Consider the following 66,473-nt stretch of genomic DNA (forward strand, 5'->3'; position numbering starts at 1 on the left):
CCACAGTTAAATTGCCTTGAATTCTGCATTTTCTTAACAAATGGGCCGTATCGCCCCACCATGCTGTGTTTACATGGAATAGGGCTGACCTCTTGTCAGCGCTGATTAATCCAGAGGGGAACAAAGCAAAACAAAATTAGGCAAGCCATAGGAGCAGTAGCAATTTTCTCCCTCCCTCTCTTTCTTTAGCTTCATGTAAATTTGAAGGTAGACTGTATGCATTGTTTTTTAACTCTCTGTCTCCCTGTGGTGCAGTTTGTCTACATAACTAAGTAAAAAGCCACATTAACATAAATCTAATAATGTGAAGCAGCAAATGAAAGTAGTTTAAAATGCACTGGTTTGAAATTTTTTTGAAGGGATATAAAAAAAAAAAAACCCTAAAATCTCTGTGGAAAGACTGTTCACTCATACGCACAGAGAAACAAAACAAAACACACTCTTTACAAAACGGTAACTTTGTTTGCATCCTTCGGGCAACCCATTCCCTTGGTAATGATTACAATTTGTGACTATTATTATTATTATTATTATTATTATTATTATTATTAACTAATTCATTCATCTTCATTAACCACTTTATCATGGCTAGTGTTGCTAGAGTCTATCCCAGGAACACTGGGCATGAGGCAGGAATACATACTGGATGGTACACTATTTCTTTGCAGCACACCATGAACACACACATTCACACATAGGGGCAATTTAGAGTTACCAATCCACCTACTGGCAGGTTTTTGGGAGGTGGGAGGAAACTGGAGAACTGGAAATCCACATGGATACAGAGAGAGCATGCTCTGCTCAATGTTACGCAGACAGTAACTCGACCTCAAGATCGAACCAGGGACCCTGGAGCTGTGAATAAGCAACGCTACACACTGCACCATCATGCCTCTCTGTTTCTATTATTATTATTATTATTATTATTAGTAGTAGTAGTAGTAGTAGTAGTAGTAGTAGTAGTAGCAATAATTATAACAAAACAGCCATATTTTATTTCACTTTCTAAAGATCATGGGGATGAGCTCTTCCACTTTTCCTTGAGACATTTAATCAATAAGAAATCATGGACCCAATGTATTCTTTTCTTTTTCATTAGTCATGAATGAAATATGCCTGAAGTAATGACCACAGGAGTTCCAACTGCAGAGCTATGACTACAGATTTATTCAATCAGAACAGGGAAGTGGGATCATCATGGAGACTGGGAGAGGAGGAAATAGCCAAACTCATCCTATCCCATCTGGCCTGCCTTTTATTCCCCTCAGCTCCTTTGAGTGTGTGGAATGTAGTAAATCATCATACAGGCTGGCCATCCCTGCAGTATTTTCTCTTTCCTCTCATGTCTGTCAGGGGCCCCTTAAGACAATCTGTAATTAAGGCAGTATGGGCTTGGTACACACACACACACACACACACACACACACACACACACACTCTTTCTCACTCACACAGACTTTTATATACCACCTTGTCTCCTCTACTTGTTGTTCATGTACACCTAACCCAGGACATGACATCAACGTTGATCAAAAAGATGTCATTTTAAGCTAGTATTGCTGTACTGTTCTTGGCTGTTGGCATGAACCCATGTGGAAGCCTTGGCTTTAGATTTATGGCATGCTTCCCTTCACCAGACGTCTGCGGTGAAGCAGGCATTCTGCCGGACAGCCCATATGAGACATCCATCATTGCAAGGCCATAGGAGTGGGAAGAGCCGCTTCACAGGCAATGCTGCATGGAGTACCAGGCAACTACCAACTGGGCTACACAACTTTATTTGAAGGTTGGAAGGATCTTTCTGGTATAGTGCAGGCTGTATTTTACACTAATGAAACGTTTCCTGAGGTTTAAGTGAAGTGCATTTTTCTGCTCTAGTTTTGCTTCGATTTTCCTTAGGTGCTGAGGGAGATTTTAATTTTCTTCTTTGGCTCAAATTTCATGTTGCATTTTTAAAAATTCGCCATTCAGGTAGGGGTCAGCATGGGCATGGGCTATGCAGCCCCATACGCAGCAAGCTGCTTGTCACCAGTTCACCACTTGTCCTTCCTTGGACAACTTTTGGTAGGTACTAACCACTGCATGCCGGGAACACCGCACAAGACATGACATTTTGGAGATGCTCTGACCAAGTCAAATTCTTACGCTTGCCCAGTTTTCCTGCTTCCAATACATCAACTTCGAAAACTGACTGTTCACTTGCTGCTTAATAGATCCCACCCCTTGACAGGTGCCATTGTTATGAGATAATCCATAATATTCACTTCATATTCACTGTGTTTTTATAATATGGGTGTGAAATGAAAAAGCAGTGTAATACATATATAATGAGACAACTGAATGTTTCTATATGTGCAGTCTAACTTCACAAGGATTTTCGAACACTTCATATTTAGTCATTTAGCAGCATGTGTAAAGAGCACCATCTAGAGTGGACTAAAGGGTAAAAATTGATGCAGCCAAATATTACTGGAATATTGCAAAGTGTCAGTCTAGTGTAATAACAATAGAACTAACACTGACTGCTCTCTCTTTCTGTTTGTCTGCCCCCTCCTTCTGTTTCTCTCATCGTTCAGTCTCTCTCACAGACTCGCTTTTTCTTTTTCGTTTCTCCCCACTCTCAGCTCAGTTTTTCTGTTTACTTCAGCACATTTTATCACATTTCTTCGTTGCTTTCTGAGGACAGTTTTTGCAGTCTATTTATGTTTTTGCCGTCTTTGAGTGGTTTATAGAAGAGAAGATACCCTTCTTGCCCAAATCCACAAGGACCTGGTATTCAAATGGTATTATTTAATGAGATCAAGACTTTGTTGGTTTGATCGCAAGGCACTTTAATAAAATATGACATTAAATGTGTATTTCCTTTTCTTAATTTTTATTAGAGTTTCTTATTCACAGTTTGTAAAGCAGAAATTACAAGGTCAATTGGCAAACGAGTTAAAAATGGCTACAGAATGAGCCAGGAGGGTACAACAGTTCATCTAGAAACATATTTCCGGATTATTATTAATCTTTCATACATGTTTACTGCTTATGGCTGCACTGTACTATGACATGGATGGCACAGGGAAGGGTTGCTGCCTCACATCTGCAGGGTTACAGTGTGTGTGGCATTTCACATGTTTCTGTCCACGTGGGTTTCCTTCAGGTTGTCCATTTTCCTCCCACCTCCCAAAAACATGCTGGTAGGTTGATTAGTAACTTTAAATTGCGCCGTGTGTGTGTGTATGTGTGTGTGTGTGTGTGTGTGTGTGCTCTGCAAACGACTGGAATCCAATCCAGGGCATATTCATGACTCACATTTAGCGTTCCCAGGATTGGCTTGGGCACCACCATGACCCTGTTCAGGAAAAAGCAGTTACTGAAGATGAATGAATAGCAATGTCTTATTGTACTTAAAGTTTATTAATTATATGATAATTGACCTTAAATTGACCTTACATTGACCTTAAACACCTGGTTAGCACACCTGTTGCTGCACGTAAATGGAAATACATACCTAATGTTCGTGTTTAATGGATTTCAGTTGCCAAGAGATGTGCATAATTACGTTAATTACATGGCAACAGACGGTCTTTTCATCATACTGTTTTGATTTGGCTGATGGCTGATTTTATTATGAGTGATTGTTAATCAGATCAAACTGGGAGTTCAAACGAGAATCCTGTCAGTGTTTTCTATTATTGGACCTATGCTTTTTGGTTGGGAGATCCACTGTCGACATCAGACTGTAGCCAGAGTTAATTATGTTTTACTGCACATGGCATGCAGCGTAAATATTCTTTTTATATGGGGTGGTGCTGTGTGTGCGTGACATTGCCTGTTCTTTGTCTCTAGCAAAGATCCTGAAAAGAAGAACAAACTGTCAGGCAGTAATTTTTCAGCATAATAGTAGATGAAAGGTCAACTGTGTATACTGATAAATGTATTTCTTAAAATGAATCATGCATGAGTTTTCCTGTGGTTTTGTGATTTCACTATGGAAATTTCTTTATTATGGGTGTATGGTGAAAGAGGTCTGGGAAAGATTTAGGCTATTTATCATTTTCCATTATTCTGAGAGATTCATGATGGGTGACATTCATGAAGGTTTCAGCACCTGTGTCCGTGAGCCCACATGTCTTTGCTTTATTTCAACACCCCCAATCAATGGCAGTCATCACTTGCTGTTGAGAGCATGCAGGGCTGTTTTATATTAAACATTCTCATCATCATTTAGCAGTCAGACTGTCACCATGGCAATGTGAAAAGCACAGAAGTAATGACTGATTGAAAAACATTAGTATTACATCTGTATTACATCTAATCTACGTCTCAAGACTGCCCAGTGCTCTGGCTATATCACTCAAAAATGTATTATTTATTTATTTTATTTTATTTTATTTTATTTTATTTTTTTTATTATAAGGGAACAAAATATATTGCTCCCACGGGCCATAATGAAACATAGAGTAGAAGGAAGGAGCTCTGTACAACTAAATAAAATGTAAATGTACATATAAATTTACAAATGTAAAACAATAACAAGTGGAGCACAACACAATAACTATACAGGAAAGCATAACATAGACTTGGAAGATGAGTAGGTAGGTGTGTATGTGGTGATCCTGTATGTATATATGATCATTTTTGTTTATAGATGATCAATGCTTTAATTGATTGAACAAAAAGAGGGACTGCTCACTGGATTCCATTTATATTCACAACAACGTTGAATAATTTGTGATCAAGTGTATAAAGCAGGCTTCCCCTATAGGGGGCAGTAGATATGCAAAATATACTCAAGCAAAATACAAAGAAACGTCCTCTCACATTCAACTGCTTTTATTTCCAGCAAATTTCTTAACGTGTAAATATTTGTGTTAACATAAAAACATTCAACAACTGAGACATAAACTGAAGAAGTTTCACAGATATTTGACGAACAGAAATGGAATAATGAGTCCCTGAAGAAGTAAAAAAAAAAAGGGGGGGGGGGGGCAGTATCAAAAGTAACAGTCAGTATGGTGGTGCAGCCAACAGCTGCTTTAAAAGACTTCTAAAGCCTACCACTTCTGCTAATGCTTAAATCACCACTTAAAATATTATGTTGTCTGTGTGCTTTTCTTACTAAATTACCTCACTAAAAGGTAATATAAGTTGAAAAAATATGTTTTTTTGACTAATGGTATTCTTACCATGACCTAATGAGCCAGTATCAGGATTTATTTATTGATAGAGACGTCAAAGCACTTCTGTAAGTCACTCTGGATAAGGGCGTCTGCCAAATGCCATAAATGTAAATGTAAATATAAATGTAGTAGCATTGGTGCTGTGGGTGCAAAGAGATAAATAAAAAATAAAATAATAAAAATTTTTCAACCAGAGCTGGAATCTGCCCCATTCTGGAGCCTAACTGTCTCCTTGAAACAACTGTATGCTACACGTAATAGACAATTATAGTTTGTGACCATTAGACCTGAGAGAAGCATATTTCCAAAGTCCAACTGTTATAAATATACAGGTGATTTCTTTACTGTCTGGTTTACAGAAACCAGAAAAAAAGGATGTACCAGTTTAGGATCTTTCCTTTGGGGTTTGCTATAACACATTTAAATTGCAACCATAGACATTCACTTGGTGTGAATTTATTCAGAATGATTCGGAAGTGCATTTACAGAAGAAATGTGTTTGTTATTCATGAAAATCAAACTACATTTTTCGAGTTTGTGTAAAAATTTACATTTTGTTTACAATTTACAATTTGAGTTCTTTGAGCCAAAGAACAAAATAAATGTGAACCTTGACTGATAGGGAAATGACATAAGTTACTGCAATTTAATATACAGATTATGTTGTCATTTACACACATCTTCATTAAAAGATTGATAAATGAGGCCCCGTGTCTGTAACATTGTCAGGAACTCATGTAAGAACATTAGTACTTACTATATCTGTTTTCAACTTCCAAAATAATTTATTTACATTTAAAATCATACAGTGACATAAATAGACCTTTCTGCCCAGGGTGAGAAGGGTTACTCAGAGCTTCCTGGGGTTGTGAAAGGAAAGATTAGAGATATGGTAGCTTTTGGCTCGATGAGAATCTGGTCTGGCCTAATGCCTAGTAATAGATGAAAATTATAGTGTGATTAATTATGCATCATTACTGTGGGGATTGTTACCACATGCACACTCTTAAATCCTTCTTCAGCCCACACCTGCTGACAGTAGGATTTATATTTGCTCTCTTCAGTGCTAGAGATCACCAGCCATGCCAGGCATATGTTGATAAGGGTAACATCAAGTTCATATGTTTTAAATGCCCGCTCTTTTAGCTGCAAAAGTAAAGAATGAAATTTGTGTATTTGTATGAAAGAACATTCATTTGTTACTAAAGAATCCTGGTAAATGTAGAAATTCTATTAAAATTTCTGTAGTTTTTAAGAATAATAAAAAATATTTAAACCCTATAAATAATTCTATTCGAAATTCAATTATTTACAGCACCTTTATTTTTGCATGATTGAGATTCAGTAACATGGTAGTTGACAGTCATGAGATTAAGATCTTCTTTGATGAGAATATTTGTTTTTTTGAAGGATGTGTTTTCGAGCGTACTTAATATCATGATCTCATATCCATCTATCAAGTACATGTCATCTGCCAGCAACCACCAAGTGTGTATGACTCCTACTCTCAACCCTGTGGTTTCTACTTGCTGATGTGGAGTTAGCCTCCTAATGTTATGTACTTCAGCCAAAAAAAGATGGAGGGAGAGAGTATGGGTGCATTGGCATGATCTACTGTGAGGACAGAGGGAGTTACAAACTGCAAGAAGCAGTCTATCTATGTGTGGCTTCAGCTAGAGCTTTAAGAGATAACTGATTGCGATTGTTATATAAGACAATGGAGTGGAAAAATACACAATGAACTAAAGAAGCAAAGGGTCATAATAAACTGATGAATTTAAATACAAGGGATAACGCATTTCTTATTTTACATATGTACCTAATAGGTTGTCACTGTATATGGGAAATATGGTTAAATTCAAAAGATAAAAATTTTCAGAACTATGGGCAAGGAAGATGCCTGGTGTCTGTTAAACATTAGCTTATATATATATATATATATATATATATATATATATATATATATATATATATATATATATATATATAGTCATCATAATGTTTAAGATAACATTTAAGAGTGTAGCTGTTAACTGATGTTATAAATAACAGCAGGTGGTCCTTGTATCTCATGCTTTCTAGAGGGGACTATGGTGCTGGTATGATAAGACAAATAGAAAGTCAGACCATGCTCGGTGGATGTCAATCCAGTACAATATTTTAATTAATGTGATAGAAGAAAATTAAGCACTTTCAAGAGCTAGCGCTGCCTTAGGGTTTAAAGGAATACCACAGAATTCTCTGTCTATTGCATTTGTAATATAGAGATTATCACAAAGAGAAGAGATTATCACAAAGAAGACAAGAACGGAAAATACAGTTGAAATCAAAATTAGTCAACCCTCATTGCAAATCAGGTTTATTGTCAAAATTTACAGACTTTCAGCTGTTTGCAATGAACAAATCAAACAAAAGCAATTGAAATAGTTCAACACAATGAATGCTTCAAGTGGTTTCCCCAAATTCATCTGAAAATGCAACTTATAATGATTTTTCCAGTTTCAAAATTATTCACCCCCTTCATGGCAAGCATCTTTAGTACTTAGTAGAGCACGCTTTTGCTGTTATGACCTGCTGCAAATGAGATGCATAACTTCTGGCAGCATTCCTGAGGAATATTAGCCCATTCCTCATGAGCAATGGCCTCCAGTTCAGTAATATTCTTGGGTTTGCGTGCTGTAACCGCCTTCTTCTAATCCCACCAGAGATTTTCTATAGGGTTCAAGTCAAGTGACTGTGATGGCCCTGTAGAATCGTCCAGGATATTTTCTGCAACCAAGCCTTGGTGGAATTTGAGGTATGCTTGGGGTCATTGTCCTGTTGGAAGGTCCAATGACGCCCGAGCTTCAGCTACCTCACAGACGGCATGATGTTTTCTCCTAGGATTTCCTGATACTTCAATGAATCCATCTTGCCTTCCACACGCTGCAGGTTTCCAGTGCCACAGGATGCAAAGCAGACCCAGAGCATCACCGAGCCACCACCATGCTTGAGTGTGGACAGTGTTCTTTCTTCATTCTTCTTCCTCCAGACATACCGCTGATCCATCGTGCCGAAAAGTTCCAATTTTGTTTCATCACTCCACAGAACAGAATCACAAAACTTCTGTGGCTTATTGATATGATTTTGAGACGAATTTTCTTGTGCTTTTGGGTCAGTAGTGGTGTACGTCTTGGAGTTCTGGCATGGAAACCTTCTGTGTTTAGTACGCGCCTTACTGTGCTCACTGAAACCACAGTGCCTATTGCCACCAAGTCCTGCTGCAGGTCTTTTGCAGTCACTTGAGGGTTTTTCACAACCTGCTTTCTCAGAAATCTGGTGCAGCTGTTGATAGCTTCCTTTTTCTGCCCCATCCAGGTATTTCACATATTGTCTGTCCATAGCCAGTTCAGGTATTTCATGTGTTCCCGCTCAAGCACACCTGGTGCAACTAATGAAGCCCTTGATTAGTTGCATCAGGTGTGCTTGAGACAACACCTGTTTTGCATATTTGTGCTGTTGTGAGTGATTCTATTCAGGGGGTTGAATAATTTTGAAACTGGAGAAATCATTATAAGTTGCATTTTCAGATGAATTTGGGGAAACCACTTAAGCATTTGTTGCTTTGAAATATTTCAATTGCTTTTGTTTGATTTGTTCATTGCAAACAGCTGAAAGTCTGTAAATTTGGACAATAAACCTGATTTGTAATGGGGGTTCAATAATTTTGATTGCAACTGTATATACACATGCCTAAGGGCAGTCTTTCAATAATTATTTATAAATATATGACTGAAAGACTTACTCAAAAATACAACCATTATAAACTAACAATAAAGGTCTTAAATGGTAACATAAGAAACCATATTACCAAAACTGTTCTTATGTAGGCTTATTTAACTTTCAGACTCTGGAACAAGAAAATAATGTCATCAGGCAGAAGTGAATGTATGTACTTTCTTCGAACTATATTGAATGCTTTGGTAGCGTGTAACTGCAAATTCTTTTCATTCATCATATATATATATATATATATATATATATATATATATATATATATATATATATATATATATATATATGTGTGTGTGTGTGTGTGTGTGTGTGTGTGTGTGTGTGTGTGTGTATTTAAATTTCATTTGCAAACATGTACATTTGGCTGACATTTTTGTGTGTTTTGCAAAAATTTTTCACATAAATGTTTATTGACTGGACCAACACCTATCCTTAAACCTCCATTATAAAATAGTACATATATTTGTTGTTTTTATTACACATAAACAGGTAATGTAATCTTTTAGGCAAGACCAGACTTTATTTTTACTTCTCACATTTTATTCCTATTGAAATGATTTCCTCTCCACCCAAAATGTTATGTGCTCAGAGTCACTACAGAGCTGTCTACAGTCAATGGAAAACTCTTGATGAACTGCTCAAAACAGTGGCCTGGGGGAAAGGTACTGTGTAATTGCAAAACAGTGTTGCTTTTAGAAATAAGGAATGAAAGGGCCTAGAATACAATAAAACAACCATTCAGTAACATGTTACCACAAAGAGTGGCTGATATGCCTTGGGCTGAGGGTATCCCCCCCCCCCCCCCCCACCCCCACAGCAATGAGTCATAAGGTTTCTTTTTGACTAATTCTTCTTTTCCAAATCCATCCTTGGCACATCAAACTTGTGGCTGCTGGGTGCAGAATTATTGACACAAACTATGACAGAAAGAAGCTGATTTATTGCACCCAAAGCACATATTTTGGCTTCAATTGATATATAAAATGGGTATGACAGATCTCATCAAAAAAACTATAACAGTTATACAAATATTTACATCCCCCTATTTTGAAAAACATTAAACATGACAGTGACATGGCATAATATTGTGCCAGTGCTGAAGTAGTAATGTCTTTACACGTGAAGCCCAATTTCCCTCATTAAAAATGTTTTCATTTCATTATTATCCAAACGCTAACATTGCCTTGGGGTTTAAATGAGGTCTGTCTTTATTCTGCTGCTCTTTCTCATGTTATTTCAGAGGAAAATATTTAATAACCTCCTTCCAAATTATGTTATCTGCTTAGTGCACCACTGAAGTGAAATGAAATGAACTTTATGAACCGAACCTGTTTAAAAAAAAAAAAAGGCCTTGAAGGAGAGTTGCTGTCTAATTGCAAAACAGATGAGAAAATGAACATGTGAAAACAAGCTGTCATACACAAACAGAGGGAGGCTCCTTGAGAAAGAAAACACACAGAATTAATAGATCCAACTACAGGGCTATATATTGTAGTTGCAGTTCCATTTATTATCACAAGTCAGTGTTCTTGAATATCATTGGCCTTCCAGTACAGAAAGCTGATGTGAGGTTAAAAGATGATGACGGTGAACTTTTCAGCTGAGAGTAAGCTAAACCCTGCTTTACTCCTCTGCATTGACTCCATGTCTTTTCTTCGAGGCGGGCTTCTGGGGTGAAGACTTCAACTCAGACTTGTTATGTTGCCTTGTGTAGCGCTTACATGTGCAAGACGTCACAGCAGCAACCTTATACGTGCGTGTACTGCCATCCCGGCACCAGAGCCTGACACGCTGCGTGCGCACATGCTCGTTCACGCACCTCCACTCAGACGCATCCCGCCGTGCCCAGTATCCTCCTCCAATCCAGTTGGGTAGCAGGTGAGCAGGCAGACACTCGCCAGCACACACCAGCTCCTTCACCGCCTTCAGGCTGGTGCACTTACCATCTGATATGTACTTGGTGGAACGTAGCTCTCTGCAGCCCAGCTGACTTTGCTCTGTGAAGAACAAACAAACAAACATGTCCATAGTTTTACTGTATAGGCTGCAGTAATTCTGAAGATTACCCAGGCTACACCATACACCCTCAGAAATAAGGTTACCGAACCCTAGTCACTGCGGTGGTACCATTAAGGCTGTATGTTTTGTAACTTTTGTAGGCCTATGTATCTTTTACCTAGGAAAGTGCATGTGTTGTCCAGTTATGTATCTTACATTTTTCAAAGGGTTACAGGTAATATATATATATATATATATATATATATATATATATATATATATATATATATGTGTGTGTGTGTGTGTGTGTGTGTGTGTGTGTGTGTGTGTGTGTATATATATATATATATATATATATATATATATATATATATATATATATATATATGTGTGTGTGTGTGTGTGTATATATATACACACACACACACTAAAGATACATCAGATGGCACCACCCCAGTGACAAGTATAGTTTGGTACCTTTATATCTGAACATGTATACAGTAAGAGTTCATTTGGTTACTCATATGTAGAGGTAGAAAGTAACCACCATTCAAAGTTCCATCACATCACTGTCACTGATGGAAAATTTAGGAGCTTTACAGTTTAGGAGCTTTACAATTCTTTATCCAAAAGCCATGGTGGAAAATATCTTATGTCCTAATGAAACTCCAAAGAACAGAACAACAGTTGTGTGTTAGCTGTTGTTGTCATTGTTGTTGTCGTTGTTGTTGCTAAATGTAACATTAGTATGATTAACTCTTGAATTTGAACAGTAATCACCTGCACTAATTCTTTGTTTCCATCATGTCTGTTAACTGTATTACGTAGTATGTATCTTTTACCAATATAGGGTGCCTTTAACACTTTACCATAAAAAGATACACATTACAGGTACAAAATATATACCCTTGAGGGTACCACCCCACTGACAAAGGTACAGGTTAGTACCCTTTAGAGAGTAAAACTACCTTTCATCATTCCAAAAAAATAACATCTAATCAAGTGAAAATATTTTGCAAATAGTCCAATGTGTCAAGTATTTCCTATTATAGGGTTACAATAAACTTATAATGTAATTACTAATACTTTTTTTAATTTCAATTTTGAAATTATCTTGTTGTATTGGTAGATATTTATCTCATTTTAAACCGAAAACAGAGTGGATAAGCTCATATTTGATTTATAATGACAAATATTAGATCCCATATTCAAGATATTTTCACTTCCTAAAATATCGTTTGTGCAATGAAGTAATTGCCTTTTATTGCTTATTTTTGCAACATAGGATAACCTACACTGCACAATTTTAAATGAAAATATCTTACTAAAAGTGAAAATGTGTGAAAATATCAAAGTGAAAGTTAAGTGAAAAGATCTTGTATATAGTCAGATTGATCTATTATTTTCTTATTATAAGATGACTATAAAGCAAATATAAGATTATTAATCCTAGTTAATTATAAGATTATTATATAAGATTATTAAGCCTATTAATTTCTAGATGTTATTTTTCCAAATCTCACCTTTTTAAATTTGGTCTATTAGCAGATGATTTTGCAAATAATTCTGCACACAAATACTTTAAATTAGCACAACAATCTGCCAAGAGTACAAGACCATTTCAAGCTTGAAATTACTTTTTGAAATGTCTAGGAATAGATTTAATAATCTTATATTTTGTTTACTGTAATCACATAGGAAATAATTCATTAGTCATAAGTTCATTATTCAAGATATTTCCACTTGATGTAATTTTTTTGCAGTGTAAAGAGCTGCCGTGAGCATTTCTTTAACACTCCTCCATAGATTACTGAAGATGAATAAGTTAACAGGTTAAGTTCATTTGAGAGAGAGAGAGAGAGAGAGAGAGAGAGAGAGAGAGAGAGAGAGAGAGAGAGACTACACCCTTGTTACCAGAAAAACAATGATGGCAAATCAAAAATAAACTAAAGACACAAGACACACATACAGTATTAGTTGTGCAGACTGAGTAGTGAGCTACGCACCTATTTTTGCTGTGTTTTCTGCGTGTCTCCTGTTTCCGCGCGCTTCATTTACAGACCCACTGGCCTGAGTTTCCTGAAGTGAAGAGGCTGCGGCGCCATCCAACAGTTCAGTGGCACCATTCTGAACTCCTTGGCAGCTCTTCAGCAAGGCAAAGGAGAAAATCATCAGCCAGTAACCATGCATGTTCAAGCCCATATGACACAAGAAGCCTTCCAGTGCTCAGTGAGTCTCTAAACATTCCAGGATTGAGGAGATATTACCTGTAGCTCACATGGTTATAAGGTTTTATACTCATCCCTCCCCGCCTTCAGCCAACAGCACTTGCCTGGCAAGTGTGGTTTGTAAGAAATGGGTGTGTGTTTGCACTGATGGCAGGTGCTGAAAATGTGGTCATGTTCAAGCTGGAAAGCCTACACCACGCACATCTGAGCAAATCCCTGTGGTTTCACTATTCACTTTTTCTTGTCATCACCAGATCACCAGGACATGTAATAAGACTAAAGACGAGAAAATGCTGTGCTTGGTGTTTAGAATTTTTAGGGGGGAACAAATCTATTTTAACTACACACATACATCAGTAGTGCAAAGTATCTACAATGCTATGCATTTATTTATTTGATTTATTTATTTTGAATTATTATTTAAATGATTTAATACTTTTACAGTCATGTTTGTTAAGGTTGAATAACACATCAAGGGGTATTCACGTAAAATATTCCAACAAGCCATGAGCAGGTAAGTCTACAGTATGAAGTCTATAAAACTTTCACACCAGTTTCTTGATATTTGTTTGTATTTCCTTTTTTTATTTACTTTTGTAAAAGAAGTACAGTATAGACAAAGGAAGCCTACATGTTGAGCATATTTTTCATGACTCTTCTTAAACTGAAAATGAGCACAATCGACGAAACTATTTTGGAAACTAAAATGTAATGGGGAATATATTTTTGTCAAATTCAGTATATTATACGTTTTGTCTCAAATCACATAGTATTCCAGATCATTTTTGAGTATGCTTAACAGTATTGTGCGGAGACTGAGAAATACAAACAAGTATATCTCTATGTACTATGTATTTGTAGAGCTAGTGAGGCATATAGGAATGGATACCTTTTGTACTAAATGGCTACAACATGGATACAGATAAACTTTTCTGCAAAAAATATTGTGAATATTGGCAAATATTTTTTATAATAAGATAAATCAAATATAAACTTGTTCAGCTTGCTTTTAGATGCTTTTATTAATTTTGAGCTTCCATCCATCCATTTTCTATAGCGCTTTTCCTCCACAGAGAAGCCTGGAGCCTGTGGAATGCAGGAGTCACCATGGACGGGGTGCGAACCCCATCGCAGGAAGAAAACTCCCGAAGGAGGAAATCCCTAAAGCACACGGAGAACATGCATACTCCTCTGTACAGTACAGTAAACATTAATCAATAAACTCTTTCACAGTAAGTACTTTCAAAGATAATTATCAAACTGTGTAAACAGTCCAAGCAAGGGTTTGATGTAATCTCTGCTATCTAGTGCAGGTGAGTAGGTAGATCTGAATGTGCTGTACTGTGTTAGAGAATTTCTGCAGAATCAAATGTACTCTAGCTTCCTTATTCTAATCCAAACAGTTCTCTAAAGCGCCAACATGTGCAACAAACCCATGAAATAAAATACCCCAGGATTATTTTACCTCAAAATGATCCAAACAGGTGTCTCAGATGAGCATGCCAAATAAACGTATGATGACAAAATGGTAACACAACGACCCATGCTCTCTTTATTCTGCTGAAACTGTGTGACTCTCCAAATGAAACAAGGGTCTAATTTCACTCTTTCCTCAGGCTGTTACTTTCAATTCATCATACTTTACCACTGGTACACTTCTCTGATTTTGGTTATATAGAATTATGCGTGCATTATTGTTTTGCTGATCTTGCATTTTACATTCCACTTATGCTTAAAAAAGCTGTCAAAAATGATTTCTTATGACTTTAGAAACCCTGCTAGTGATATTGTTTGAGAGACAGGGGTCTGTGGAGGGTTACTGGGGAACACTGAATGTTCAACCCGCAGGCTTGAAAGCAGAATATAAAAGCCATGTGATACAAGGTGGCATTTGCTAATTTCTTCATCTGAAAAGCAGTTATTTGAGATAGTCCTTTTGTGCTCTGTGACTCTGACAAAGTGAGAAGCAGAGACTGAAGAGGAAGAGATCATCTCCCAGGAGACATAGACGGGTTTCTGCATTGAGTTATGAGCATACTGACATGCAACATGACAAGAGAACATTACACAGACCCTCATTGGCCTACAGGGTGATCTGCTCTCTTGGGATGGGATGAGCTGGGGAACAAAGCTTACAGGTAAAGGTGAGTAACGCTACAGAATTCTGCAGAAGTGCCTTAGGATGTATTCAACAGTACCAAGCGTGAGAAAGTCTGAGAAGATCACTTCTGTTCTTCTCATATCCTGCTGATTCATACTCACACCTCATGATTCATTTAATTATTGCATTAATATATTTTCTTACATAATTAATTTTAAATAACTACAGTAGTGATACGGGCAATAATGATAACATTATGATAATTGAAGCAGGCAATGTGCAATGATTTGCTCTAAATTAGGGGTTGAGCAGAATATGTGGAACATGGCAACTACAGGGCCCCAGGACTGATGCCGGAGGGCATTATTAATTTGAATGAATAATTTCAAATTATTAACTGAAAATAATTTCTATAGTTTACACCTAAATAACTTTACTCATTATAATTTATAATCAACTTAAAATTTTATATTGACCTGACCCCAAGATCACCACAAAATAAGGGTGCGTGATATGACACCTGATAAGGCGGTGGTTTAGTGATTAGCATGTTTACCTAGCAACCTCCAGGGTTAAGGGTTCGAATCCCACCTCTGCCCTGTGTGCGTAGAGCTTGCATGTTCTCCCCATGCTTTGGGGGAAACCTGGTCAAAGACATGTGTTTTAGGCTGATTGGTATTTCCAAATTGTACGTAGTGTGTGCGATTGTGCCCTGCAATGGGTTGCACCATTCCAGGGTGCCCCCGATCCTGTGCTCCGAGCTCCCTGTGTAGGATATACGATATGGAAGATGGATGGATTTTCTCAAAGGCATTTGTACAATACAAAACATGCATCACGATATATATTGTTTGCTCACAAACTGCCAGCAAAGCAGGCTCTGGGTTACTGATCAGAAGGTCGTGGGTTCATGCCCCAGCACTGCCAAGCTGCCACTGTTGGGCCCTTGAGCAAGGCCCTTAACCCTCTCTGCTCCAAGGGCGCCGTATCATGGCTGGCCCAATGCTCTGACCCCAACTTCCTAGTAAGCTGGGATATGCGGTAAAAAATTTTTTTCACTGTGCTGTAATGTATATGTGACAAATAAAGGCTTCTACTGTAATCATGATAAGCATCATAAATAAATAATTTAGTTTCTAAATAAATTTTCTATATAAAAAAATCATTTTTATTTATAAAAACAAACAAACAAATGAAACATATTTAAACAAGAGATCTGCAGTAATTATGTGATGCAATATTTGATTTTAACATTTTGAAATTTGAAATTGGAAAAATTCACATTTCTGCTGCAGATCACATTATTGCTGCAGATTTGCCAGCTGCATTCATGTTGTGGATCTCCTGTTCTTCTGCATCCCAAACTTTAATTTTATATTATTAGTCTATTTAGAGATGGGACTACATTTTTTATATGGTAGAATTAATTAACATACAGTTGCTCAAGGAATGTGTAAGGAACAGGAATTACTTGGCTCCAGAACTAAAACGTTTTGGTAACACTGTCACTGTCGAATCTGTCTCATCCTAAGATCTTTATAGTTAGATTTAAGTCCATTTTATTTTGTTGTTATGTGTAATCCAGGAAGACAGCCTGCATTTTTAAACATGGAGTCTACTGGACTATGGAAGAATACTGTAATAACAACTCGTATTGGAGTTTTGGAGGTCAAAAGCTGCCCTCTACTGTCATAATTGTTACACTACCAGAAAAGCCTCAGACACCCATTACAGAGTCAACACTTAACACTTAACTCCTGCAACCTCTACCTTACAAGAAACTCGTTTTTATAACGATATGCAGTCAACTATCCAAATTTAGCCTGGTTTGTTAATGGATAAACCCATTTATATTTACATTTAGATAAACTACCCTGATATGTATTAAGAAAGACACCAGTGAAGTTTATTAAATGTTTATTCAGTGAAAAAATCTTATGAAAAATAACCAAATTACAAGACAGGATTTTTTTTTTGTTTTAAACAAAAAAGAAAAATTCAGTTGTTCAAAGTGTTCAGTCTGGAGGTATAAAAGGATGAAAAACACTAATCAGTACTGATCTGTAATAAGAAATAATCCACCATCAGTTAGAGAACAGAGTTGTTCTTCAAATTTATATATATATATATATATATATATATATATATATATATATATATATATATATATTTATATATATATTTATATATATATATATAAGTGAGCCCTTATGCCAGTGCAGACTCACACTACCAGTCAACACTTCGGACACACCTGCTCACAGAATACTCACACTATGGAATAACATGCTATTATGCAATGACCAAGAAAAGTTTTAAGCAAATCGGATAATATATATATATATATATAATATACACTACCGGTCAAAAGTTTGGAGACACTGGACTGAAAGGTTTCTCATAATCTTAAAAACCTTTTGAAGGTGTATGATTAAATGTTTGAAATCGGTGTTGTAGACAAAAATATAATTGTGCCAACATATTCATTTCTTTCATTAGAAAACTAACATTTTATTTACAAAAAAAAAAAATGTTTTTTTAAACGGATGACTGGGAGTGAAATATTCCGAAAAGCAGCTGATAATTGTCCAGCGTGGGTGTGACCTCCTTTAATACTGTTTAAAAAGCAACTCAGGAAAATTCCTCAAGAAATTGGTTGAGAAAATGCCAAGTATACATTTCTGGAAATTCTAGACAAAAAGGGTGTCTACTTTGAAGATGCTAAAATATTAAATTATTTTGATTTATTTTGGATTTTTCACAACATAATTCCCATAGTTCCATTTGTGTTACTCCAGAGTTTTGATGACTTTATTATTATTATTATTATTTGTTATTATTGTTGTTGTTGTTGTTGTTGTTATATATTAATTGTTTCTACTAAGTTCTAAATAAAAAGCACTTCTTTGGGGTAACAATGTAACTTTAAGTAAAAGAAAAAAAAACTTAACAATTTGATTCAGAAATACATTTTTACATGGACATTAATTTCACTAAACTTTTCAACCATAAGTTTTTATCAAAATGCCTTTAATACAACAAAAAATATACATTTAATCTAGTGTGTCCAAACAATTTGACTGGTAGTATACATACTTGTATCTATTACCCTAAAAGGCACTTTTAAAGGTTCTGTGTAGAGCCCTACAACAGAGGGTTTTTGTTAGAGATTATTTCAAGTACAATACTTTTCAGGAGGCTAGAAGTGCTAAGAACTCTAACGAACCCTGAGTACCTTTTTTGGGTCTAATATAGAGTACAGGGTCTAATGGTTCTTTGGTTATCACTCTGGGTTCTATGTAGAACTGTGGGTTTCCCTATCAGCTTGTGTAGTGTTCTGCCCAGTTATAATGTATGGTGAATGAGCAGAGGTTTAACAATCAGGAAGATGGACGGCCCTCTCTTCCCCAGTCCTGGCAGCCAGACATGGCCTCTGCAACAGCATTTGAAGGCTCAGGGAAATTCTCAGCAAAAGAATGTGAACGTCCAAGCTCCGCAAAGCCCAAACAAAGACCCAGCAATGAGCTGCAATTTCCCTCTATAGCGTCATGACCATCATCTAAAGAAACAAAGTGATAGATCTGAGTGGACAGTAGAGAAATCAGTCACTTAAACATGAACCATGAAATGCTATCCTATCAGAGAGACAGAGAGCCCACGTCTCCTGTCAAATTTATTCATCACTACTTTGCAGAAATATAAAGTGCCTTATGATAATTTTTCTGTTTCTGTGTGAAATAATGAAGTTTTCCCATGATGTAAAGCAGTAGTTTTCAAATTGCAGTCTGGGGACCCCCAGGGATCTGTGAAGCATAAACAGGGTGTCTGTAATTTATTTATTTATTTTTTACTTTCTTACAGTGCTGGAAATATCAACCCATTATTACCAAATTTATCATATTTATTATTGACTTCTTATAGTTATCAGCCTAAATGACTGCTACTTATCCCAAACCCCCGTAACTCAAAAACAAATAGGCCTATAAATATTGTCAACTTAGACATAATATAGTCTGTCAGTGGAAAATCCAGGAATAAAAAAGATCTATGGCTCCAATAAGTAGCCAACATATTATTGTACATATTTAAATAATGATCCTAATATTTCAATAGTTGGATTATGTTTGGAGAGAATCTGTGGAATTTATTTTACAGGTCCCTGGCTGCAAAAAGAACAGCCATGCCTTAAAATAATCGGTAAGTGGCTGAGATATGAAATAAAACAATGATTGATTAGAGTGCTTAATGTCAGATTTAATTAAAGGGTGAGTAAAAAACAAGTTCACCCTTTTGTACTGTAAATGAAACGGTCATATTTATTATTGATTTCCATGCAGGAAAAAGGTCTAATTAAAAAAAAAACATTATGGCATAAAGACATGTTAATATTGACCATTTCCAGCGATTTCTCTCACACTCGGGGAATCTTTACTTTGAAATTCTTTCTGTCGCTGCAGAGCCTTACACACTTTCTTATGTGTGAACCAGTGCAACCTCTGACAAGCCTGCCCACAGTAGACAACCTGGAAAGAAAAAAATCGAGACAGTTAACATGTACCTTTACCCACCTGTGCTCACAGTGCTAGAATCAGTCTCAGTAAGAACTCTCAGTGTAAATACATAGAACTCACAAAGTGATTTTTTTTAACCTAATCTTAATCACATCATATCAAGTTTAAAAATGGCAAAGACCAAGGACTATATGACAGGAAGCAGAGAGCCTCTGTACCTTTTCGCAGAATGAACACTTCTTATCAGCTCCCCTCTCTCCGCATGTAGCACAAAACTCGGCATCCATTAGAGCCATCTGACCTGTTAATGCCTGAGTAAGAACTAAGAAGGCTGTTGGGGAGTTTCCCTTGAAACAATAAACAGTTTGCTGATTTTACAATTATATATGGTTGATTAAAGTAACAGTTTGTAATTTTAATGTTCTTTTCTGCCTGTGAGGTAAATTGCAATTCCACTGAAAATTTCCCCTAACTGATCCCCCCACCTCCTCTGGAAAAACCACATATGCCTTGTGCGTTGTAATTTAAGGATAAGAAGCTGGAAACATAAACAGAAGCCTGGTATGGGGGGAAAACCTCTTTTGCATGCTAAGATAGCAAATTAGTTTTTCTAAGCTAACCTTGAAATTATTAAAACACACTGGGGAATACCATGACCTGAATCTTATCTGCTTTTTCAATAGCCTATTCATTCTCCTTTGAATACAATGGAGTAACTTATTCATACCACACATTTGACCTCTATACAAAGTGAATTACATGGAGGTTATAGGCTACATAAGGTAAAGGTAACAAATAAATCAAAGTGTTAGTAATAAGCCATACAGTTTCACTAACAATTTCCATTGGAGCTATGTTTTGGACCAGCTGGTGTAACAGAGTCGCCTCACAGTAAGGAAACTTCTGGATACAGTCACGAATAAATTTCTCCTGGTACTGTGGAAAGCCATCACCATCTCGCCCTTTTAAAAGACTGAAAAAAAATCACATAATTACCATCTGTGGAACTAATATATTAATAAGTGTGATCACATTGAAGGGGCAGTGTGATCAAAGGTTTCCATTTGCATCACTTTATGGTGCTTGACAATGAAATTACCTCTTGAGGAGAGCGTCTAGTTTGTCATCACGCTCCTGTAAGAAGGCTAGGCACTTCTGTAGCACACAGCTGATGTAATGCATCTTCATAGCCAGCACCTCATTCATGTCCTGCTGCTTCACACACTGCTCACACAGCAGATCCATCACTCGGTAACACTTCTCCAGAGCTACGACGTCTACAAGCAGCGGGTTTTCTTTCACCATCATCACCATCTAACAGAGAGAGTGGGACGATGCGTGGCATTTGAGATAATGGAAGGAAGAGAAAATAAAAGGAATAGGAGATAGTCAGGACAAATATATCACAGTGAAATATTTCAGCACCATTTTGGTCCCACTAGCAGGTTTCCAGGAACATTGTAGATTACACATATTCTATTGACTCATCAAAAAAAAGTAGATTAGGAGTTAAATATCTGTGAGACTGTGAGAATTTTATGCATGTGAGAGCAAGACATCTGAGAAAGCTAAGATGCCATGCTCCAAACAACATAGGCACATAAGATCCAATTACACCATTTTTCCATGAACCTTTACATTGCAAGAATTTCCAATGTAATATTATTTATTTATATATGTGCATGTTTACAATATACACAACAGGCCAAAAGTTTGAACGCAGCACTAAGTCTGTAAAGCATTAATGCTTCACCATTTAAAGAAATAGTTAATAGGTAGTATATGTAATATATACTATCTATATTGTACAACTAACTGAACTCTTAAATTATTTTACATTGATTTAAAGTATACTTGTTATTTAAAGTCCACAACGTTTTAGCAGATATGTTACTAAATCCTCATGAATGGGTGGCATAAAATCAATGGCATTTCAGGTCAGTTATAAGTCCTTTTGCCTGGTGGGATCTGCTTTTCTCACTGAGTAGTCAAGTTTATCCCATAAATCCTTTGTGAGTGAAGAAAAGCCATTTGGTGAATATTTGAAATAAAATCTCTGCTTTTCTGCTCACAGTAATGTACTTTAGCAGTCTTACTGAAATATAGCCATGCACTTACTGCTAGGCTACATTTTGATACTGCGCTTAACATGCATTATATGCCCAAACGTATGTAGACACCTGACTATTGCACCCATGAGTTGGAAGCATGTGTGCTGTTGGACTACGATTTCACTTCATTAGAACTAAGAGGCCTAGCCCAAATGTATCCCAGCATGACAATGCCCCATGCACGAAGCAAAGGCTATAAAGACATGGTTTGCCAAGGTTGGTGTGGACGAAACTGAACGGGCCTGAACAGAGCCCCGACCTCAAACGCACTGAACACCTTTGGGATGAATTGGAATGCTGACTGTCTTCTCATCTTACATCAGTGCACAAGCTCACCAAAGCTCTTGTGTCTGTGTACAAATCCCCACAGCTACATTCCAAACTCTAGTGGAAAGCCTTCCCTAAAGACTGAGGGCTATATATATATATATACATATATATATATATATATATATATATATATATATATATATATATATATATATATACACACACACACACACACACATATATATATATATATATATATATATATATATATATATATATGCCAATCAGCCTACAACATATGTCTTGGGACTTGAGTACACGGGGAAAACCCCCAAAGCACGGGCAAACTCCAAACATGCAAACTCCCCGCACACAGGCAGAGGCGGGAATTGAACCCCCAATCCTGGAGGTATGAGGCAAATGTGCTAACCAATAAGGATAAGTATTAATAAGGATTTTTTGCAATTTACAGAAATATATAGATTTAAAAAGCTAACCCTACCTTGACTGGGTTAAGGTTGGTGGTCATGATGATCTTATGTAAAGGTCCTGCCAGTTTTGGAGGCAGTATGGGTTCTTTCTCTAAGCCCTGTGGTCTGGTGTAGTATTCTAATCTTGCTCGTGAGAAGAAGTTATTGATCACTGTCACACAGTCATGCTGGCCTGCAATACAGAAAAAAATAAAAATAGCTGCTCAGTGGTTGTATATAATTGATTTTGTGAGCAGTGTGTGAACATCTTTGTCTGTCGGTGAGCATTATCTGCATTTCTCACCTACAAAAGCTGCCATTTGTGCTGCAGTCCGTCCCACAGAGTTGACCAGGTCTGTCTCTGCCCCAGCATCCAGCATCATCCATGTAATCTCAGCATTGCCTAAGCATGAGTTTTACTAGAGCTAGGAATATTTACTCAAAATACGACTGAGCTAAAAAAAAAAAAAACGTCTGGGTTACACATGTAACCCTGTTCCCTGAGAAGGGAATGAGATGTTGCATGAGCTTTATGCTGTGGTAAGCGCCCTCGTGCACGACCGGTATCTGAAGTCTGTGTAAAATTGAGAACGAGTATACCCACTCCATCATACTGAGGGTATGGCCTAAGTCTGGCGTGAGAGATCTGGGCATAAGGGTCACTGCAAGATCCTCGACCAAACTGTAATGCCGCACACACATCTTGTAAGGGTACCCCTTAGATAAAGCCTTTGAGGAGGCAACCCCCCTAGTGGAATGAGCCTCTATGCCCAGAGATGTAGCGAGACCGTGCGCCTCATAAGCAATAGAGATTGCATCCACTATCCAAATAGAGATGGGCTGCTTTACACAGCTCTTCTGCCTCTGCCAAGCAGACCAGCAACTGCTCTGACTTACACCGCTGGCTGGAGCGTTGGACGTAAGTACAAAGAGTCCTCACTGGACACAGTAGGTGCAATCTTTCTCGTTCCAGTGTAAGGAACGGAGGAGGGCAGAAAGTCTACAACACCACCGGCTGAGCAGCAAACGTAGGCACTTAGGAAATAATCCGGCCTCGGATATAGGAAGTCATTGGCTCATCCAGGGGCAAAGTCAAGGCAGGAAGGGGCAACAGAGATGTCAGGGCCAGCCAAAGGAGCTACCTTTAGGGAAAGAAGCTTCAAGGGCTCAAATGGGGCACCTGGACCACAGAAATATCCAGGAAAGTACGCACGGACTGCAGATGGGCCTCAGCCATCTGATAAACCTTGAAGTTAGAGGATGTTGCCCCACAGAGGCTCCATCAATAGGGGCATGGCTGGCCGAAATGGCGGCCATGTAGACCCTAATTGTAGAAGGAGCCAACCCTGCTGAGAAACATTCCAGTAAGAACTCCATGACTGAAGCTATTAGACAGTTTAATGGGTCTCATTGACGTTCCTCACGTCACGATAAAAAAGTTGCCACTTGAATGCATACAATTTTCTCATGGATGGTGCACTAGCATTTAACCTGAGATGGTGCTCCTCAGGGGCCAGACTAGAAGTTTCCATAGTTCCAGCCGAAGATCATAAATCAATCCTCTGCCTTGAGACAATAGATCTCTGCAAACGGGAAGCTCCCAGGGAGTGCTGTCCAGCAGAGATATTATCTCCGAGAACCGTATTTGAACTGGCCAATCAGGCGCGAATAGCAGCAGACATAGCCCGGTCTTGGCGAGCTCTCGCTAGAACCAGTGGGAGCAGAGCAATCGGGGGAAAGGTGTACAGACGAGTACTGATAAAAAGCCGGATGGTCCCTCTCCTCTTTAGTCCTCTTTAGTTTAGATGGTTTCCAAAAAGAATTTAAAATTTCGATTTGACCACAGATCAGTTTTCCACCTTGCCTCAGTCCAGTTTAACTTATCTTTGGCCCAGAGAAGATGGCAGCGTTTCTGGATCATTTTCGCATATGGCTTCTTCTTTGCATGATAGAACTTTAATCAGCATTTGTGGATAGTATGGCGAACTGTGTTCACACACATTGAGTTCTGGAGGTGTTTCTGAGCTCAGACAGTCATTTCCATTACAGAATCATACCTGTTTTTAATGCAGTGCCGCCTGAGGACCCGAAGATCACGGGCATGCAATATTGATTTTCATCCTTGTTCCTTGCGCACAGAGATTTCTCCAGATTCTTAGAATCTTTTAATGATATTATGTACTGTGGATGATGAGATATTCATAGTCTTCGCAATTTTAGGTTGAGGAACATTATTCTGAAATTGTTCTACAAATTGTAGACGCATTTTTTTTCGCAGATTGGTGAACCTCTGCCCATCTTTACTTCTGAAAGACTCTGCCTCTCAATGATACTTTTTATATCCAATCATGTTACTGACCTGTTGCCAATTAACCTCCAGCTGTTTCTTTTTAGTAACACTTACTTTTCCAGCATTTTGTTGCCCCCGTCCCAACTTTTTTGAGATGTGTTGCTTTTTTTAATGGAGGTCCTTTTTTTTAATGGTATATTTACTAAGTTTAAACATTTGATATGTGTTCTATGTTCTATTGTGAATAACATGTGGGTTTATGAGATTTGCAAATCATTGCATTCTGTTTTTATTTAATTGTACACAGCGTCCCAAATATATATGTATATATATATATATATATTATTTTGGAATTGGGGTTGTGTATATATATATATATATATATATATATATATATATATATATATATATATATATATATATATATATATTTTTTTTTTTTAAATAGATAGAAAATAGTTTTAGGAATGTTTACACAGACAACCAGCATGCGACTTCGCTGAACACAAAGAGAAGCTGATGACGTGGTTTACAGGCGCTGTTTTATAGTCACACGACGTGCGAAATTCCACGTCACCTGACCACGGCAGGCCTATAAAGAGGCGTGATTTTACACAGATTTCAGATACCGGTTGCGCATAAGGGTGCTTCCCACAGTGTGAAGCTCATGTAACATTGAGTTCCCTTTGAAAGGGAACACAATTGTTTTATATATAAACAGCTCTCTTTATTTATGAAAAATCGAAAATGTATTTGACTTCATTTAGCTGATTGATACTCCACATAAAATACCCATTTTTGCCCCCAGAAAACATTAGTGTTGTCACCTGAGAGGCTGGCGAACATGAGTGCAGTATAGCCATACTCATGCTCATTACAGTTGACATCAGCTCCATGCTGCAGCAATAGCCTGCATAAGTCTGCTTGCCCCTTATAAGCAGCATGCATGAGAGGGGTCATGCCGTTCTGGATGGAAAGATCATGGGGAAAACATAAAATAAACAGATGTGAGATTGAAACTGAAACTGCACATTTTATTGAAGACATCTGATATGATTATTCAAAACAACAGCCTGTTTTTTTATTCTTTTGCATGTCTACCTCTAATCAACAAACATTGTTAGTTCTTTCTCATCTTTATGACTCATAATCTGCACTGCTTTTTGGTCAGAGCTGACTGAGTGCGTTGGTGGCATAGACTGCATGCCATACATCTGAGTTTGACAGGCAGGAGGCTTGTGGTTTGCTGTTTTAAACCACTCTAATTTTTTGACAAAAGAGTCTGAACAAGCCTGTACTGTGGGCTACATTGAGTGCCGCCTCTCCATTATCAAAACCCCTTTGAGCTGCATGTCCGCCTCTCACAAGTCTACACCATATGTCTGTCTAACAATGGACAGCATGTGTTGTTAATTCACTCCAACAGGCTCTTCACAAATTCACATAAGAGCTACTCAATAAATGATTACATCACTTACATATGGACAAAATGTACAGTTAAACGATTCTGATTGTTCAGAAGATGTTGATTAATTTTCTATAACAGCATGCCACTGACAAGTGGGTTGGCTGCAAGTTGTTTCTATAGCTATAGCTTACACAAGGACCTGTATGTCAGACACTTAGAAGAGAGAGAAAAAAGAGATGCTAATGAGGGAATGACTGTAGCTTATAGCTGTTATAAGATAAGTGATAACAGGAACTAACTTATTTTGTGGATGTTTAACAACATTAAACAGAAGTAATCATCCAAATGTAATTATTGGCAAATGAATGTGGTATAAAACAAATAAAATACTTTTATTAAAAAATGCTATTGGAAAAGAATCAAATTAATAATAGTATTGCGTTGTCCCATATCACACCACCTTTCACTGATTATTTTCCTATAACAGCATGCTCCGTATTTATGTGTTTATTTGTGTTTATGCTATAAAGGTGAATTAATTATCCTTACCTCATCCAGACAGTTAACGCGCACTTCTTTACTGTTGAGAAGCTGAGCGGCCTCTTGCACATCCCCTGCACAGAGAAGATTTGCTGGGTCAAATAATTACAAACTAATAGATAGATAATTAAAAAAAAAAAAAATCTTAGGAGCTAGTCTACATGAATGAAAAACATGAATATCGTGTAAAACTGTGTCCATCACACTGGCCCTGTACTAGGTGATTTTATCAGTTTAGAATGAGCTGTTTATGTGATTATTCAAAACAATACCGATATCAGAGGTCTAAGTATCGACTGAGAACTGCTACCCAGTAACCAGTAGTGACCAAATCAACTCTCAGCAAGCTTCGATTGTCAAGTTATGCAAAACAAGTCACTCAGCATCACTTATTCAAGGTATAAAATAATCAGGAGAGCAGAAAAAAATGGTTAAATATGATGTGATACTGTTAGCACCCCGTCCATGCTGTCCCCCACCTTGTGCCCCTAGTTCTCTGGGATAGGCTCCAGCCCCCCATACAATATCCAGTATGGAAAATGGATGGATGGAAAATGGATTGATGGATGGATGATCTCATACCGATCCAGCTTTTCAAGTCGATATCATCCCTGACACTCAGTATTAAATTGATACACCGCTACATATCACGTAAAATACATTAAATTAGCACACACATACACACATCAATTTTTAGAAAACAATGAATTATTAAACATTTATGCAAAAATATAGGTTCAAAAAAATATGAGGAATGTTTTTTTAAGTTTAAAATTTTAAGTATCAATTTTACATTTTAATTAAATTTTAAAAAGGGCAGTATATATTTCTTGTATGTGTTCTGACTGATACCTGCAGCAGCAACCTGTAGCATCTCTCTTTCAGCAGATGTTAAATCACCTCTCTTCGTTTTAGCTGTGTTCTGTTGAGTTGTCATTTTAATGTTAATTCCTACTGTTGTTGTTTTTTAATTGTTAATAATGCGAATTTACCTTTATTTCCCCTTTAAAACACCTTTATTCAATCACGATAAAGTAGTGGGAGATATACAGGAGTCCTCAATTTATAACACTGTAGCCATGGAAGGAAAGCCATTGTTAGGATCATACCATCTGCAAAAAGGGGGAGATACAATTTATGCGCTCAAATGTAAGAACATTGAAACAGGTCATTTTTGACTATAGGTTGACATGCCTTATTTTTTTCTATAGAATATAACTTTCATCATGTAATCTGTTTTATTTACAGTGTATTTGATTCATAATGTAGACCTATAATGTAGAATAAACTCCTTGATTCCTGTCAAATATGGACTGCTCCAATGCCTTTCACTACCTCTCTGTGTGGAAGAGTGAGTGAGACTTAGTGATCTTCAACTGGTGCTTCAAACTCTTCACAAGGTTAAATCCACTGCCAGGTAAAATAGGTTTAACTTAACCAGTGGTCTGTTTAAATGTGTCTTTTGTGCTGTAGTTTTCGTCCCTTTTGTTTGTCTATACTGGTGTGACCCGGTGTGGTAATATTTAAACCGTTCAGCTTAAATGTTCAGCTTCTGCATGAACATGTATATTTTGCCCGTTTAAAACAAGTATACCAACATTTGAAGCAAGTTGCCTTAAACTCTAATTGTGGATGCAGTTTTCTTTGATTACTGAAATCATCATCGCATAGGATTCATAAATACTTACAACACAATAAATGCTTAAGCGCATTGAACGCACCACGAATATAATGTAAGGACTGCAGCTGGGCTTCAACAGCACAGGTAAAGTTGTGTATCATGTCTTATAAACTAATCATCATTGTCAAAAGATTACTAACACATTATTTATTCAGGACAACCTTATATGTGATTTTTTTCTGATTAAATATGTGCGGATGAATCAAGTGTGCAGACAGGTGGTGTTTTAAAAGAGGAACTGAAGACCTAATTTGAAAGTTTTTATTGAACAGGACACAAGAAAGTGTTACACAATAAAATACAGGAACCAATCATATACCAGTATGCAAATGAAGCCCAGGCAACACCGGTTTTGCAGTGAATGATTAGGTGCATGCAGAGTTGTGGGCGTCCCCAATTTGCAAATAAAATCTTTGTGCTTTTTAATGCAGTCCTGTGACACTTTTGTTGAAGTGCTACATTAAGCAATGTATTATTTGTTATAGAAAAAAGTATGTAAAGGTTGTAATTTACATGCCTGTGCTTCATCAGGCTGATTGTTTTCCATTCTGTATTTGTACTAAGATGTGAGCACTTCTCATGCTGGTCAGGTTTGATCTGGTTCACCCATTCGTTCAGACAAGTATACATTTGGAGGAGTTGGAAACAGTTGCCCTGACACCAGGCTGTTGTTGGTTTTCTCTCTCTCTCTCTCTCTCTTGATAGAATTGATTTATAATTCAAAATAAATAGATTAAGATCCACAAATAGATGTAGCAAGATTCACAAAAATTAATTAAATTCACAAATAAATAAAATTAGATTTGCAAATTGAAATATTTACACCGGGGTTGTACCCCTTCTATTTTATGATAAGTGTCCTGAGATTTTTAACAATCACAGAGAGTCAGGACCTCGGTTTAACATCGCATCCTAGAAACAGTTCTGTTTTTACAGTATAGTGTCCCTGTCACTATGTTGGGGCATTAGGCCACACACAGACCACAGGGTGAGCACCCCCTACTGGTCTCACTAATACCACTTCCAGCAGCAACCATAGTTTTTCCCAGGAGGTCTCCCATCCAGGTACTGGCCAGACTCAATCCTACTTAGCTTCAGTGGGAAACCAGGCAAGAACTGCAGGGAGATATGGCTTTGGCAATAGTGGTGCAACCTGATTTTTTTTCTTCCTCAACATAATGCTTTGTACATGTACTGTACATGTATTCATTTATTCATCTTCAATAACCTCTTTATCCTGGTCAGGGTTACAGTGGATCCAGAGCCTTCCCCAGGAACACTAGACTCGAGATAGAAATACACCCTGGATGGGATGCCAGTTCATCTCAGGGCACCATGCATACACACACATTCACATTCACAGCACGCTCTTGGGAGATGGGAGGAACCCAGAGAACCCGGATGAAACCCTCCACACAGACAATAACTTGAGGGTAGGCTTGAACCAGGGACCCTGGAGCTGTGATGTGGCAATGCTTCCTGCTGTGCCACAATGCTGCCTGAGCAAAAATTCTCAACAAGTGCTTGTCTTTTATCTACCAGCCAGTTAGCTATTACTGTGACTGCCTGAACAAGCAGCTGTGCTTGAACACCACCTTTGTATTTAACTTTCCCCATGCTGTAAGATCACAAACATTACAGATCCTACAGAATGAACTGGTCACCTAAAGTTAGCTAGCTAGCTCAAATATAAGCTCCGGTTGAAAGGGAAAGTGGTTGGTCTGCTGTAACCTCAAAGTGTAGGTGCTTTTGCTGAGGCTCTGAGTATCTCCTGGGCTAATGGATGCAATGAGCCTGATCTCTAATAAGTTTTCTAAAATATTTTGTAGAGAGCAAAACTATAATGCAGGTTGTTTCCGAGGTGTTTTTACTTCATTTATCCGATCTGTGTTAACTAGATAATGTTTTCACGCTTGTTTAAAACCCACACAAGAAGATAAAAGTACATAGATCAGACAGTCAAATGGCTTGAACCACTCCCTCTCTCTACACTGTTGCAGATAAACTTCCCAACACCTCTTGTCACTACCAGGTATCAAGAGTTCTCAACTCTTAAACAATTAAACAATAATTAAACAAACTCCAGAACAAGGACAGCTGACTATCATCCATCATTCACTAGCTTCCCCACCAAATTAGGAAAAAATAAATGCCTGTTCTGTCTAGTAAGTAAAAACATCTCAATCTAAATCTAAACAATCTAAAACTCAGTCAGTCCTAATCCTTTCTAATAGTCTAATATCAGACTCTTTCATTATTACACTCCTGTTTGTTTAGGCTTTTAAGCTTTCTCGCTTCCTCTCTCTCACCTGATCGGCAGCTGGCTCCTGCCATTCACCATGTAGTAGGACTTTTTTCATGCATGAATTTGGAGCATGATGACATTTGATGTTTTTGAGCTGGCGTAAGACTTATGCTTGCAGATTTACTGCCAAATCCGAGCTGACACGGCACTGTGAAGTACTGTTACAGCGTTGTCAGGGCAACTCACAGCAGCTGAAGAACATAATGTAATACAGTATTTTTTTCTCCCTTCATACATTTTTCACAATATTTAACAAAAAAATCTTTCTTACTATAACATTAGAAAGTTATGTTGTGCGGTTGTGGATCAGGTGGTAGAGCGGGTTGTCCACTAATCGTAGGGTTGGAGGTTCGACTCCTGGCCCACATGACTCCACATGCCGAAGTGTCCTTGGGCAAGTCACTGAACCCCAAGTTGCTCCCAATGGCAAGTTAGTGCCTTGCATGGCAGCTCTGCTACCATTGGTGTGTGAGTGTGTGTGTGAATGGGTGAATGAGACACAATGTAAAGCGCTTTGGATAAAAGCGCTATATAAGTTCGCCATTTACCATTTATGTACAATACCACAGTTTCAGCAGGGCAGAAATATGTGACTGTTGTGTATTGTTAGCTTAACGAAAGAACAAACATGTATTACAGTATGGGATATACTGTATTCTCCAGTGTAATAAAGTATAGATATAATAAAGGAGTGGAACTTCCTCTTTTTGTCGTACATGGACTTTTTTCTGATGTAATTAAAGGGTGAGACACGACTCAGGCTCCTCTTTCGTTTGCGAGGTGTGATCTCTCTCTGGATGACTCAGTTTCCCAGCTGATTCACACTGTGTAAATTAACCCAACGACGACACCCAGAAACTTCTTCTAGCATCAGTGATACCAGGTTATTGATACAGCCAGTGCTTGTGTTAGATACCTTTTCCACATACCTAACAAACGCAATGTTGTCATTTTTAGCATACAGCGGATGAAGAAATCCGGGCTGAGTAAAGCTGCAGTGAAAACAACCCTTGTGGAACTTGAATTCCTTCTGTCCAATTTTAGGGCAAGGATTCCAGGGTGATATCGGATATCTCCTGTGTACATGGGTTCAAAGCTGCAAGAAATGACTAGCTCAGGAAGGACAGTGTGCCCAAGCCATTATTAATCAGAATTAGGGATGAGTGATACAGCAAAAAAAATATAATACAATACATGAAATGCATCACAAAACAAAACAATAGAGCATTTTCTATTATATATCTAGTATCTATAAAAATGAGTCCTAAAGAAACTTTTGCATGAAGGGGAAAAAAAAGCTCCTCATCATTAATGTTATCAAAATCCCCAATTTTATTTGTCCTCCGATTTAATTTGTCATTATTTGTGTAAGACACGCCCTTTTTACTGCAGAAGCCTCTTCAAAATCAGGTAAGAAATTCAGTTACAATGGCTTTCTTTGCAATCTCATATTTCAGTAGTTTCAGGAGTTAGGGCTGAATGGGCAACGCTTATTTCTAATTGAGCTAAAATAAATTGATTGTGGGGGTTGTGTTTGCATATGCACTGATAGGCCACATAGAACCCTCAAAAATACCCTCCAAAAAAGTGAGGATGGGAAATGTTGCATTTTTGTGATTACTGGCTTTTTGAATATTGTAATGGATGGCTTGATTTGGGAATCGTCAGTGGTTGTGCACCTGAAAGGGATTGTGTACAGTCCCGTCCGAAAGGGACTTGCTATACACGGAAGACATTTGGGTTTGAGATGAAAAGATGAATATGAGATGTCAGAATTTCAGCTTTCATATCCTCATATTTATATCTAGTTGTGTTAAACAACTTAGAACATGGCACCTTTTCTTTGAACCCACCTATTTTTTCAAGTGATAAAAAATATTGGAACATGTGACTGTATATGCAATTACCATGCACACCAATTTCAGCACATTTCCCTATACTGAGATAAGAATGGAAAAACACAACGTTTACTCACAACCTGCTTATAAGGCCTAAGGGCTGCTGTAGAAGAGGTCAGCAAATACTAATGCAACCACTTTCATGAATTCTATAATTAAAGGGTTTTGTCCTTTCAGAGATGGGCCTACATTTTCAAAAGGAAGAATCTGTACTTATGCGAAACCTTTAGGAAAGCAACCGGAATTACTTTTTAACTGCTATGGAAAGTTTGATAAATCCAAATAGTAAGAGCTATAATCAAAAATTCTCTTATTTTTAATGTAGTAGTTTTCAATGTACAGTGTATGCACATTTGAATGTTAATTGATGTAATTAAACAACTGACCCTAGGCTTTCATATGTGAGTTTTGAGTAAACATGTTTTTGGTCCTTTTCTCAGTACAAGTAACTGTAAATATTATTTAAAGATGTGATAGGTAGAGAAATAGCACATTCCATTAATCATTGTTAAAGCCGTGTGTGTGTGTGTGTCTGGGTGTGGGTGGGTGGGCATGCATGTGCACAATGCCAGGCAGTGGACTATGCTCAGACATGTCCTTGCTGTAATACGACACATGTCTCATGCGTGGCTTACTGAAGTTTACGCTGTCACAGAGATGAGCTCCTCTATATTTAGCTCCGAGCAGTGTGAGCTTGACAGCCACTTTGTGCTGGAGTGCTCACAGAGAGACACACACATCACACTCACTCTGTAGTGGAAAGGACATTACAGCAGGTAAGCTTTTCAAACAGCAGGCTTTTTTTTGTTTCTCTCTGTACTGTTTCACTGCAGATAAGCTGTGTGTTCAGGAAATATAATGCGTGGGAAATACCTGGCACAGAAGTGGTTACTGAAAATAAGGAGTGGAAAAGTTGGGTGTTATAAATTGCTATACGTTACTGCTGCTTTGCATTCTGAATGATGTTCTTACAAAATGGTATTGGGTTGTTGACTGTTTTTTTTGTTTTTAGGACTGCTTAATATAACAGAAGCACTTATAATTTGAACATGCGCTGTGCATTAAAGGATTATGCCATCATTTGTTTATTTATTTATTTTTTCTAACTTTTAATTTGTACTTAGTACATGTGTAACATATGGGTAATTACTATGGAGAACACTTGTCATATTTCTCTTCTGTGAAAAGAACAGAGCAACTGGGGACTCAAGCCTAATAATGCAAGTCTAAAGGCAGTTATTGATAACAGACAGCTATGAAATGTGAATTCACACATGTGACACAAGCATGAGAGAGCAATTCAGTATATATATATATATATATATATATATATATATATATATATAAAGCTTTCCTGGTTATTTTTTTGGGTTTCTGTGAGATCAGGTGGAACTCGAGGTACTTCTGTATTTACTTTGCACTACCTTGATTATACATAAACACAAATTATTCCGTCTGGAAAAAGTTGTCTGAAAGGATGAAGTATACAGCTTTAGAGCTTAATTTACTTTAGGCAGAAGAAGACATTCCTTCAACTTCCTCCAAAAATGTGGTTTGCATATAACAAATGCCCTAGCAACTGCCTATAGACTTCCAAGGTTAAGTGAGTTTTGTATAAACAGATGTCAAAATCCTGGGCCTTAATAATCACACATACACTACAGAGGCTGGAGATGGAAATTAGTTGGAAAGTGTAAATCTCTGGATTATTCCTTTAATGCATTTAGGTAAAGCCTCCTGTTTCTGGAAGTACTTCAGCCTGCTGGTATCTTTAGACTTGGACTGGCATTAGAATGTTTTCCAAATAGATAAAAAAAAAAAGCATGTCTGTAAATCTCTCTGTATAAAAGCATCTGCCCAATTCAGTAAATGTAACAGATATTTTTCTTTTCAGGACTTTTATGAATACCGGTAAGCAACAGAAGCCAGTGCTTACAGGCCAACGGTTTAAGACCAGGAAAAGGGGTAAGTTTCCATTTTCAGCACTGTCCATCTACTCTGTAATAAATTATAGTGATTTAACTAGACTAAATTGCTTTTATTTTGCCTTATAGACTGTTTGTTAAAAACTTTTATTTCCAAACAAATTGACTTTTATCCAAGTTTGTCTGGGCGCTTATCCATATAAGCGCGCATACACACATATAACACTCCCCTAAGATACTTGTGTTCTACAGTCTTTCACTCCATGTTGTTACAGTCCCTGTAGCAGTTCTCTGCCTTCCATTAATAGCCTGTTTGTGTTCGCTCTTACACAACACTAAGCTGTGTGGAGACCCCCTACCACCTCACTGCTGCTGCCATTTTTCCACCTGATCACACACACACACACACACACACACACACACATACTGTACATGTATACAGATCAGGAACAGCAGCTATGAATCTGCCAACACTGGTTCAGATACAGGACTTTTCAAACAGGCTTTACATGATTTAAATACATTAGCACAAGAGAGCTATGATTGCAGCACAGTGCTGTTTTTCATCCTGAGCCTGGCTTGGCCTACAAAATGTTCCTCATGGGCCTGTGACTGCTAAATCTGTTTTTTTTTTAATCGCAGGACACTGGTGTCACACTTCAAAGCCTTACTCTGTAGGTGCTATTGGCTGTTCAATGTGGGGTGTCACAGCCATAGCCAGTTAGTGTGTACTTCCACGCATTTGGTCTGATGTATTCATGAACCATGTACAGTAATGATGGCTACTAGATCTCATTAAAAAGTGCAGTATTCATCCTCAAATGCTCACATTTGTGCACAACTATCAGTTATACAGACAAGAAATGTCTTTAGGGAACCCTAGCGTAGTGTGTACCAGTCTGTACCAGTCCCACAGCTGGCTTGGTTCTGATTATTTCCCTCTGGTTATTGCAGATGAAAAGGAGAAGTTTGAGCCCACGGTTTTCAGAGACACAATCATTCAGGGCCTCAACGAAGCTAGGGGTGATCTTGATGCTGTAGCCAAGTTTCTGGATGTCACCGGTTCGAGATTGGACTACCGTCGCTATGCTGACACTCTGTTTGACATCCTCATTGCTGGGAGCATGCTTGGTACTTTTTCCACATTTACAGTACTATCTTCATTATTATTTTTAGATTTCAATTAATTATATATTTTAACATGAAATGGGTCAGCTGAGTCTTATTTAGTTGTCAGGTGTCTGTTACTAAATGGCAGGTATTTGGTAATGCTGGGGTTATTCTTAGCTTAGTATCATGATCAAGAGCAACAGTGCATTAATGTTGCCTACAGAATCACTACACTGTACTTTGTCTAGAATTAGCTCACATTCAGGGTATCTCTGTAAACTTAGCTGCAGCTAAATGGTTTATATTAAGTCACACTAATCAGATGGACAAGTATGAAATCTGTCTTAAAGAAACAGTTCAGGCAAAGTGATTAACAGTGAGCAGAAGCTACAGTTAGTAAGCAATTAAATGTACATGCACATACAGTAGGTATTCAATTATGATATATAGTCTGTAGCTATGCACAGTTTGTCAACCCCACATTGACCTAATAAAGCTAATACACCTGATATAAATATAAATAACAGCTAATTTTTACATTTCACACACCAGGTTGTGTTTTTTCTCCCCTGTTGGCATTATCTCTTTAGTGTTTATTGAAACAAGCAATGTACAGTCATGCAAGCCATTACAGCATTAACCTCTAACCTCTGTTTCTCTCCCAGCCCCCGGGGGAACGCGCATTGATGATGGGGACAAGACCAAGGTGACTGTCCACTGTGTGTTCACTACAGAGGAAAATCACACTGCTGCTCGTAGCTATGCTCAGGTAATGCTTGGTAATGCTCAGATGTTGCAAGTACAGATCAACTTGACACTATATTACAAAGTGCTTTATAAATGAATCCTTCAAAAGTTTATTATGTATAATGTACATTTTTAACATTTGGATGGCTGGAAATGACATTTGTTTATTATTCTGATTTTCATTTTGTTCATTTACATATCGCCAGGTTTTCAATAAACTTATCAGGAGATACAAATATCTGGAGAAGGCGTTTGAGGATGAAATAAAAAAGGTACTTTCCTTGTACTCATATTGTTCCAACAGATGGTGTTTATATTGTGGGGAGTTAAAACAGTTCGTCTTACATCTTTCATCAGTCAGCCTAAATACTGCTATGGTATAAGAGCTCTGTGCTGTTTGTCATGATGAGTCACTGTTGTCTATGTAGCTCCCATTTATTACTCTTCTGACAGGCTCTAATTATAAATGTACACCTAATTATGAAAAAGACCACATCTGAAGGAACATTTTATTGTGTCAAAGCTTTTCTGCTTAATAAGAATAGTACGCTGAGAACAGGACACATTAATGGGTATGAAGGACTTGATGCAGTACTTATATGCGTTATTATATTATCCCATTAGTGTTTATTTTCTACTTAAAAATAATTTTTGGTTAAGCTGTAAATAGCTTGGGCTTTAAGTGGTGTGGTTTTGTTTGTGTCTGTCCTACTGATACTGACTAAGGTACCTGGTAGGTTTTAACATGTGAGCCTAGATCTTCCATAATAAGGTGTGCCCAAGGCATAATAACCAAACCACATAATTGTGGACTTTTGAAACCATGGTCAATAAATACTCATTATGTTGAAGTTTCTGGTTGCTATATAATTAAAAATATAACTATTCAGTGTTCATCTGGCTGTTTTATGCCTTAGTAAAGAATGGGCAAGGCTTTTGTTCAGGCAGTGTTTTGGAGGAACACAAATAAGGGCCTTTCTTTCTTTCTTTCTTTCTTTCTTTCTTTCTAAAACCTGTTAAACATGGACACCTTCTGCATGTTGCTGTTTGCCCTGGGCAGCTTCTTCTCTTTCTGAAAGCCTTCAGTGAGTCTGAGCAGGCGAAACTGGCCATGCTGACTGGCATCCTGCTGGCCAATGGCACACTGCCACCTGCCATCCTTACCAGCCTCTTCAGTGATAACATTGTGAAAGAAGGTTTGTGGAAAATATTATACATTAGGTTTTAAGCATGTGTGTGTGTGTGTGTGTGTGTGTGTGTGTGTGTGTGTGTGTGCGTGTGTGTGTGTGTGGAAGGCTAGGGCTTAGGGATTACAGTTATGGTGATACTGGGAAGGTCAGCATTTACCAGGTCCATCAAGAGGTTCTCTCTCCACAGCAAAACATCATCGTAATGAATAGATTTCACATTCGATTTGACATTCATTAATCTCCAACAACCACTTATTAGGAACACCTGTACAACTACTCATTCATGCAGTTATCTAATCAGCCAATAACGTGGCAGCAGTGAAATGCAAAGCAGGGCCAGCAGCTTCAGGTAATGTTCACATCAACCATCAGAATGAGGATAAATGTGATCTCAGTGATTTTGACCACTGCATGTTTGTTGGTGCCAGACGGGCTGCTTTGAGTATTTCTATAACTGCTGACCTCCTGGGATTTTCACACACAACAGTCTCTAGAGTTTACTCAGAATGGTGTAATAAAGAAAAAACATACAGTGAGCAGCAGTTCTGGGGATGGAAACGTCTTGTTGATGAAAGAGGTCAATGGAGAATGGCCAGACTGGTTCGAGCTGATAGAAAAGCTACAGTAACTCAGATAACCACACGTCTAACCTTGAGGTGGATGAGCTACAACAGCAGAAGACCAGGTGTGGTTCCATTTCTATCAGACAAGAACAGAAGGCTGAAGCTGCAGTGAGCACAGGCTCACCAAAACTGGACAGACTGGAAAAACGTAGCCTGGTCTGATGAATGTCGATTTCTGCTGAGGCACACAGATGGTAGGGTCAGAATTTGGCACCAACAGCATGAATCCATGGACCCACCCTGTCTTGTGTTAACAGTCCAGGCTGGTGGAGATGGCATAATGGTGTGGGGAAAGTTTTCTTGACATATTTTGGCACCATTAATACCAATTAATCATCACTTGAATGCCACAGTCTAGTATTGCTGAGTATTGTTGCTGACCATGTGCATCCCTTCATGGCCACAATTTACCATCTTCTAATCGCTACTTCCAGCATGATAATACACCATGTCCCAAAGCAAGGTTGTTGCAAACTGGTTTCATGGACATGACAACTTTTTCACCTCTGCTAAGCATGAGTTATTTTTTGCAGTTTAGGCTTTTCAGGAGTTCTCAAATTTTAATTCAATAGATGCATGGAAATCCCTGTAGTGGTCCCTGTAGTGATGGGACACTTTGCATGTTTGTGGAAGTAATTAATACCAGTCAAGTACTTGCAGTCAATCTTTCATTTATAGGTTTAAATTTTTTAATTTTAGAAACATGTCTATTTTTGTAGAATAAATATTCACTACCAGTAAAGGTTATTTGGAAAATGTACACCGTATGAATGCACACTAAAGTTTTTAGAATCATCCTTCTGTGTGTGATGTGGGAATTTATGATTGTTTTACTTACCTCTATGTCAATCTTATTATACAGGAATCGCTGCTTCCTTTGCAGTGAAGCTATTCAAAGCATGGATAGCTGAGAAAGATGCCAATGCAGTGACTTCAGCCCTGAGGAAGGCCAGTCTGGATAAGAAACTCCTTGTATGTTTGTGTGTGAGAGATTTCCTGCGGTTTCAATAATAGATGATATTTAATATTGTAAACATGCCAAATTTGAGATAATCAGCAGATCTGTGAAGGTGTTTACTCTAAACATTCATGACCTTAAGAACTGGACAGCGGAGAAAGTCATTACTTTGTTTTAGTTTTTTTTAGATTATTACTAAATTTTGACGTAATATATAAGTTATTTTTGTTCTTCATTAGCCAGTTTAGTTAATGAGTATAATTCAGTCTCATATAAATTTGCTCAGGAGCTCTTTCCTGCCAACAAGCAAAATGTGGAGCACTTCACATTGTACTTTACTGAAGCTGGACTGAAGGAGCTATCGGACTTCCTGCGTGTGCAGCAGTCTTTGGGCACCCGCAAGGAGCTGCAGAAAGAACTGCAAGAGCGTCTGTCTCAAGAATGTCCCATCAGAGAGGTGAACATGCCTCCGCATTTATACACTTACTTCTCTAGTCATGATGTCATTGGTTGTGGTTAACACGATACTTGAGGACATTTCTACGATATGTGATATGTATCACAATATATAATTTAGGTAACAAACTGTCTGCAAAACTGTAGTAAAAGAAATAAAAAATAGTTAAACTGAGTTTGACAGTACTTTTTTTAATGCCTACAAATACAAAGAAGTCATATTAAACTTCAGCCATTCAGTACCATTTAATATGTAATTATTAAAAACGTAAAAAATACATCACCATTCCAACGATATATCGATATCAACGATATCTCGATAGAAAAGTGTATCGCGTAATCACTTATCATGGTATCAGTATTATATCAATATATCGCCCGGCCCTACTACTGAGCATTATATTGTACACAAATATTTGTGCTCATCAATATGTACAGCTGATGAGCAATAGTGCTTAAGGCTACACAGTAAGCTGGTTGGTGATATATATATATATATATATATATATATTTTTTTTTAATCTAGAAAAAAATGATATGCATTTTTCCTGTTCAGATTGTGGTGTATGTGAAGGAAGAGATGAAGAGGAACGATCTACAGGAGCAGGCTGTGATTGGCTTACTCTGGTCCTGCCTTATGAACGCTGTAGAGTGGAACAAGAAGGAAGAGCTGGTTACTGAGCAGGCCCTCAAACACCTAAAGGTACATAGATTGAGGAGGTGTTCTCCTGAAATGCATTAAATACATTTAGTAATATATTAATACGCCATCCTGTTACAGTGACTATGCCAGTAAATTGCACTTCCCTGGGTGGAGGTAGTAGGAAAGCTAACCAATTTATTCATACTGTAGGTGTTATGACATTTATACAGGAATTGTTTTATGGACAGTACAGACTGCTCACAACACTATAAATCCTGAGCAAAAGTACTGATAGTACTTCTTGCAGATCTTTTCAATGTTAAGAGTCTATTCTGCTAGTTCATTTATGAGCCTTTACAACCCCGCATGGTTAGTCATACTGATGTCTTACTCTTTTGTGTAGCACTACGCTCCTTTGCTGGCTGTGTTCAGTACTCAGGGTCAATCTGAACTGGTGTTGCTGCTGAAGATTCAGGAGTACTGCTATGACAACATCCACTTTATGAAATCCTTCTCCAAGATAGTAGTGCTATTCTACAAAGGTACTTATTAACAGAAAAAACTCACTTGCTCAGTTATGGTACGTATATACGAAAAGCTTGGGGAAAGTTATACACAATTTACCCATTACCCTGAACGTAACCGATCAGCCAAGATGTGTTTGGTGTCCAAACGAATATATTTTGTCCTCAACTTATATACTTGTTTCGAATGATAATGTTAAGCTAATCATGTAAACTCATCTCTAAATAACTGATTTTTTGAGAGTAGGATAGTCTGTATTTACAATAAATGCCCTCAGTGAAGAACTGTCTAGCTATACTAAGGGAAAAAAATATTCTGTTGTCTAAATTGAGTCCTTAACAGTTTTATTCATTTTCCATATTACAGGAAGTCATACATTATCCTGAACCATGTCATCAAGCCTGTCTAAATTTACTCAAAGATCAGTAGTAGTAGTAAGGATCAGTAATTGTGACAGTAGATTTAGCAGGTTGTAGACTATACTCCGTTCAAAAAATCACTGTCTTTATCTACATCATAAGTGATGAATAACTGGCTGTGATTGGCCCAATGGCACTTAAATAACATACAGCATAATAGGCACCCAAATCTAATTCCAACCCAAATACTAGTTACAAGTAGTAAGCTACTCCATCATATCAAGTAAAGGTTGGTCGCTTGCTATTTTTTCACATACTGTTTAGTATGCTAGTGTACAGTTTGGGACAATATGCACATCTCTCTAATGAGTTAATGAGCAAAGTCAAAATGATTAAAAAGAGCTCGGAGCTGCTCAGGACAGCAATGGTGGGAAAACTGGTCAGTTTGACTGCACAGAGTTTATTTAACTTCATGGTTTTACACTGAATGAAGGCTGTTATCCAGGGCAATGACCCTTATGAACATTATTGATAGTTTCGTATATATCTATATATATATATAGATATGTGTGTGTGTGTAATGTTCATTATGTATATATAATGTTCATTGCTCATATCTGTAGCTTTTCATAGCACTATGATGCTGATACAAAATACCAACCCCCTGGTCACATCTCGGCTACATTTGGACGTTGTGTAAATTATATTTTTCAAACGGTGTTATATGACTATGCACCCTTCTCTGTTGTTAGCTGACGTCCTTAGTGAGGAAGCCATTTTGAAATGGTACAAAGATGCCCATGCTGCCAAAGGGAAAAGTATCTTTCTGGAGCAGATGAAGAAATTTGTGGAGTGGCTTCAGAATGCAGAGGAAGGTATGAAGGTGTTACAGAAATGTTGAAAAGTATAAACTCTGCTTCATTCTCAGTTTTGCTTTACTGCATATACAGTATACCAGGCACTACTGAAGTCAGTATGTGTGTATGACACTCTCTCTGGCAGAGTCTGAATCCGAGAGAGAAGATTAGCATTCTGGACGACTGAAGATCACGACACACTGCTCTCTAAGGCCAGCCTGTTAGTCCACTGTAGTAGGAAGACTCCTAGACACTCAAGCACAACCAATGGAGAAGCCATAGATAACCTTTTAATAAAAAACACATATTCTTTACCAGTACTGTTCAGGTACTCTGAAATTCTGCTTCTCAAATATTCAACGGAATAAATCCACTTGTATGTATGACTGATTTTTATTAATAAAAAGGCTTTTATATGTACCGTATCTTGTTGAAATGTCACATCAAACACCGAAAATCCAAAACCATAATCTCAGTTTCTACTAATGTGGGAGGGATTAGAGGTTTATAGTTTGTCTTTTTTCCCCTCTGAAAATATTATACAGTGAAAATACAGAAGTGTTATTGTATTTTTTTATTTTCCAATAAAGAATCTTTTTAAAGCCCAAATGCTTTAGTGGTGTAAATCATGCACTTTTATTTTATCTGTCAAATGTGCACTGTGTAGGTTATGAAGCTCCTTGTGTAGCCTTCCCTTATGATTTTTTCCTCTTTACAGTAACAAAATTCAAATTCCACAGTAATATTTTAAATAATCACATACTTAATTTGTCATTACATGAATAATACCCACTGGGCAAACTTTATTTTATGAGACAGTGAAAGAATGTTATGGGAAATGTTCCTGAAGGATTAGATTATTGTTAAAAAAAAAAAAAATTGTAGCTACCTAAAAAGCAACCTTTAGCAAATGTTCCTTGTTAGATGTCATATAGCCATAAGATTATAATATTAAACCATAACTTGCTTTGAAGTTCCCAGAACTTATTTGCGAACAGAACTGACATGTTACCACTAGTGAAATGTCGTTCATGAACGATTCGGTCATTTTGAACGAATCTTTAATATGACTCGGGAGCAACGAGTTGTCTCAGAGAGTGATTCGTTCATTTTTGACCGCGCATGCGCAGCAACATCCCCATAGGTTCTGTACCAGAAACAGAAATGATTAGTTCACGTCTGGAGTCTTCAGGATCGAGTCGTTCGTTCATCCGGTCACCGCCGCATAGACAATGCACCATCCCATACAGGAAACGTTATAAACGAACGACCCGAACCCGAAGACTCGAGACGTGAACTAATCATATCTGTTTCCGGGGAACAGACGTGACAAATGTGAGGTGACAAAAGAAAGAACGACTCGGACCAGGAGGTGAACCAACAGACTGCATAGCCTGAAGACCTAATGCTAAGCTATTAATTAATCATTTCTGTTTCTCATAATTCGGCCTTGGTTGCATTAGCCTATAGTTTATTTTATAGTTTATTAAGTACTAGATGTGTCGGGGAATTTAACATGTAACATTTTAATTATATTCTGCTGAAATGAACGAAATGACTCGAAAAGAGATTCGTTCATTTTGCTGAACGAGATTCAAAGATCCGAGTCAGTAAAATGATCCGAACTTCGCATCACTACTTCCCAGAATATCATAAAGAGAGCGTGCTGTCCCGGATGATGCTCTCCCGGATGATGCTCTCTGATTGGTGGAGAGCGTGCGGTCCCGTCTGCTGCTGTCTGATTGGTGGAGAGCGTGCTGTCCCGGCTGCTGCTCTCTGATTGGTGGAGAGCGTGTCCCGACTCCTGTTCTCTGATTGGCGGACATTTTTGCGGTTCCGGCTGTAGTTGGCGCGAACGTGCACGGCAGCGCGAGACAAAGAGCATCCTGCACTCGTCAATGTGGAGTCTCCGTTATCGGACTGTAGGTGTGTAATTACGACTGACTGACTCACTCGGCATGGCTGATAAAGAAGGTAAGCGCTGTTTAAGCAGACTGTATGAATGGTTTGTTTTATATTCTGAGAGATTTATTCAGCTGCTTACTTCCTGAGCTAATGCTGCTAATTGTTAGCCATTTGCGAATCAATACAGGCCGCGCGCGTCCCGCCATATTAATAGCTCACAATATGGCTTCAGTGTTTGTAACTTTTTATAAAGAACTTCATTTGCAGGAGTAAACTGTAGTGTGATGCACTTCGAATTGGGCCGGAAATGAAAGTTATACTCCTGTAAATAGTTGACAGGTTGGCCTGGTGGATGTGGCTCGGTGCCGGTGGTAGGCGGCAGCTATTTGAATGAATTAGCATGCTAGTCTCAGCTAGGTTTATTTCTTATAAGAATAAGTCGTAAATTAAATCATGGTTGTAAACTGCTTAACAGCTTGTGTTTCTGTCCAAATGAATTATTAGAGATGAGTATTTGTATTGGAGTTCATTGTAGAGCTGTGTGTTTACACTGTCTTTAGAAATTCGATTCATCAAGCTTTAATTCTGTCTCTGAAGAGTTGATGTAGAGATATGGATGGAGTGTTTAGGTGTGTGTGTGGCTGAGTTGAAAGTTTGATAGTTCACATGTGGCTTGCTAACTTTTCCATTGTTTGTGTTGCAGCTGCTTTTGATGATGCAGTTGAGGAGAGGGTGATCAATGAAGAGTACAAGATATGGAAGAAAAACACACCTTTCCTCTACGACCTGGTGATGACCCATGCGCTCGAGTGGCCCAGTCTCACAGCACAGTGGCTCCCTGATGTCACCAGGTACTTCAGCCCACTCTCGTACCTGACGTCTCCAGGTGCTTCAGCACACTCCCGTACCTGACGCCACCAGGTGCTTCAGCACACTCCCGTACCTGACGCCACCAGGTGCTTCAGCACACTCCCGTACCTGGCGTCACCAGGTGCTTCAGCACACTCCCGTACCTGGCGTCACCAGGTGCGTCAGCACACTCCCGTACCTGGCGTCACCAGGTGCTTCAGCACACTCCCGTACCTGGCGTCACCAGGTGCTTCAGCACACTCCCGTACCTGGCGTCACCAGGTGCTTCAGCACACTCCCGTACCTGGCGTCACCAGGTGCTTCAGCACACTCCCGTACCTGGCGTCACCAGGTGCTTCAGCACACTCCCGTACCTGGCGTCACCAGGTGCTTCAGCACACTCCCGTACCTGGCGTCACCAGGTGCTTCAGCACACTCCCGTACCTGGCGTCACCAGGTGCTTCAGCACACTCCCGTACCTGGCGTCACCAGGTGCTTCAGCACACTCCCGTACCTGGCGTCACCAGGTGCTTCAGCACACTCCCGTACCTGGCGTCACCAGGTGCTTCAGCACACTCCCATCTGAAGCTCAGGTTCATCTCAAACTTTAGACCTTTTTCATGTGACGAACAGCAAAATACCAGAGTATGAAACATAGCCACTGAAAAAGTTAAGAAAACTGTTTTAAAACCCACACATCGCAGACACCTAACTTTATTAGTTACATTTAGCTGGTATTAGTCGTCTGGATGGCCAAAAGTTGATCACTGTACAGTTTTAAATTCACAGCATTGATATGTATTATGGTATGATTTAAAGTGCTTTCAGTTTCTCAATTACCAGTTATTGTTAATTAACAAAGGAACAAACAACAGACATTGACATTTGTATTGTCCTTTTAAATATCAGTGTTTGCCACAAGCAACATCTGTTCCCTTTTTTCCCCCTGGGGAAAACCAAGACCATTAATGGAAATGGACAGGCATTCGGTTGGACGGGGGATAATTAATATTGTCTGTAGTGGCACGTATGTGTTTGTCAGATGTAATATATAAAATAATGATGCATGAAAATATTAAACACGCAGCAAAAGCATCACTGAAGGTCAGCTCAGTATATCTCGGGCATGCAGTAACAGCGTGCGCTCTGGTGTCAGTTAAAAACCAAACTTTGCGATTGTTCTGTCACAGGGTGTAGAAGTGAAACTCATTGGACTAACAAATTGTCAGTAGCTGTTTGTGTTTAGACTAACGTCAGTACAGATCTTTTCTTTTTTTTTTTTCAGACTTTACATGGACGTAGCGCATAACAAATACCGAGTAGTGATTTCAATTATCAAATACTGATGCTTTAAATGTTTACTGTGTGTTTGATTATCTTTGCACACACCTAAGCTTTTTGTGAATACAGACGTGTGTGTGTGTGCGTATATATATATTTTGATAGCCGGTGCTGGCCGATATTCAGTGATAATTTAAAGCTAATGATCTTACTCGCAGTAACCGTAATGTTTGAGTCAGATTTAGTATGGCAATAGAGAACAGACTGCAGTAATTAGCTTTTATCAACATCAGGACATTTTTGCTAACTTGCTCGAACATTTCTTTACATGACTTTCGTTACAGACCGAACAATATTAGCAGTTTGGCAAAACCGAAAGTAGATGAGTAAAAGTCTCTGACCAGTGTGGATACAGCAGTAGAAATTCATGTTCTCTGTATAAATTTTTTTTTTCTGTCACATCATGACCTGTGTAAATTATGTGTAACGTTTTCTTAACATACCTTAAGAAGAATTACAGTGAAGCGGGGCGACTTTTTTTTTTCTACTTCTGAGCAGCATTACTTTAAGGTTTTGTTCTTTGTTGCATCTGCTATAGAATTAAGAAAAGGTTTGTTGTCCTGTGCTTTGCAGGCCTGAGGGGAAAGATTACAGTGTCCACCGGCTGGTCCTCGGCACCCACACCTCCGATGAGCAAAACCACCTGGTCATTGCCAGTGTTCAGCTGCCCAATGATGATGCCCAGTTCGATGCCTCGCATTACGACAGTGAGAAAGGGGGTAAGAGTGTTTGTGTAATCTGGTGATAAGCTGTTGGGTATTTGATATAAGCATGGGTGTGCAAGTTGTCTATGAAGAGTGTCCTGTTTGCTTTCAGAGTTTGGTGGCTTCGGATCAGTGAGTGGCAAGATTGAGATTGAGATTAAGATTAACCATGAAGGAGAAGTGAACCGGGCCCGCTACATGCCTCAGAACCCCTGCATCATTGCTACCAAGACTCCAACCAGTGATGTGCTGGTCTTTGATTACACCAAACACCCATCCAAACCAGGTATGAACACCTTTTCAGGGGCGATTGTGTAGAATAACCAGTTTATTTCTAACCCCAAAGTCTGTTAAAGTGCTAGTGGAATTAAAATGGGTGATTTAGAGCTTTTTATACAAGTCTCTTGGCTTTATGCTGATTATGCTAAAAATGACATGTTTGTAGATATTCTTAATTTTACTTTAGAGTACAATTTAATTTATGTAGGTATGTGGCCTTACTGTTTTTTTTTGTGCAAGTCTTGTGTTTAAATGTGAGGTCACTGGATGTTTGAGAGTTGGCATAGAATCAAGATATTTCATTCTTGTTTTGGTCTGAATGCTTTAGCTGAGAAAGCAGAAAAGGGATGCTTTTCAGGTGTCTCCCATATTGCTGTAGTGACCTATGAATTTTGTGTCTCAAAACTTTTATTGTGTTGTAGGGCTGCAATTAACTATTATTTTCATAATCGGTTAATCGGCCAATTAATCTTTTGATTAATCAAATGGGGGTGGGACAAACTTTCAGTACCACTGTCTGGAGCTGTGCCAGAGATGTATCTCCCTGCAGTTCTTGCCTGGTTTCCCACTGAAGCTAAGTAGGGTTGAGCCTGGCCAGTACCTGGATGGGAGACCTCCTGGGGAAAACTAAGGTTGTTGCTGGAAGTGGTATTAGTGAGGCCAGCAGGAGGCGTTCACCCTGTGGTCTGTGTGGGGTCTAAGTATAGTTACGGGGACACTATACTGTAAAAATGGAACGGTCTTTCAGATGAGACGTTAAACCGAGGTCCTGACTCTGTGTGATAGTTAAAAATCCCAGGATAATTATTGTAAAAGAGAAGGGGTATAACCCCGGTGTCCCCGGGAATCCTGGCGAAATTCCCCCATTGGGACCTTATCTATCATGGCCCCCTAATAATCCCCTTCTCTGAATTGAGAGAAACATCGCTCTCTCCTCTCCACTAATATCTGGTGTGTGGTGGGGGTTCTGGTGCACTCTGGCTTCCGTCACATCATCCAGGTGGATGCTACAAACTAGTGGCGGTTGAGGAGGGACTACCCCCCCCCCCCCAGTAAAATGTAAAATGCTTTGAGTGTCTAGAAAAGCACTATATAAATCTAACTGTATTACTCTAAAAGTATTATTTCTTCACTTATTTAAAATAAAATCCACAAACCGAGTGTTACAAATATAAATTTCAGACTATGTACGTTGGTCCGTGTTGTGCACAGACCCAACTAATCAATAATGATGATTTTCATAATCGATTATTATCGATTAGTTCTTGCAGCTCTATTATGTTGTATGTCAAATCTTCAGTGTAGCAATTTTTTTATTGAAAATTGATATTCTTTATATGGTGTTCCTGAGCATGAGCATTACTGAACGTATTTTGATGGGAAACTTGTATGTGTGCATCCTACTCCAGCTCAGGTATATGAAATATTGACATGCCCCACCTTTAGGCATGAAAGAGCCAGCAACCAGTAAACAACCAGGATAGTGTGAATAAGTCTATTAGAATATAAAAGAGAACTAATGGAGTTGTTGTGGACTTTATAGTGTATTTGTAACAAGTAACCATGTAACCTTTCTCTGTGTTTTTGAATGTTAAGCTCAGTTTAGTAAGCGATTCAAGCTCTTTACTAGCCAATCTTTGTCTTTTTATTCTCTGGTGTTGATTTTAGATAGGGTGTTGTAGTTTATGACCAACTATTATTTTTTTCAAAGCCTGGAGATCAAAATAAATACCACACCATACCACACTGTTTTATCAAGAGCTAGTGGGCTAGTTGCAGCATCTTAAACTGCATACTGCTAAATTGTAAGCCACTTCACCCGCCATTGGCGTCACTTACTGTTTAGGCATACTGTTTGGTGTGCATTGCACTCGCTCACAGTAGTGAGATGGATCTGTGCAGTGGAAAAACAACACAGTACAGCTCATGTTATTGAGCTGTTATTCCACAAGTAGCTTGCAATGTCGCTTTTTTCTGCCAGAGAATCTTAAACCCACCATTGTGGCTCATCGAGCTTTATGTGAAGTCTGTCATAGCCTTTACGTGTGTGTGTGTGTGTGTGTGTGTGTGTGTGTGTATTCTCTGCTGCCTGTTCTCTGTAGACCCCTCTGGGGAATGCACTCCTGACCTACGATTGAGAGGACATCAGAAAGAGGGCTATGGTCTGTCCTGGAACCCCAACTTAAGCGGCTGCCTGCTCAGTGCCTCTGATGATCATGTAAGACGCATCATTCGTGTTTTCATATCACAGTTGAATATACTGTTGGTCAGATCACGGTATGGTAAAATCTGTACACCTTGTGATGGGCTTATGATTTCCTATTTTATTTTCTAAGACGATCTGTTTGTGGGACATCAGCACAGTACCCAAGGAAGGGAAGATAGTTGATGCTAAGACCATTTTCACTGGTCACACTGCTGTGGTGGAGGATGTGTCCTGGCATCTTCTGCATGAATCACTCTTTGGATCAGTAGCAGATGACCAGAAGCTGATGATGTAAGTTACCTTGGATTCTTTTGAGCATTTACAACCCCTGGCAAAAATGATGGAATCACCACACTTGGAGGACGTTCACCCAGGTTTTTTACTTCGTAGCAAATAAACAAAGCACATATAGAGCATAAAACAATTTTTGTTTAATAGCTGAACATTCTGTCTTTGTGAAGCATACCTCAGACAAGTTAAATGAAGTTAGTTTAATTAATGGCAGAGGAAAGAATTATGGAATCACCTTGTAATTTGTATGTGTAAAACAAATACCAAAAAGTCTAAAAATGCAAATTAGTCTGTAGTTACAGTTTCCACAGATCCTTAAAAAGTCTTAAAATGTCAGTTGTTTTTATTTTAAGGCCTTAATTAGCATTAAAATGTCTTAAATCCACGTTTCAAAGATTTTAAAAATGCAACCGGACAGACACCGTAAAGAAGATTTAGATTTTATTTTTGCTTGCTGCTGTTTCACTCGGTGTGTGTGCGGCTCACCAGTGTTTTAGAGCAGCTCGGTTCACGATAAATGACGCTCCACATGAACTCCGTGTGTGCTGTGAGTTTGAGTCACTTATAACCTGCATTTAGACACAACACGCGCTAGATTCAATTTGGTTTTACGTTAACGTAATCTCAAACATTTTTGTGGGCAGAGGATTACAGCCTTTCACCTGATTGGTAATGAGAAGTGAGTTTAAAAAAATACTATTTCAACTAAACGGAGGACTTCCTGCGGTTTTCCGCCAGAATAAAAGCCACACGGCCTAACGCATAAAAGTGAATTAAGTCAGAAATGTATTATTACGTTTTGTAATAATTATAGCAAAAAGTATATACTATTACTATTGCACTAAATAATATTTAATATTACAAAATAGTAATTCATTTTTTATTTATATATTTTCTTCTATACAAACGTTTATGTGCATTTATAACACTACTTGTTACATTACCCTGCCATTAAATAATCCAAAAAAAAAAAAACCTGTTAAACAATGCTGCGGGGATGATGATGGTAAATGTGACATCTTTTTCTCTTCTTACTGCCGTAATCCATCTCTCTGTTTTTTCCTCTCTTGGAAAGTCATGGAAAGGAAATACTGCATTTTTTTTCTTTCATTGTTTGAGCAAATGGTAATACAAAAAGTATATTTGCTCTGGTCTCCCATGTCCCTCTGTAGAAGTTTACCCTGCTATAGTTTACTTAAACCCAGAAATGGATGTATATGCACGAACACAACCCATTACAGCTGATGTATCGCGTAGCATGATTGAAGTGACGTGCAGGTCTTAAAAATTTTTGGGAATGTCTTGAATGTGGTAATAAAATGTATTACATTCGAAGTGCCGATCGCTGCAGATACCCTGAGTTACAAGAGCGTGCTTACAGACCTTAACCTTGGATTTTTTGAAAGGAAACATGACCCTAACAAGAGTCAATCAGTTGAAACAATGGAAGGGCTTATAAAACTCCTTCAAGAAGGAAATCCAACACTGAGTGTGGCAACAGATGTCGGTTGTTCCCAGTCAGCTGTGTCTAAAATTTGGTGCAAGTATAAACGAAATGGGAACGTTATAAAAGATAACCGTAAGGGTAGACCAAGGAAGACGTCAAAGCGTCAGGATAGAAAACTCGAAGCAATATGCCTTGAAAATAGAAAATGCACAACAAAACACATGGGTGGATACAGGAGTCAATGTTTGTGACAGAAGTGTAAGAAATCAGCTAAATGAAATGGAATTTATGGATAGAAAAGCCATACAAAAACCAGCACTAACACCTAACCAGAAGAAAATCAGGTTACAGTAGGCTAAAGAGATGCAGTCATGGAGTGTGGATGATTTTGGATGAAAGTAACATTCAGTGATGAATCAAGAATCTGCATTGGCCAAGGAGATGATGCTGGAACTTTTGTCTGGTGCCGTTCTAATGAAACGTATAAAGATGACTGTCTGAAAAAGACTATCAGATTTCCACACTCATCTATGATATGGTGTTGCATGTCAGGTAAAGGACCAGGGGAGACCTCAACAGTCAATACACAGGTGTACACTGACATTTTGGACACTTTTCTCATTCCGTCGATAGTTTTGGTGGTGAAGTCATTTTCAGGATGATGATGCATCTTGCCACAGAGGAAAGAGTGTTATGCCTTTCCTGGAGAAAAGCTTTACCAACTCAATGACATGGCCAGCAAACAGTCCGGATCTCAAGCCGATTTAAATTTATGGTGGAAGTGTAAAAAATCAGTCCATGACAAGGCTCCATACTGCAAAGCTGATCCGTCAACCGCTGTTCAAGAAAGTTGGAACCAGCTTGATGGACAATCTTATTTTTCATTAGTGAAGTCCATGTGCTGTCATAAATGTCTGAGGAGGAGCAACAAAGTACTAATTGGGATTTTTTTTTTTTTTTTTTTTTTTTGGGTGATTCCATAATTTTCTCCTCAACCTTGGGTGATTCCATAATTTTTTCCTCTAATTGATCTGGAAAGAAATATCGTGTTTAATTCAAACAATTTAATGAAATTTGTTTGATGTATGTTTCAAGAAGCCAGAATGTTCAGCTATTAAACAAAAATTGTTTTGTCATATCTGTGATTTTGTTTATTTGCTACGAAGTAAAAAATCCGGGTGAACATCCTCCAAGTGTGGTGATTCCATCATTTTTGCCAGAGGTTGTACCAGCATAATTTTATTCAGGGGACCCCACTGGAACCAGGGTTTTTTAAGCCTCTTGAATATCAGAAATATATCTGGATAGAATTATCAACAGATAAATGCACCAAGGACTCGCTTAAGAGATTCAGTTGCACTTGCACAGTTCATTTTAAAGAAGCCTGAAAGACATTATAGCCAACTCTTATACAAGAGTAAATGCATCTGTCTCCAAGCCACAACCAAAACCTGTGTTCAGCATGATCTTGTGCGTGAATCGAAGTAAAGTACAAATGCTATGCAATCCCAGCAAAATGTCTTTTTACTTGGAACAACTGGAATAAATGGGGATTTTGAAAAAGTACTTTTTATTTTTAAAAATTGTCAGTGGTTATGAGAATTCACGTTTATCCTCATTTTTCTGTCTCAGTTGGGATACACGCTCCAACAACACCTCCAAGCCTAGTCATGCAGTGGATGCACACACTGCAGAGGTCAATTGCCTCTCGTTCAATCCTTACAGTGAGTTCATCCTGGCTACTGGATCTGCTGACAAGGTAGGAACGTTAGTGGAAGAGCCTTTCTCTGATCAATATGTAAAGAATGTTTGTTTATTTTTTTTCCTTCACGGATGTTATTCTTAAATAGAAGGTATTTTTTTTAATCCCACCATAAACCGTAAGTCTTTCCTTTATAGACTGTTGCCTTGTGGGACCTCAGGAACCTTAAATTGAAGCTGCATTCATTTGAGTCCCACAAAGACGAAATATTCCAGGTTTGTGAATGGCCTTAAAATTCTCTTGTAACGGCTGCTTCAATCTTGAGTGCACATTTCCCTGACCTTTCAATGTGCCTACAGGTTCAGTGGTCACCTCATAACGAGACCATCCTGGCCTCCAGTGGAACAGACAGACGTCTCAATGTTTGGGACCTCAGGTGAATTTCCTCACTTATTGTCACTCCATTCTTGATTCCTCAAAGCACGAAGATGTTTGCTGTAATCCATCACACTATCGCTCTGATCCTTATTTTTGTGCAGTAAAATTGGCGAGGAACAGTCACCAGAAGATGCAGAAGATGGGCCTCCTGAATTGCTGGTGAGAAGCTGCAAATGCATCATTGATTACGATTTAGTTATTCAGACTTGCATAGATTGTATATGTATCTCTGTGTGTCTGTATGTATGTATGTATGGAATTATTTATTTATTTCTCCTGTCAGTTCATCCATGGTGGGCACACAGCGAAGATCTCTGACTTCTCCTGGAACCCCAATGAGCCGTGGGTGATCTGCTCTGTGTCTGAGGACAACATCATGCAAGTCTGGCAGATGGTGGGTAAATGTGCTCTGCTTTGAAAGCTTGTGTACATGTGTCCGCTGTTAAGGTTTCCAACTAAACCAATATCTCGAAATGGTGCAATGGTTAAAATAAACAGTCAGGCCAATAATTAATTACTGTGTGCTATTTTGGTCATCTGTTTATTTTACAACGTCCATGTGTGTACACATAAGGTGGGGTGGACAAACGGTATCTCCCTAGGCCAACAGTTGCCTGTATATATGCTTTCTTGCTGTTGCTAAAATTCCTACCTTTTGTCAAGATCAGTTCAGTATGTATACGGAAGTGATTGTGTGTGGGGGGGGGGGTGAGAATGGCTTCAGTGCACCTTGGCACAGATATTCTGGAACTGTACTAGATGAAAAAACATGGTTCTCCAAAAATGTACTTTACTAGTGTTCTGGTAGTGGTGGAATGATAGTACAAAATCAGTTGGTTTGGGTTGAAATCTGGTCACTGAAGGCCATAAGAAATGATTTACATAATTTTCATACTCCTCAAACAATTGAATGTGATCACGTGCCCTGTGGATGGTGGTGGGGCCATTACAGCAGAGAGCACTCCCATCAGGATAAATAGGATAAAGGTGATCAGTCAGAAAATCTTTGAATTGATTTGCTGTGACACTTCCCTTAAAGTGAGAAAGTGGACCCAAACTATGCCAGCAAAAATGCCCCCAAAACATAAAAGCCTCTAGCTTTTCTTTAACATTGTTATCCAGTGATCAGACTGAGGTATGCTAAATTTTAACATTAATATGCACTGTGTATTCTGAGTGTAAGCCTATGCACTGCTGGCATGTATTCATTTGCACATGTGTGTACAGGGGAACTGTGAAAAGCTGTTACTGTTGCCTCGTGTAATCTTTTTGTGATCAGGGAACTCCCTTGAAAGAACAGTGCTATCAAGTTCTGTGCAGTGTGTGTGATAAGGATTTGATCGTGTCCGTATATAAAGACGAGAAATCCCTGATTCATTTTGCACTTTTTTTTTTCCCCTACAGGCGGAGAACATCTACAACGATGAGGACCCTGAAGGAGCAGCAGACACGGAGGTCCAGGGATGAAGGACAATGTAGAACTTTCAGCCTCCACCACATCCCACTGTCTCACATGACCATGCTCTTTCCTGTTTTCTGAAGTGGTGAACTGCATCAGTCGCATCTTCAGCCACTCTCATGTACTCAAAATGACGTTTTCTTGAGAGAAAGGGAAAAAAAATGACTCAAAGTATTTCTCTTTAATATGAAAAGTGTATTTTTCTAAGAGAAATTGGTTGCTCTTAATTTTTAATACGGCACATTAAAGCTCTGATCCTTTTTTAATGTTTCTCCCATAGCCTTCACGTTCTAAGGGATTGTCTTGGGTAAAAGGATGTAAAAGTAAAAACAAAAAATGCTTAGGCCCACGTGCTTAATTATCATGGTCAAATTGTGGTGTATCTTCAGTAGGTGACTTAATTTTAGATTTATTTTTACACGGCTGAAAATCAAGTCATTCAAGCAAATGTTACCGTGGGTCCACAGGGTGACTTGTGTACTCTTAATTTTGTACTTTTCCTCAACAATGGTCTGTCATGTTATTGTCTTTAATATTCTAAAATCATTGTGTTTTTTCAGTGTCTTTCTTTATGTCCACACTGTTGTACAGAACATTGAGAATAAACTGTTTTCCGTCAAACTGATTTAGCCATAATAATTATACCATTGGCTCAAACATTTTGATTTATTTAAGTATGTTCATACTGATCGTAATAAAGTGCTTCAGCTGTCTTATTATTGAAGATTATCTAAAGCTGCTCAGTGTGATTCAGACAGCACATTCTGAGTTTTACCATCATGCCCTAATATGTCCATTTTTCTCTCGTGTCTCGTCTTATTTGCGGTCACAAAAACAAGTCAATAGCACTCAGACCGTTGTGTATAAAAGCTTTATTTCCTCCACTCTGACTCACATCCCTGTCAACACTGCAGGTACATCTAGAGACTTCTGAGCTGCTTAAGTGGGCAGATAAAAATCTGGGCAGTCTCCATCACACGTTCCTTTCTGATGTGACATTGCAGAAAGGCTGAGTGGTGCTGGTACATTTCATATTACCTTCTGCCTGCTTTGGAATATTTATAAAGGGCACCCACATGCATGTTTATGCTGTTACAATTATGGCAGCGCACTGAGAGATTATTTACATTTAAGAATTAAACAATCAGACCATACTGTAGAAACACAAAAAAGAATTTCTACCACTAATACTAAACTGTGCAGCGTTAGGGCATATTCGTCTTTAGCGATCAGGTTTTCTCTTCCATCTTTAGGGTCTGCTGTGGATGTTGTCCCTCTATGCTCTCTCTGTATAATAGAAAATACAACATATATCTTGTAATTTGTCTTATAATTTGCGAATTACATCTTTTACATGGATGATAACACTTGCCTATAGAAGTATAGCTGCTGGGTCAGACTGTTCTTGAGTTCCTCGAGCTCTTTTATCTTATTTATCTGTATCCGAAGTTCAGTTTTCAGTTCTCGGCTGTTCTCCTCTAGGTGGTCTATTGTTACCTGGGGGGAAAAAGCATGTGGCTTTAGCACATTATAATTTAAGATCATTATAGTTAAACTGTTGGTTCAGGAGAGCTATATGACTCAACTATTTGTCTCAACACCTATCGAAAGTGTAGGCTTATTTGAAATGTTGTATATAGACTCGATTACATACACGGTATTGCTCCACATTTTCCTTTCTTTGCTTCTCCATCAGATGGATGCGCTCCTCCAGTCGGGCCCTCTCTAATCCCAGCCTCTGCTCTTCCTCTTTCAGGGGCCCCAGCTGTGCTTTCAGATCTTGACACTGCTCCCTGTACTTTATTAAAGCATCAGCGCTGCTTTGTCGTCTCTTTAGTAATGCCACCAGTCTGGGTTCATACCACTCCTCCAGTGCTTTGATTCCACCCTGCAGGTACTGCTGTAGGTCGAGGGACGCACGTCTGCTTTGGGACAGGTACGAGTGTGTCTTGTCCTTGCTGGATTCCTGGGTCATGTTGTCCATCTGATTTTGTAAGGCCTGCACTTGGCTTTGGTGTTCAGAGTTAAGCTGATTAATGACTTCAATCAACTTCTCAAAAAAGGCCTTCATCTCATCCTGATTGAAGAGGACAATGCAGCATTAGACATTGTGAATTGCTATGAAAGGTATAGGGAGCATGGGATATTTAAAAATGTGTATTAGGTGAGTGCATCAATATTTAAGTGCAATTGCATACTATACTAGGGCACTTAAAAATCCTTCTAGCACTCTAAAGGGTTTTTTGGTTTGCCCCTATGAGGAGCCAATCTTAAAGATTCTATGTAGAAGCATACAACAAAATATTTCCCGTCCAAAAAGGTTTCCAAGTAGAGCCTCATTAGAAAGTTAAACCCTTGTAGAATAAAAGTGAAATCTACAACCCTTAAACGTTTTCCATAACATTAAAACCACCTGCCTAATATTGTGCATGTCCCCCTTGTACCATAAACACCGCTGACCCGTCAAGGTATGGACTCCACGAGACCTCTGAAAGTATGCTGTGATATCTGGCACCAAAAACGTTTGCAGCAGATCCCATGGATCAGACTTTTTTGTCTGGCACATACCACAGATGCTCAATCAGATTGAGATCTGGTGCCATCTCTTCCCCGCATAAGCAATGCAGACGCACCAGGCCATCCACATGATATAAAAGAACACATGATTTATCAGACCAGGCCAGCTATGCAGCCCCATACACAGCAAACTGGGATGCCTGTGTGTTCAGCCAGCATTAACTTTTTCAGCAATTTGTGCTACAGTAACTCTTTTGTGGGATCAGACCAGATGGGATAGCCTTTGATCCCCACACGCTTCAATGATCCATGGATGCCCATTAGCCTGTCACCGGTTCACTGGTTGTCCTTCCTTGCACTACAGGACCTGACCTGGAGATTCTCTGACCCAGTCGTCAATCCATCACAATGTGGCCCTTGTCAAAGTCACTCAGATCCTCATACTTGTTCATTTTTCCTGCTTCCAACACATCAACTTTGAGAATTGAAATCGACTTTTTCTTGCTGCCTAATATATCCCACCCCTAGACAGGTGCCATTGAAATGAGAATCAATGTTATTCACTCTTCACCTGTCAGTGGTTTGAATGTTATGGCTGATCGGTTGTGTGTGTGTGTGTGTGTTTGTGTATATAATATATACATACATACATACATACATATACACACATATTTATGTATATAAACATTTATAACATATATAACATTTAAAACATATATAGCATTTACCTGTTCTTCATTTAGCTGCTCCACTTCTTTCTGCTGTATGACCAAGGTCATCTGGCTCTGTGCACAATCTCTGGCAGCAACAAACAAGCGTCTCTTGAAGAGTCGCATCTCGTCCAGTAGATTCTGTCTCTGCAGCTTGGCCTTGGACAGGAGCTTCTGGGCCTCCTCCAGCTCACTTCTTAAGGCATGAGTCTCCTCCTCCATGGGCTTCTCCAGCTCCAGAAGTTCCTGCACCAGCTCCTCTTTCCTGTGCTCCAGTCGTCTCACCTCCTCAATGCAGCTCTCAAATGTTGTCCCCAGCTCCTTTAGTTCCATGGATGCAGACAGTTCTGGTCCTGTTTCAACAGTGATGTCTTCGGGCTCGAATACTGCCATAGATTCTGCTGTGTCTGAAATATAGTCTTCATAATCGCCACTATCCTTGAAGCAATTTGTTACTAAACTGTTCTCTCTTTCGTCGAAGAAAGCCGGTAGAGTAGATTTGGTCTCATGGGTGGCTTCAAATTCCTCTAACTGTACCAGCATCTGTCTCATAAGTACATTAAATTCAGCATTCAAAGTTTCCTGACATTTTTGTGAATAGGTCATGGAATCATCAGGAAGAGCAAGGGCAGCCTCGATCTCTTCCAAGCAATCTTCAAAGTATTCTTCTTCATCTTCCTGAATAAATAATGGTTCGTGCTTTTCCTTGAGCTCGGACAGAGACCCACAGGGTTCCTCCAAGTCAATGTCTTCTTCAGCCATGTTCAGTTTATTACCTGTGGATAAATATTTTTTTATTTTTTTGCGCTGAATTATAGGCTATATCATAATTTAGACGTTTACATACAGGTACATTCTTAAATAAAAGTTAATCCTAAAGAGATTTTTGGTCTGTCCCTTTAGGAACTTTTTTGTAGAACCTTACAACAGAGGGTTTCCCCAAGTAGAATCCCATTACAAAGCTTAGCGCTATTAATTATCCAAAGAAACATGTGAGATGTGTCGAACTTGTTATGAGAAGACTTGTTTTTGACTTGTTCCCTTAGCAACCATTCCTGCTTGGTTCTCAGCGATGAGAGAGATCTTGTTGAACAACATTAATGTTTGGATGGATTGTGAGTACATGGATAAGGACACAAGGCTGAGGGGAATCTAAGCTCTGAGAGGCATGTGGGTCATTTAGCAGCAGCTGCACAAGCCTAATGAACAGCTGATTGATGATAAGCCTACAGACATAAATGCAGTACTGAGCAAAGCTCAGATGAAAATCTTTCAAATTATTTGAAATGTAATTTTAGCTATTTTACATACTGTTATGTGTGGTCCATTATCACAATATACATCCATTTATTTGGGAGGTGATGCATCTTTACAGATGATGCATGCTGAAGTTCTCATCGGTATGGCCCATATAGCCCAGTGACACACGCTTGAACCTCAATTCCAGCTTTAGGGTATATGGCTGCACTCTTTTCTATGTGTTCCCTTGGGAGAAAATGTGATATTACTGATATGATACCCTAAATGGTCCGAGAGAACACATCCCTGGTAAATGGGGTCAGTAGGTACATCAGCGGACTCAGTGGGACCTCAGAAAGAGCAGCTGCCAGCCACGGACACAGGCATTGCACATTCCACAAGCGGCACACTTGCAAAACGTCCAGCACAAACAACCGCCCATGATCACTTTATTATGAGGAACATCTGAAATGTACATTTAATTCTTCCATTGTCTGTTTCTTCCCTGGTGCATCAACAACATATCAAACAGATCTGCAGTAATAACATTTGCTTGAACAAATTTGTCCTAGCTTGAAATTGGCCAAACTTTCATTCAGATCCTTAAAAGGTCAAACGTTAAGCTCTTGCACGATTGTAACTACACTGTGTCAGTGCTACACAATTACTTATATACTACAATGACCTAGATTCATTCAAATGTATTTTGTATAAAATAAGCTAACATGTCAGGTACTCACCACAGTCATTAAGTTTCTTTCCCCCCACAGTCTCAGAGCAAGATTCAAGTAGTGAGAAAGAGCCAGTAGAAGTCAGAAAGTAAGGGAGAGACACAGGACATCTGGTTTCTTTCTCCCAGACTGCCGAGTCACCCAGGCAACGTAGGCTCTGTTTACATTTATGAATAAACAGTAGGAGGGACGAAATATGAGCCAGTTAAACATAGAGCAAACATATTAATCTGAGCATGTACAAAGAGGTCCACTGGGAGCTGACCAGCTGACATGAACCAATGAGGCTCCAGAAAGAGCATTTTATGTAAATAAATGTCAGCAACCAATTTAAAGTGTATTGTTCATGACAAAGCAGAAGTATCAAATGGGATTTGCAAGAGGGCAGTCAGATAAATGTGACACTACCATGTCCGGGGAAAAACAAAGGAAGAGCTGGCTGCAAATCTGTGGCTGTGTTCAAAACATCATACTGTTGTACCAACTACTACATCGAGATCTTCTGCTACCTCTGTTAATGTGAAGTAAGCTTCACTGACTAGCCTTTGACTTGACTCTTGAATAATCCTAAACAGTGACATAGAATACAACATGGCCTAAATGCCTGGCTATCATCAAGCATAACTGAAGCTAACTGAAATCTATCGCAAAACAGAGAGGTAACCTGAGGAGGGAGGATCCATGAAGACAAAGTGTATGTCTTGTAGCAAGAGTAACGGTTCTGAATTCCCTCCATACCTGTTCTATGCCACAACTACTCTAAAGATACACTGTACTTTACACGGCCTGTCAGAAGACAGGAAAGGATACTTTGTTGCTTTGTTTCTCTGTTCACTTGATATATAAAAGTAAATTGTGTACCATATGATTTACTTTTATATGTAGGAAACACAAGTCATTTAAGCACTGCAATTTCCAGGATTAGACAGAAATCAAAATAAAATGAGTATAGGATAAACATTTCACAATAATATCAATAATCATTAATTAATATCATGAGTACGCATTAAAATATCTCTTAATGGTTGAATGAACTTTTAGTTCAACAGCAATTTACCATGCATGCAGTATGTGATACATAATGCATAACTCTGTTATAATATGATTTTCTCTGGCCTGTTTTATTTCAAAACTGAGCAAAGAATTAGATTATATGGATCGGCCTGTGATCTCTTGAGCGAGGTTTCCTGGTCATTATTCTGATTAGTGAGAATGACCGTAGAGTAGACAAGGAACTCAAAATAAACGAATAAATAAATGCAGCATTAGCCTTGGTAATATGTATACCCAATTATGCAATTTTTGCATTTAAACACAATAAAATGAACAAAAAATAATAAACAAAATATTTTTACTTTTATTTAATGAAAGTCTATATGTATACTACTGGTTGATGTTGGACATGTCTGCACATAGAAGGGTTTAATTTTTTATTATTATTATCATTATTTAAAGAAATAATAATAGACATTAATACTATGAAATACACAGATGGAATTTATACGTACTGTAAATCCCCAATGAACCTTTGCACAAATTCTACATCTTCTCAACCAGCTTCATGAGGGAGCTTCACCCAGGAGGCTTTTCTTAAAGGTCACAAAATAGACTGAGCCCTCAGCGCTTCTCCTAATTTCTGAATCTAAATGACTTGCTTGGGAAAATTATCATTAATAAGGTTTAATTCAGAAATAAATGTATACACCGGTATTTACTTCACTATTTATATTTGTCTTAGATGCAATTTCAAGCCTCGTCAATGAAATGTACAAATGGGTGACAAGGTAAAGGAAAAAACAAGTGTCTCAGTACGTTGTTGGACCAGCATGAGCCACCAGAACAGCTTTCAATCCTGCTTGGAATTGTACAAATCTCTGGAACTAAACTGGATTGATAAACAACATTCTTCCAAAAGACTGGTCTTTTGACAATGGTGGTGATGAGCACATCCCATAATTCTCCCATAGGCATTCAATTGGGTTGTGATCTCAGTGAGTATATTTACATTGTTTTCATATTCATCACACCATTGAGGAAGCCCTAATACCCTGTGCATGGGGAAAAGTCTTCCTAGAAAACAGCACTCCCATCAGGATAGAAATGTTTTATCATAGGATAAAGCTGATCACTTAGAAGAACCTTTGCTGGCAAATCATTTTGTTTGTGTTCATTTCTTTGTCATCCATCTGTATATTCATTCTCGTGTGCCCAAACCTTTGAGTGGTAGTGTATTTCGTGAAATCTAAAGAAATGTATTGTAAGAAAAAATGTTAAGAGAAATGATGTATGAAAGTACACAGAACTTACATAGAAGTGCATAGAAGTCATAGAAGTGTCAAACAGGTGGACATGAGCAAATGGAAAAGAGCACTGGCTTCCAGGGGCTTTCCTGCAAGCTAAATTCCCAGGGTTCTCAGTGGTGTGTTTCGGCATTATGACCACAAAGAGGTGCTGCTCAGCTTCTCTTTACCCAAGACAGTAATTTAAGTGTTTGTTTGTTTGTTTGTTTATTGTATTTTAATGCTATTATTATATGTTTCACTAGAGTTTATTATTTTGCTAATATAGTGCAGCTACAGGCTGGGTCAAAAAAAAAAATCTTTAATTACATGTATAATATAAATCAACAACAATAATAATAATAATAATTATTATTATTATAACGTGCAATTGATTGATTCAATATTCAATTTTATTGTTTTTTAATGAAGTTTAGTTTAGCGTTAGCATTAACATTTGGTGTTAGAATTGTTAAGCTGCTATTAACTGTCATTCTTCAGTTATTTTACACGTTAGACCGTTATTAATCCCTTAATATGTCATTTTCATTCTATAAGATACGTACAAAGATGTCTTATATTTAAGAATATTAATAGTTTTTGTAAAATGAAACCCCAGTGTCTCATCTTTCATCCATTTCCTTTCACATTTTAATCCTTCGGTCAAACTGTGCTTTTCTGCTATGACCACCGAGAGGCGCTAAGTTTCTCTTTTCATTGCACATCCCAAAACTGAGCACACAGTGAAGGCTATGTAGCAATGTGAGAAAATCCCAGTCCCCCACTCTCTGCCCTCTCAAGCTCTCATCCATGCAGATTGAGCCATAAGGACCTGTGAATTCCTCAGGAATGTACATTTGTTTCAGAAGGGTCCTCTCTTACACTGCAGATCTCTCGGTGCTCTCAAAGCCTCTCTCACTCGTCCTGAATATGAGTGCAGGGGCTGGGTAGCTTTTCCCTTTCTCCTCATCCTCTTTACATCCACACCAATCTGTGTGTCTGTGTGAGTCTGTAAGCTCTCTCTCTCTCTCTCTCTCTCTCTCTCTCTCTCTCTCTCTTTTTCTCTCTCTCCCATTTGTCTCGTTGTTTCTCTTTCTCCTTTGAAACACAGGTTGAAGAAAACCTCTCTGGAATGCAGCAGCACTGCAGCTGTATAATAAACCTGTGTTGAGTGAAGGTTCAGTGGGTTTCATTTGAATTTGACAAAACAGACAGAAAAAAAAATAAAGGTTCAAAATGGGTTCATTTTATTACAGAACTGCATCTTCCTTTCTTGCAACATTTGTTATTTGTATCATTTTAAACTTGAGCTAAAGTACTTCTACTGTACTTTTTTTTTTTTTTACATGTCTACAATTGATACAACTAAACAAAAAATGTTCTATATCTGAGAAATGCATTTTTTGAACAATTATGTTAACTAATCAAGTGAGCATGTTTCCAGCTACATAGTTAGCTACCTAGTAAAGATGCCCCTTACACATTAACCTGAGTGTTACCTATAGGGTGTAGCAGCAAATAGTCAACAATAACTACCAAACACCAAAATTATCTCTTAATACAGATGTATTACATCCAAAGATCTGGATAGTTTGTGTAACTCACTCAGATATTGACTTACCTGTAGCCTGTGTATGTTATCGCAGGTTAAATGGTAAATCAACCTTAGTGGTTCTACAAAGAGCTTTATACTGTTTCTTAATCACACACACAGCCATGCAAGGTGCTAGCGTGCCATCAGGGGCAACTTGGGGTTCAAAGGACACTTTGGCATGTGGAGACATGTGGGCTAGGGATCAAACCACTGACCCTGCAATTAGTAGACAACCTGCTCTACCGCCTGAGCTACAGCCGCCTCAAACTGCCCTAGGTTGTATGTGAAATGCTGATGCCTCCTTGGGTAATCTGCAGCTCATTATCACATTGTTCCCTTTGAAGTAAATATTATTTTTTTAAATGACATCCTGGATAAAATACATGATTAATGATGAGCAAAACTAAATGTAGCACAGTTATATGTTTTATTATAATTATTTTTTTTAAACTTTTTTTATAATTATTTTTTTTAGTAAAAGTACTATTATTAATTCGTCTAAAAAATGTGAAGTTACAGTGAACCATGTACAAGTATTGTAACGAGACTGCGTGTAGTTTGTTACTTTTCATCCTTGTATTTGATTTACGTGTCTCATGATGAAGGTCACATTCATTTCTCAGAAAACACATCGAGTTCATCTGTTTTGTACAAATTGGCTTGTAAACTTGATTTTTTATAACCATCTCTAAGGCACATATATTAGAACACTTGTCTGGTAATTGTGATGTAAATGATATGGAATAAATGATGATAAATTATAACAAGTTAGGGACACACCTGGTTCAGTGCTTTACTTAATCACTATATATGGTTTTATCTGGTAAGTGTAACTTTCACTGGAAAAAAATCTCGAGTTAACATCTTGTCCCTGGGTCCTAGAACAGGTTTCTAGTTAACCCGATTGTTTCAGACACTCCCTGCAACAATGTCACCTCAATAATGATGACAGTGATAATGAAGGCAGATGACAACAATCAAACCTATCCTTGTCTTTCAGTCAGCTGCCTGGTAAATAAGGGTTTTTGGAATCGTGTCACCGTTAATGTTCACAGTGAATAAGGGCATGAAGGATGATGGTAAAAGACCATCAGTTACTACATGTCTCTCCATATTTAATTCAGGTCAGCATGTTTTAGGTGGAGAATGAGAAATGATAATCCTATGTATTGGCTATAAATTTTAGGCTTTAGAATATAGATTTCAGATTAGACATAGCGTATGCTGTAAGTTTTAGAATTTTTTTCATGTGATTCATTTTCATGTGATTCATTTTCATGTGATTCATTTTCATGTGATTCATATTCATGTGATTCATTTACATGTGATTCATTTACCTTTTCTCTTCTCCCTTCCCTTTCCCAAGTATTTCATTGAGAAGAAGAAAAAACAAACAAACAAACAAAACCCAAAGAATTTTTGAAAAATCAATAAATGATCTGTAAGTGTACTCTAATCATGTCATCATATGAAAATCTCATGTCACTGCTAATACTGGGTTCTTTCTTAGGGAATGAGAAGAGGTGATTTGATTAGATATATTGCAGTAGCATTCCTAACTACACCTCTTAATAATGTATTTATTCAAACTCAACTTTTTTTTTTTTACACCCTTGCTGCTCTGCACCACGTTACTGCCTGCACTGATGGCCATGAAGATACCAAAAATATAAAGTTGTTGGATAAAATTTATGATAGAAATAAAAGACAAGGGCACCAAATGTGGAGAATGAGAATTTATTGAGAATGAGGGAGACCAGGAATACCGGACTCAGCTTGTGGGATGTCACTCAGGAGAGACGGATCAGCAGTAAGATGTGCTAGTTGATAGCGAGTGTTCAGGTTTAGGCCTAAGTCGTGCAGCTGTAAGGGAAAAAAAAGAACAAAGTTATACTATATACTTTTCCTCATAAAAAGAAGGCACCTCTAGGGAAAAACAGGCAAAATTTTAAGTATACATAGTTAACAGGTAGAAGGTAAAATATAAGCAATCAGCATTTAACCAGTGTGATCAAAACCAACAGCTAACACCACTATAAGAATAGCCGCATTAACCCACATAACCACATGAGCAGGTATTTCTATGTAGCTCTGGCCTGGAAAAACGGAGCCTTACGCCCCATACTTCAGTTACTCATTTACTTCGAGGCACCTAGAAGAATGGCTTTGGAGTCTCTCTCACCGGCCCTCCGAACACTCCTTAAGGATCACCCCAACAGCAGCATTATAGAAGTAGTTGCGACTAGCGGCCCGACGATTGGTGAGTACGACTGCCGACACTATGGGTATGTAAAAGTTTCTATTAGGCAATTAACCGAAGATGGCCAGTGAGTACGCCAGAATCAATTTATTCACAGATATCCACTAAATTAGTGATGTGAGACTTGGAAAGCCTCAGAGGAGAGAACGTTGGATAAAATTTATGATAGAAATAAAACACAAGGGCACCAAATGTGGAGAATGAGAATTTATTGAGAATGAGGGAGACCAGGAACACTGGACTCAGCTTGTAAGATGTGCTAGTTGATAGCGAGTGTTCAGGTCTAGGCATAAGTCGTGCAGCTGTAAGGGAAAAAAAGAACAAAGTTATATTATACTCTTTTCCTCATAAAAATAAGGCCCCTCTAAATCAG

At 38.3% G+C, this 66,473-nt stretch overlaps 5 protein-coding genes across 7 annotated transcripts; 2 read left to right on the forward strand and 3 right to left on the reverse strand.

Annotated features, from left to right (window-relative positions):
* Positions 1-9,775: 9,775 nt before the first annotated feature.
* Positions 9,776-13,676, reverse strand: sostdc1b (sclerostin domain containing 1b). The gene is made up of 2 exons (XM_053613022.1): positions 12,950-13,676; positions 9,776-10,942 (listed from the first exon to the last, which is right to left on the reverse strand). Exons 1-2 carry the CDS (start codon positions 13,143-13,145, stop codon positions 10,569-10,571), a joined length of 570 nt encoding a protein of 189 aa, XP_053468997.1. The 5' UTR covers positions 13,146-13,676; the 3' UTR covers positions 9,776-10,568.
* Positions 13,677-18,758: 5,082 nt separating this feature from the next.
* Positions 18,759-28,205, reverse strand: LOC128600350 (ankyrin repeat and MYND domain-containing protein 2-like). Of its 2 annotated transcripts, XM_053612749.1 has the most exons (10): positions 27,725-28,205; positions 26,882-26,946; positions 25,752-25,890; positions 22,939-23,037; positions 22,667-22,827; positions 20,883-21,097; positions 20,621-20,756; positions 20,002-20,130; positions 19,688-19,795; positions 18,759-18,831 (listed from the first exon to the last, which is right to left on the reverse strand). In XM_053612749.1, the coding sequence occupies exons 1-10, from the start codon at positions 27,807-27,809 to the stop codon at positions 18,811-18,813; spliced, it is 1,158 nt and encodes a 385-aa protein (XP_053468724.1). In that variant the 5' UTR covers positions 27,810-28,205; the 3' UTR covers positions 18,759-18,810. The 2 variants fall into 2 exon arrangements, with proteins under 2 accessions (XP_053468724.1, XP_053468723.1); XM_053612748.1 differs by lacking the exon at positions 18,759-18,831 and having other exon boundaries at positions 19,308-19,795.
* Positions 28,206-33,427: 5,222 nt separating this feature from the next.
* bzw2 (basic leucine zipper and W2 domains 2) lies at positions 33,428-42,758 on the forward strand. Its single transcript, XM_053612747.1, has 12 exons — positions 33,428-33,532; positions 34,651-34,721; positions 35,636-35,812; positions 36,457-36,560; positions 36,745-36,810; positions 37,599-37,734; positions 39,214-39,323; positions 39,596-39,766; positions 40,322-40,468; positions 40,812-40,950; positions 42,045-42,167; positions 42,295-42,758. Exons 2-12 carry the CDS (start codon positions 34,658-34,660, stop codon positions 42,318-42,320), a joined length of 1,263 nt encoding a protein of 420 aa, XP_053468722.1. The 5' UTR covers positions 33,428-33,532; positions 34,651-34,657; the 3' UTR covers positions 42,321-42,758.
* A 610-nt stretch (positions 42,759-43,368) lies between these two features.
* rbbp4 (retinoblastoma binding protein 4) lies at positions 43,369-55,391 on the forward strand. Of its 2 annotated transcripts, XM_053612746.1 has the most exons (13): positions 43,370-43,521; positions 43,796-44,123; positions 44,758-44,905; positions 46,818-46,963; positions 47,061-47,234; positions 49,330-49,445; positions 49,564-49,724; positions 52,804-52,930; positions 53,071-53,148; positions 53,233-53,309; positions 53,413-53,470; positions 53,595-53,705; positions 54,716-55,391. In XM_053612746.1, exons 2-13 carry the CDS (start codon positions 44,108-44,110, stop codon positions 54,776-54,778), a joined length of 1,275 nt encoding a protein of 424 aa, XP_053468721.1. In that variant the 5' UTR covers positions 43,370-43,521; positions 43,796-44,107; the 3' UTR covers positions 54,779-55,391. The 2 variants fall into 2 exon arrangements, with proteins under 2 accessions (XP_053468720.1, XP_053468721.1); XM_053612745.1 differs by having other exon boundaries at positions 43,369-44,123.
* Positions 55,392-55,586: 195 nt separating this feature from the next.
* sync (syncoilin, intermediate filament protein) lies at positions 55,587-60,121 on the reverse strand. Its single transcript, XM_053612744.1, has 5 exons — positions 59,977-60,121; positions 58,016-58,773; positions 56,425-56,847; positions 56,143-56,267; positions 55,587-56,057 (listed from the first exon to the last, which is right to left on the reverse strand). Exons 2-5 carry the CDS (start codon positions 58,757-58,759, stop codon positions 56,000-56,002), a joined length of 1,350 nt encoding a protein of 449 aa, XP_053468719.1. The 5' UTR covers positions 58,760-58,773; positions 59,977-60,121; the 3' UTR covers positions 55,587-55,999.
* Positions 60,122-66,473: the final 6,352 nt, after the last annotated feature.

This window comes from Ictalurus furcatus, chromosome 24, assembly GCF_023375685.1.
Source record: "Ictalurus furcatus strain D&B chromosome 24, Billie_1.0, whole genome shotgun sequence".
Classification (NCBI taxonomy): domain Eukaryota; kingdom Metazoa; phylum Chordata; class Actinopteri; order Siluriformes; family Ictaluridae; genus Ictalurus; species Ictalurus furcatus.

Excerpts from the sequence above, each read along its gene's own strand:
- sostdc1b (XM_053613022.1), bottom strand. The coding sequence starts at position 13,145 with ATGGGCTTGAACATGCATGGTTACTGGCTGATGATTTTCTCCTTTGCC. Across the intron at positions 10,943-12,949 it reads AGAAAACACAGCAAAAATAG|AGCAAAGTCAGCTGGGCTGC; the intron begins GTGCGTAGCTCA and ends TGTTCTTCACAG.
- LOC128600350 (XM_053612748.1), bottom strand. The coding sequence starts at position 27,809 with ATGACAACTCAACAGAACACAGCTAAAACGAAGAGAGGTGATTTAACA. Across the intron at positions 20,131-20,620 it reads ACATAGCTCCAATGGAAATT|GGAAACTCCCCAACAGCCTT; the intron begins GTTAGTGAAACT and ends TATTGTTTCAAG. Across the intron at positions 19,796-20,001 it reads AGTGTTCATTCTGCGAAAAG|GTTGTCTACTGTGGGCAGGC; the intron begins GTACAGAGGCTC and ends TTTTCTTTCCAG.
- bzw2 (XM_053612747.1), top strand. The coding sequence starts at position 34,658 with ATGAATACCGGTAAGCAACAGAAGCCAGTGCTTACAGGCCAACGGTTT. Across the intron at positions 39,767-40,321 it reads AAGAATGTCCCATCAGAGAG|ATTGTGGTGTATGTGAAGGA; the intron begins GTGAACATGCCT and ends TTTCCTGTTCAG. Across the intron at positions 40,951-42,044 it reads AGTAGTGCTATTCTACAAAG|CTGACGTCCTTAGTGAGGAA; the intron begins GTACTTATTAAC and ends CTCTGTTGTTAG.
- rbbp4 (XM_053612745.1), top strand. Across the intron at positions 46,964-47,060 it reads TTACGACAGTGAGAAAGGGG|AGTTTGGTGGCTTCGGATCA; the intron begins GTAAGAGTGTTT and ends GTTTGCTTTCAG. Across the intron at positions 49,725-52,803 it reads GATGACCAGAAGCTGATGAT|TTGGGATACACGCTCCAACA; the intron begins GTAAGTTACCTT and ends TTTCTGTCTCAG.
- sync (XM_053612744.1), bottom strand. The coding sequence starts at position 58,759 with ATGGCTGAAGAAGACATTGACTTGGAGGAACCCTGTGGGTCTCTGTCC. Across the intron at positions 56,268-56,424 it reads AAAATGTGGAGCAATACCGT|GTAACAATAGACCACCTAGA; the intron begins GTATGTAATCGA and ends TTTTCCCCCCAG. Across the intron at positions 56,058-56,142 it reads CAGCAGCTATACTTCTATAG|AGAGAGCATAGAGGGACAAC; the intron begins GCAAGTGTTATC and ends TCTATTATACAG.